Below are 72,089 nucleotides of genomic sequence, written 5' to 3' on the forward strand. Positions count from 1 at the left end.
CTTTTGTTCATAGTCGTAATCCACCTTCGAAGCGGTACTACAAAGAACAATTTTCGATAAGGGGGGCATCAAGAATAAGTCGACATGACTTTTAACCCTTAGAAGGTTGGGCTCCTGAAGTCTTGCTCAGTTTGGGGGGGGGCTGTCAATTCTTCTTATGCTTTAGGAGTGATATCTCTGTTATTTTGGCACGGTTTCAAAATTTGGGATTCACTTTGTAAAATTATTCACGCTGAGCATATCCGAAAATTAAAACTATGTGAATTTTGAACTGCTCATATACGTTGAAATGTTGAGGTCACTTATGAGTGTAATTTGTAGCGTGAGTTTACACATTATTTCTTGGTAGAGTAATGAAGAACGTGCATAGTAATGTTGTGATTAATTTTTTTTACATTATTTTACATACAGCCAATGCCCTTCACGCTGTGAAACAGTTAGGATTAACGAGATATGGGCCAAATTAATTAGGCTACTTTCATCCAGCTGGTGGGAAAATGTTTCACAATAGAATATGAAATATTTCAGAGGATGTGCTGAGAAATGCTTTATATCTTTCAATTTATAACCTTTATTCGCTCAAAATTTCAGTTCAATAGAGGTGAATAAAAGTTAGGAAAAGTCAAGAAATCTCGTAGTCACAGCCTCAGTGGTTTTAGAGATACAACTGTTGATACAAAAAAGTTGTATTGACAGCCCCCCCCCCCAACCTTCAAAGGGTTTGCATTGAGTCAACAGATCTATGCCTGGTTTACGTCAGCTCCGGGGATTAGTGAAATATAAGGTTGTCATCGTCAGTGCGACAAGACCATTGATTGATTGGTTTAGTGAGGATTCGTAGTCCCATTGCTTTCATTTTGAGTGATCATACTGATTTTCAATTTATTCCTACAAGACGTTACGTAATGAAAAAATATATAACTAACGTTGGAAAACATTACGTCATGTCTTTTCAATTCAAAATGAAGTTTAAAATTTATTCTTTTGTTCATAGTCGTAATCCTCCTTCAAAGCGGTATTACAAAGAACAATTTTCGATAAGGGGGGGCATCAAGAATATGTCGACAAGACTTTTAAGGTTTACGTCAGCTCCGGAGATCAGTAAAATATAAGGTTCTCATTATCGTGATTGTAAGCCGCGGGAAATTTTTTCTCTAAAAAACAGATTCCCGGGAAGTTAAACGTTTTTTCCAGCCCTGGTAGAAAACAAGAGAAATTAAATAATATGCCACTGTCTTGGATGTCTTGCACAAGTTGCGTAGCCAAGGGAAGGGAGTTCGGGGATTTCAACCTTTCAAATTGAATTTACGGATGTTAATACAAGAAAAGTCTATGATGTAGTTTCTCGTCAAACTGTGCAAGGATGCAAGCCATCTGCAACTGCTGAGATCGCTTGTTCGATCTAGATTAACATCTAAGCAACTATTCGTTATACAAAACTTGAATATATCAGAAATAGCCTGAAGTAACTTCATTGTCTCAAAGCTTTTTGTTTGACACTCATCAAGATGTATGACCTCTGTGACGTTACATTTTCTAAACTTTGGGTTGACTTCAGAGCATAAAAGTTAGTGACTTACCGGAATAAGATCGTTTTTTGAATCAACCAAGGAGAAAATTGACCTAATAAAATCGCAAAAAAAAGCAATCTCGCAAAAAAAAGCAATCAACCTATGTCTCTAAAACAAAGTTTGACTAATTTTAAACGAAACTGCATTAAAAGAGCGAGTTTTGCCGGTACCAAACATTCAAATATCTCTGTCTGGAATTAGCAACAAGAAAACATAGAGACTTAGATTTATTTTCGAAAAATGCCGAAGAAAACATGATCTTATCCTTTTGCTATGCCACCGGACAGCACCATTTTACAGAAATATTCATACCCACAATTTTGTTGAAAATGCTCTCAGAATGCACCAAACTGAAAGTAATTTTTCAAAATTTTCTGGGGGAGGCCCCCCAGACCCCCCGCCGCTAAGTGTCGCCTTCGGCGAACACGCCATCGGGCTTCGCCCGCAGGCTGTCTCAAAATTTTTCACTATGCTACTGTCTTGCACTGTCAATATTTTGCCCCCCCAATGTTGAAGGTCTGGCGGCGCCACTGCTGTCGACTGATGTGGATAGTTTGATTGATAGCTCATTTAGCCCCTAAAACGAGGAACCTCAGGTTAAGAAATGCTGATTTTCATTTGCTTCCCACGCTTTTCTAAGTCAATCAATCAATTTGTTATTTGTTAGTAACAGGAACATAGGTACATGTTTGAAATATGCGATTAATATAGGCTTACACAATGCAAAAGTTACACAAGTTCCCATACTAACAGGAAGACAACGACACGACCATACGGTCTGCAAGTTCAGTGGTCTCCAACCTTTTTAACCCATTTACGGCCGGTGTCCTTTTAAAAAGACATCGTTTTGAATGCATCAGTATTGCATCATCTTATTTTGATTGAATCCTTTTGGACTTGCTAGTAGTTGTTTAGGGTCTGTTTTGGAAGGTGTGGATAAATATTTGCGAACAACGTACTTTTTCTGAATTTTGTGAAAGTTTGAAAATTGTTGAAAAATGAGAAGAGCCGGATGAAGCGAAGCGAGGAAGAACATGCATGTTTTATTGCCTATTAGCAGTGCCGGTCTTTGGGGTGTGCGAACCGTGCGATCGCACAGGGCCCACAAATTAGGGGGCCCGCAATTTACTCAGAAAATGCGGTAATATTTGTCATGTCCAATGGAAAAAATTCAATTCGATTCCCAAGCAAGTACCGGTATCCTTGAAGTCAGTTGCGGCTTTAGGGTGAGGCAAGTGCTGAAATTGTCGCGTCGGGCCACCTTTGCATGCTTTTAGGCCCCCCACGATATTTCACCATGTGCCAAATAGGTAACATGGCAGTGTGACAACAGAATTTCGTTTTGTGACAATTGCATTTAAGTAGAATACATGCTAGTTTCTATACAAAACCATTGTTATTATGCCATATATATGATATGTAGTTTTAAAACTAATCATTTAAAGGGCCCGGATTTTTAAAACACCATGTATCAAATCACTTAATATTCTATGAATTCAGGAAACTTCACTCTTGTGAAAATTTAAATGCATGTTACTTCCAGTATTAAACTATCATTATTATGCCTTATGCATGTAATTTTTAAAATCTAATATTGAAGGGCCCAGGTTTTTTCAAAACGCCATGTAGGCTACCAAATGTTTAACATTGCTCAGTGACAACAGAAACCAAAATTTTCAATCTTGTGGCAACTGTGTTTAGATACATGTTACTTCCAGTACAGTACGGTACTAAAATGTCATTGTTATGCCATGGGTTGAAAAAATAACATTTAAGGGGCCCGGATCTTTTCAAATTGTTTCAAGTTGATTACTCTGTAGTACCCAACCTAAACAATTTTTAAATCTTAATATAGGCTACTTGTTATTGTATTTAGATATGTATAATACAGTTTGTGCAGTAGGCTACATTGTACACTTATTCATTGCTTGGATTTTTTTCACTGAATAGTAATATAATCCTGTGATTGATTGATGATATATGAAGACACTGCTCTGGTTGCAACAATTGGGAGATGTTACCCGAATTGCTGCCTCATAAGCAAGAAGAAGAAGATTGATGATATACCAATGTCATTTTTGTACCAGCAAAGGTTGTTGAACTCAATAATAGAGTACCATTAGTGATTTATCCATTAGCTATACCTAATCATTGTAAAAGTGGAGCAAAGAAAAAAAGGATTTAAAAAAAGAGTTGTTGAGCAATTATAATATACAAAGCATTCTTCAATTTCTAAGTTTTTAAAATATACTAGTTGCAGTAAATGCAGTAATGACACCAGTGAATCTACTTCTTTGATCAACATCTTAAATGATGAACATCTTAAATGACTCGGCAGCCGTGGCCGAGTGGTTAGCGCGTTGGGCTCGCAGTCGAGAGCCTGCATGTTTGACTCCAGCCACCCGCACTTGCTGTTGTTTCTCTGGGCAAGAAACTTTACGATAGTTGCCTCTACCTAGTGATCGATTTCGAGTAATGGGTAGTACCAAATTTACGTCATAAGTAGAGTAGACAACCGGAAACAGACATTGCCGTCGGCTGCAGCGTGGGTCAGGTGTATGTCGGAAGGCGTACACCGATGCATAGCGCTCAAGTCCGCTTTCCCGCAATGCAGGATAAAGATAAACAAACAAACAAACAATGTCACTACTGGTGGTAACAGATTAATTCCACTAAATTCTGAGGTCAGCTTTGCCTTATTCAAACTCCAGCAGCTTGCAATGATGTTAGATCAATAGCAGAAATGCTCGATTTCCTCTAAATGTGATGTGCTGGCTAATTTTTACCCAAATGACCTAAACGCCAAGTCTTTGCTCGAAGAGCTAGTGTGCGTACAAAATGTCTATTCAGTTAAATTTGGTGTTGATGATAAGAAATCCCAGATAAATATTTTCTCAAACGGCCCTGGCCATAGCATTTTTGCATGTATTTTACATCATTCACTATATAGCCCTAATGAACTACATGGCATGCTTAGTGTGCGCTATACCATAACCTTAAAATTGTTTTACAACATATCTTTACTCTGAGCTATATACTAGATGCAAAGGTGGGCAGTAACTAGTTACAAAAGTAACTAGTTACTGTAACTAGTTACTTTTTGAGTAACTGTAACGGTAACTTCGTTACTATTTTCCAAAAGTAACGAAACACGGTAACTAGTTCCTATTTTAGCACTTTTTCAACAGTTACAGTTACAAGTTACTTTTGTATTGAAATTTCAGTTTTTAATTGCCGTTTATTTCTCTGCACGTGTTTGTGTCTTGCTTAGTGCGTGTTTGCTGCATTTTGCGCAATAATGCATTTTTCTCGCAGATGTATCAGCGCAGCACTGCGCATGCGCGGTTCTACTTTTGTTTTGTGGTCTGGTGGAGAAGGGTTGCCATATTGGCAAATTTATCGCCGAAGTCCAGAAATCTGGCCATATTTTAAGACGTTTAGCTTCATATTTATGATTTGGCTCTTTTTTGGCGATTTGTTTGTTTGTTTGTTTGTTTGTTTATCTTTATCCTGCATTGCGGGAAAGCGGACTTGAGCGCTATGCATCGGTGTACGCCTTCCGACGTACACCTGACCCACGCTGCAGCCGACGGCAATGTCTGTTTCCGGTTGTCTACTCTACTTATGACTTAAATTTGGTACTACCCATTACTCGAAATCGATTACTAGGTAGAGGCAATTATCGTAAAGTTTCTTGCCCAGAGAAACAACAGCGAGTGCGCGGGTGGCTGGAGTCGAACATGCAGGCTCTCGACTGCGAGGTAGAGCCACGGAGGACTTTTTGCACCACTTTACGCAAAACCAAGAAAACAATGCGCGTTGCATCTGTTACAGGAGTATTTGGAAGCGGACCTTAAGGACAAGTTAAGCGGACCCAGATTCACAATTGGACCGATGAAAAAACTGTTTGGCTAAATTAATTGTTTTTGGCGATTAATCAATATGTACCAAAGACAGGCAAGACACAACAATACAACAGGGTTGAGCATTATAATAATATATTTAACATATTTACAAATGAGTTTAGCAGTCAAACGTTTTCGGTTTAACTTAAGCCCTCATCAGGAACCTGAAAATATTTATAAAAATGCAGTAAATTTCAACTTCTTGAAGGTAACTAACTAACTGACTATAAGCATCAAAAAACACGCAGCGATTAAAAGCAATTTGTTGATGCTTATAGTCAGTTAGTTAGTTACCTTCAAGAAGTTGAAATTTATTGCATTTAGTGTAAGGCTTGCAATGCCTCTAAAAAGATTGTCTGACATTAAAACCAGCAACAGCATTACTGTTTGCTTGCCGTTGGTGGACGTTCTTGTGGAAGCAATACAAACCAGATTTGGTCATTGGTTCGAGAACAGCGACTTTTAGCTTGCGACTGCATTCCACCCACAATTTAGACTTATCTGTGTTTAATGCCTGATCATTAAGCGACACTGCTGAATTGAAGACCAAAATAAAACAGAACATGCTTCAAGCAATTGAAGAAGCAAACTGCTCTGCTGAAGAGGGGAGTAGCAGCGACACTGAAGTGGATGGTGGTAGGTAGAGCCACGGAGGACTTTTTGCACCACTTTACGCAAAACCAAGAAAACAATGCGCGTTGCATCTGTTACAGGAGTATTTGGAAGCGGACCTTAAGGACAAGTTAAGCGGACCCAGATTCACAATTGGACCGATGAAAAAACTGTTTTAAAAACATAACACTCCCATTCCGTCAAGTGCTGCAGTAGAAATGTTGTTTTCATTGCAGCACTTGTTCATCACCAGACTTTATTCGTTCATCCCCGACGCCGACACACGCTCCATCGACCTGACACTATCAAGACAGGCATGGATGCACCTCAACCGTCTCCATGCGGGCGTCAGGCTTTTCCGCTCAACCATGCACCAATGGGAAATGGCCTCTTCCTCCTCCTGTGAATGTGGTGCTGAGGAACAGACCGCAGACCACATCATTGATTGATTGATTAAATCTTTATCCTCGGACTGGGAAAGCTTCTTGCAGAACTTAATCCTGGCAGTTTTGCATACTTGTAGACTAAAGGCTTTAAATCACTGACGCAAGCCGGTCACCGAGATTGACAGAGTGAAGTTTCCAATTGTTGAAGTCTCGTTGCCGGGAAATTATTCCATCTATTAGATGCCGCTAAACGGAGAGCAGTCCTTAACGTGCGTTGCTCAAGCGCATGCCCTGACAGTCGAACCAGTGCCGCTTGATTGTGAAGCTTCTTCGTTCCAGAAGTGACGCGCTAACCAATTGAACTATCGGGAAGGACATCATCAATGACTGTAACATCTTCAAGCCACCTAACGGAGTGGAAGGTCTGCGTGTCATGAATGATGAAACCAAAGACTGGTTGCTCTCTAGTAGCCTTCCAGTGTAGTCCGGGAACATCGTGAATCTGGGGCGGTAAAAGAATAGACTCAGAGCCCTATAATAGACTCAGAATAGACATAGGCCCCAGAGGCTCACACGATGACGACGATTGGGCAAGGACATTTTAAAGCCCAAAAGGACAGGCCTGAGTGACAAGCACTTTGAAATGCTCGTATTTCTCAAAGGAAATAAACATCTAAGCCACTGAGTACTTTTTTAAAATAAAACCTTGTTGGTTTTGTACTTGTGCTGTTATGTTAGCATGGATGGCTCTAACACTATATATCAAACATTGCGGTTAAACTGGACTTGCATGCAGAGCTGGCCAGGTGCAGAATTTTATGTTCAGATTTGTGAGTAACTGAAAGTAACTAGTAACGGTAACTAGTTACTTTTTAAAATCGGTAACTGTAACGGTAACTCAGTTACTATTTTGGCCAAGTAACTGTAACTCAGTTACTTTTGAAAGTAACTTTGCCCACCTATGACTAGATGTGGCATGCAAATAGCAAGTGCAGTGGTTTTCATTTTTTTTATTATGTTATATATGATACTTCATATTTAACTTATTGAGATATACATCTCAATGTGCTTTTTTCCTTGGATTGAGTAGCTGTATTTATTTTTCAATATGTTTGTTTGTATAACATGAGGTATTTCACCGCAAAGTATTAAGATGCATGATTGCATGGGGTACGTACTTGATGCATGATGTCTCCAATAATAACACCTTCACTCGTCTTCAAAATTTCCCCTTGTTGTCTTGCCTGTTGTGGCTTAGTTTCATGTACGAATCCATGTCTAGCCTGCTTGATTATGTTTTAACTTGCATTTGCAGGAATGAGGCAAACAATTTAATTAAATGCTGCTCTGCCACTGTATAGAAACTGACTCTGACAAAGAATATTGCCCATCTTCAGTTGCAGGGTTACTTTGAGTTTGGTAGCCAGCAGTTTTAGTAAAAACTTTTTCTGAAGTGAACCTGCTGGACATTTTGCAAGCATTTCTAACAACTTCAATCTAGGTACCTACTTCTGAGTTCAGATGGATTCCGACCAATTTAAGCATAATAAGGAGTCTTTGCTGGTTGCTGCACAGGTACATTTGGTTGGGTTTGTTTCTTTTGCATTGTTATATTTCATGCTTAAATATTCCCATAAAACAATATGCACACATTTTATGAAAGTTGAGCATTGTGTTTTTGATGTATTTTCATTCATGCTTTGTATGCATATTTATGCAACCAAGTAAAAGTAAACCGATTTTCTTAAATCAAATTGGATCAGTAGCATAGCCAAGTGAGAGTTTGGAAGTTACACCCCCCCCCCCCCCCCCCCTTGGAACGCGTGTGATGTCACGATATTGAAAATTATGCTTTCTGTGTTTTGTGCTTTCTAATCAACACTAAATTAGTATGTTATAAGATCTATAATGCTCTACAGCTGTTTAGTATCCATAGTAGTCTGCAGCTAACTCGTACAGTCCATGGAAACACTGCAATATCCACAGCTGTGAAAAATTGCACTGATCATTTATATATGCTGATTACAGTGGTTCGTTATACAAAACTTGAATATATCAGAAATGAAGTAAGTTCAGTGTCTTAAAGCTTTTTGTCTGATACTCATCGAGATGTATGACGTCTGTTTACATTTTCTAAACTTTGGGTTAACTTTAAAGCATAAAAGTTAGTGGCTTACCGGAATAAGATCGTTTTTTGATCAACCAAGGACAAAATTAATCAATAATAAAACTGTAATAATCTGGCAAAAAAGCGATCAACCTATGTCTCTAAAACAAAGTTTGCCTAATTTTAAATGAAACTACATTAAAAGAGCTAGTTACCAAACATTCAAAAATCTCAGCCAGGAATTAGCAACAAGAAAACATAGAGACTTAGCTTTATTTCTGAAAAATGCCCAAGAAAACATGATCTTATCCTTTTGCTATGCCACAGGACAGCACCATTTTACAGTAATATTCATACCCAAATTTTTGTTGAACGTGCTCTCAGAATGCACCAAATTCAAAGTAATTTTTCAAAATTTTCTGGGGGTAGCCCCCCAGACCCCCCGCCGCTGGGTGTCGCCTTCAGCGATCACGCCGTCAGGCTTCGCCTGCCGGCCGTCAACACCCCCTCCCGTTTCTAAATACGTTACTGAATTGGATCATTGTCCTTGGGGCCCGCAAAACATATTCCGCACAGGGCCGCAATACCCTAAGACCGGCACTGCCTATTAGTAATAGATATGAATTATGTCTCTTCATAGTTTGACACTCTATAATATTGTGATTCCTACTACGCTCTAATTTGTGTAAGGTTTTGCTTCTTTTGTTTGTTTATTTTGCTTTATATTTATTGTTGCCTTTTAAAAGGACACTGGCCACATGGCCACATTTTTTCGGCTGTTTGTAACACTGTCAAAGAATATTGAACATCGTGTAAAAGCAGCACATTGTGCCTATGAAAGGAAAAATTGCATTTTCTCTTCTAATAATTTTAAATTCAAAGTCTGCTTGGCATTGTTGTTGGTGATCAAATACCGAACTTTCATCCGAGCTGAGATGTTCTTTGAGGCGGGAATGGAGTGGGCGAATCGTGCTGCCTATGTAGCTTTCCTTGCATTTTTTACATATAATCTTATAGACACAGTTCTTGGTGTTGCACATGTTGTCGTTCCGTAGTTGGCAGTTTTGCATCCGGCAGGGTTCGGGTTTTTGTGTTAGTTAAGAGAAAATGACGTGGTACAATTACGTTTCAAAGAGGCCATATTCATTAGCAAACAAAATCCTAAAATCAACAACCGCGCCGAAAGGGAAGAACTACGTCACCTAATCTACTAATCAACTGATCCAACAAAACCTCACAGCAATAACGCCTAACAGCACAGAAACTCAACAGCCGGCAGCCTCAAGCTAAAACAAAGAGCCATTTTAAAAAACCACTCACTGACTTCAACACCATTCGTCATAGCACTTGACTAGGGAACTGTGTTCCGAAAGCTAGTGTAATTTGATATTGCCAAAAAGAACCCGCAGCATCAGGCTATAACAGATCGTTTGAATCTACACTGTGAAGTAAGCAACGATCATGCTGCTAAAAGCGAAACTCATTCAACTACTATTTATCCATTTCTCTCTCACTAATCACTATAATAGGCTTACAGAACACTATGCTACATTGGCATACCTGTGGTGGGGTAGGTGGATTGGGCCATATATTTCGTATTGGCTTAGTCTATAAAACAACCTTGTTACAGTAATTGCTTTGACAGAGCAATGCAAAACATATTAAATGCCTTAATCTACGTCGTTAACTACTAAAACATTTTAAGGGGGGGGGGGAGGGCATGGCCCAATGGCCCCCCCCCTGCGTACGCCACTGACCACAGGTAACGTTATGTTGTTTTTTGCATATTTTTCAAATAATTTTTTAATTTTTGTTGCACTATACTGAACTTGCTTAAATTTATGACACATACACAGATAAGGAGAAAAATTGTTGCTATAGGTAAGGCGGGAGATAAAAAAAATCACCTCTGGGGTTCCTACGAGACCCCGCTTGGTATGTTAAGGGTTAAGATTGCATTTTATCTTTTTAAATGTATTGAAAAATATAACTGTCATTGTTAATCATTTCAAAGTTTAAAAATGTACCGAGGGCCGCACTAAAAGTCTTCAAGGGCCACATGCGGCCCGCTGGCCGTGTGTTTGATACCCTTGATTTACACGGTCACATTGAGCTAGTTTCATATAGCCTAACAGGTCACACTGAGAGTCACTCCGCCATTTCTTTTATGATAGAACAACAGGTCTATACCTTTTTTTAAATTGTAATTATTTTTGTAATACTGTAGTGAAAATGTTTTTGCTTGTACTATTTATTGGCTTGAACTCTTATTGGTTGCACTGAAGTTTAAACGCCCTTGCTACAAGAGTTTATTGATTTCAAAAGTTTTCTTTTTTCTCTATTATTTTTAAACACCCAAAATAAAGTTTACATTTGAATAAAACCACAGGAGTTCAGTTCAGGATCGCAGCAGCACGTGACTTCCTTTTTTTCTTTCATTTACATTTACATATTCAAATTACTTTTTCTTTCCAAAACAAAACTTCGTTCCTAAACTTTTCATTAAATTTTCCTATAATTCTACTGATGATCCACTGGAATGCACGGTGTGACAAAACATTTTAAATAAAGTAAGCAATATCACACCAAATCAGAAGAATCAGTTTATTTAAATACAGAGCTTTCGCCTCACAGGTGTGGCTTCATCAGTATAATCTTATTCAAATAAAAAAATAGAATCTTATTCAAATAGAAAAAATAATCCTATTCAAATTCTATTTGAATAAGATTATACTGATGAAGCCACACTTGTGTGGCGAAAGCTCTGTACTTAAATAAACTGATTCTTCTGATTTGGTGTAGCCTAATATTGCTTGCTTTACTTTTTCTTTGTCGGTCTTGTTTCAACGTAATTTGCCGATGCTTCACATTTGTTACAGAACAGGGAAGCAGCTGACTCGATGACAGATATACTCTTTCGCTGCTTCCTGTCTGTTGTAGTATCTAGATTGCTATGGTGCTATTTTATTCGTATTGTCTATAATTGTACTGTACTAATTAGGTTTGGTGGCCGTGCTTAAATTTACTTTCATCAACATATCCTTTAAATTTACATCGCATGCACGTTTTAAACTTCTTTGGTTTTGCCGCCGTTTTCTTTTGTTGGTTTTATTCCCATAAACTATTGGTAACTTTATCATTGCTGTTGTTTTCCAACAAAGAAAAATAAAAGACGAAATAAAAGTTTTCACTCCATCTCGCTGATTTATATGTTGTGACAAAACTCTTCTTATGCAAGTTTAAATTTGGTAAGAATAAGTAATTGTGTGAAAACAATACTCATTGTTGTAGTTATACGCAAATGAAGTGGTCAGAGCTGTGAGTAAAGTTCAAAGCGTTGATTTCTGCAAGGTTCTATGTTAGTGTGGCTGCTAGCGATGAAGAATTAAATACTAAACAACGTGGCAACTATTGAGAAACCTAGCGATCACTAACACAATATTTTTGTTTCTGCAGCAAAAGCAAAGATAGCGCAGGGTTTGAAGTAGCCTACGGTATTGCTTTTTGAGCTTGATTGAGAGACCTCACTAAACAACAACTAAGGTATGTTTCAAGTTAGCCTAAATGCTGATTTGAAAAAGATTTTGTAACGGTAAAATGTGTAAAAAGGAATTTCTTTTTAGTTAGGCCTGTAGGCAGGGTACTTAAAAATGACCTGTAGCCTACTTAAAAATGTGTTTCGTTTTAATCAATCATAGCAAAGGACGGAAGTACAAAAATAACTTGGCACGGAACAAGATAATGTCCATCTGGATAAAACATAAATTCAGTATTATGCTCATTCATACCATCCCATGGAAATCATTTTGATAAAAAAGAGCTGGTAAAAAGTGCAATGACGTCATAGATAGGAATCATCCAAGACACATGGGTTGAAGTATGTGAACAGTAAAGCGAAGGTAAAAGAGTTTTACCCTATATGTTTGGTCAATTCCTGTCTATGACATCGTAGTATTTTTCACCGGGGCGGAGACTTGTACACTAGGGTGTCTCGTTTTTGAACTTTTTTTTTAATTCTCTCGGGGTAGTGGGGAAATGGTGCCAATAAGTGAGAAAACGCTCATGACAAAATTTGAGATTCGTAAAAAATTGTCTTCAGCCTCCTCATGGGGCTCAAAAAAATTAAAAAAATATTTTGCAAAAATAATTTTATTTTGGGTAGATACAATATTGTTTAGATATAATTAACCTAAAAAAACAAATTGGAGCCATTTGAACTATTCCTTCAGCTTCTGAAAATTTCGAAAAATTATCCACTCAGAGCAGACACTCCTTTGTACCAAGAGAAACTACAAAATATTCAAAATCAAGGAAATAAGCTATTTGATATTTCTGCTTGTAAATGTTTGGATTTAAATCTTGCACATGTTCTGCTTCTAAACATTTTGAATATTTTGTAGTTTGTCTTGGTACAAACGAGTGTCTGCTCTGAGTGGATAATGTTTCAAAATTTTTAGAAAAATGAAAATTTTTAGAAGCTGTGAGGAAGCTGAAGGAATAGTTCAAATGGCTCCAATTTGTTTTCTTAGGTTAATTAGATATATCTAAACAATGTTGTATCTACCCAAAATAAAATTATTTTTGCAAAATATTTTTTTAATTTTTTTGGAAAAATTGCGTTTTTGACCCCATTTTTCGATTTTTAAGCCCCATGAGGAGGCTGAAGACAATTTTTTACGAATCTCAAATTTTGTCATGAGCGTTTTCTCACTCATTGGCACCATTTCCCCACTACCCCGAGAGAATTAAAAAAAAAAGTTCAAAAACGAGCCACCCTATTGTACACTAGGGTGGATTGAAAAAACGTTTTTATAAAATGTTTATTAGCTTGGGGTTGGAAAGCTTGCCAATTACTACTAAAACTATTTGTGCAAAATTAGAATGTAATCTGACGAGAGCTTGATCTGCCACCAGCCACTTGAAAATTTACCATTGAGCCATTCCGTGTCAATTCACACAGTCAAGAAATTCAACCTCTTTAATTTTTCTTAAATTTTCCACACCTTTTCACTATCCTATATGATGAACACCTGCAAAATTTGAGTGAAATTTATTGAGAAACACGAGAGTTATAAAGCATTTAGTTTTGGGGGGGTTTGTCGAGGGGGCACATTTTTATTTTATTTTTGGCCATGTTTGAGGTCCTATTACTGCTTAAGTAAATTAGATAAGAACCCAATTTTTTTACAGGTGATAGTACTGCTGACAAGTATTGAAAACACAACACGTTCACATTGCCACTCTAAAAGGCCAAAGACATCCAAATGTGGACGTTTCCAGCTCTCGGCTAAAATTTTTTTAAATCTTTAAAACCTTGCCAAGACCCTATTTTTGATTGGTTTTGGCTGACATATAGTAGAAATGTTGTTTACAGGATTTTCTATGAACTGAGAAAATTTCAATACAAAATATTAAAGGGGTTGGGAGGTATTTAATGTGAAACATTGGTCAAAATGACAAAAAGCAAAAAAGAGGTCCTTTTAATATCCCGGTTAGCCATGACCCCAGTAAAAATTTACACTGAAATTTCATAGAGAATCCTGTAAACAACATTTCTACTAAATTTAAGCCAAAACCAATCAAAAATAGGGTCTTGGCAAGGTTTTAAAATTTAAAAAAAATTTTAGTCGAGAGCTGGAAACGTCCACATTTGGATGTCTATGATCTTTAACCTTTTAAAGTGACAATACGAACAATGTTGTTTTTTCAATATTTGGCAAAAGTGCTATCACCTGTAAAAAGATTAGGTTCTTACCTAATTTACTTAAGCAGTAATAGGGCTTCAAACATGGCCAAAATAAAAAAATTGTGCCCCCTCGGCAAACCCCCTCAAAACTAAATGTTTTATAACTCTCGTGTTTCTCAATAAATTTTACTCAAGTTTTGCAGGTGTTCATCATATAGGATAGTGAAAAGGTGTGAAAAATTTAAGAAAAATTGAAGAGGTTGATTTTCTTGACTGTATGAATTGACACGGAATGGCCCAATAGTAAATTTTCAAGTGGCTGGTGGCAGATCAAGCTCTCGTCAGATTACATTCTAATTTCGCACAATTAGTTTTAGTAGTAATTGGCAAGTTTTCCAACTCCAAGCTAATAAACATTTTATAAAAACGTTTTTTCAATTCACTCTATTGTACACCTGCTCCCATAAAAACAAATGAAAGCATGTCACACATGCGATTTGGAAGTCGCGTTTCAAATTTACATTGATATGAATAATACACGCTTTAAAGTTGGTCACCGCTGGTAACTTTTGAAATGTATAACTTACCATTGTTTGGTTACATAGGAAAAATAAAACACCATTTCCAGACATTACATGAACGAAAAAATCAAAACCAGGTAGCTATAGTTTATAATCGAAACTCTCAAACAATGTCCTATATAGGGTTTGTGTTTTACAAGCACTACAGTGTTATTATTTTTTCAGGCGCTGGTAGGCCTATAAAGATTCAGTTTGCATCAAGTAGGCTGGAAATACATAACTATTTGTTTACATAATCTTAACAATTTGTGACACATGCAAGAATGAGTAAAGTTAAAAGAATAAACGGTGAACTGAGCTCATCTCACGGCTCTAATCAAAGAGAAGGAGCATCAAACGGCACTACACAACCGGCTACTTCGAATGATGAGGAGTTTTTGTTATCTGTACTAAATATTTCTATCGAAGAATTGGTAAAGAAAAAAGAGGACAGAAGCGAACCTGTTGTAAGGTACAAGTCTCCCGATGAGCTGGTAACGTTACTTGACTTACAAATAAAAGATCAACCTCACACCAACGTAGAATTGCTGGATCATTGCAAAAAAGTGATCAAGTACAGCGTTAAAACAGGTTAGCTTTGCTATGAGAAACTTTACATTTTAGGTTTCTAAGTAGAAAGCTGGCGAACTATTGGCTTATACTGGCTATGCAAAAAAGTAACTGCCTATTTTAAATTATTGCAAAATGTATTTTTACTAAATCATTTACGGGATGTACGGGATTATTACCGGATGTCCTAATCTGGAACTACCTGACAAACAAACAATGCGTTAAAAAAAAGTGGTTTTTGAAATTAAATCTCCATTTTGTTTCAAAGAAGCCTGGTCTTCATCCCAAAATATCGTGGTCGACCAATTATCTGCAGTGACTCTTCCATTTCTTGCTATCGTTAGCATCTTCAATTTTTATGTTTCTGTTTGTCAGGTTATCCTTCAAGGTGTCTCCCCATGTTTTCATTGCTTTTTTTACCACATATCATCATCATCATCAACATCACCATCATCATCATCATCCATTTTGCTTCAAAGAAGCCTGGTCTTCATCCTGAAACATCAGGGTAGACCAGTGGATCTTCACCTATTCTTTCATCTCTTTTTATTGTTCGCATATTCAACCTTCAGGTTTCCTTTCGTCATTTCATCATTAACAGTGTCATCCCACGTTTTCTTTGGTCTTTCTTTCTCATTTTTCCTGTCACTACGTTATTTCAAACTCGCTTTGTCAAATTGTTCTCATCTATTTGTTCAAGATGTGCAACCCATCTCAGACGATGACCACACAAGTACTCTTCAATATTCTCAACATCAGTCCACTCTCATTTTTAATTCTACAGAGAAGTGTCTTGCCACACATTATGTGAACCATCCTCATTTCTGTCGTCTGCATTTGTCTAATATCTGCTTTCACAACTCATCATGCTTCTTACACACCCCTTATACATATACAACTTTCCTTTCAGTCTGCGAGAAAGCATTCTGACACAAAGTGTGCCTGACATTTCTTTAAACTATTCTCCAACCGGCACGTATCCTTACCGTCAATGCATTGCTGGTGTAATTATCTATAACATATCTCCAAGATAGCGGAACTCCATAACAACTTCTATCTCATCGCATCCCACTTTCACTTTCCTCTCGTACATTTCATCAGCTGCAATGCCCTCACATCTTCTACATTCACAACGCATCTCATCAATATTCCAAGAATGAACATCTCTTGTGCACCCAATACTTGCATTTAATACACTGAATGGAATTCCTCCTCACCCTCTTGCCACATATTGTGCATGGATCCATAGCATTAACTTCCAATACCTCATTAGTAGGGATGGCCGTCAATGCACTTTTTTGTCAAATCACTTAGCAACTCGGCTCAGATAGAAGGCTTAGGTCACAAACAAATAATCTAAAAACGTTTTTTAGATCGGGTCGCGAGAAAACGCCGCACAAAAAATCACTATCACCCAAATAAAATAAAAAACGTTTCCCCCCCCAAAAAAAAAACGTAATTAAAAAAATAGAAAATACACAAAACGACGCTTAACAGTCAAAAACAATCAAAGAAGGGTTTATCCTTTTTGCCGCCAAAGTAAAGGCTTTTTCAACTATTGTGCCAAGCGAGCTGGAAGCGAAGTGATTTGCCTCTAAACGGAGCTGTTTTCGTGCACAAACAAGCTTTTTTTGTCGACTACCATCATCCATGGCCACCTGGAGATGCGGCCTGATTTGTCACATTTTGCAGATTTTGATTACAGCTACTGCTAGTGCTTGACTGACATTTTTTGAGATGTTTTTATTTTTTGCGGTTTCCTAATGACATAAAACTTTTTTGTTGCCTTGGGGAAGCAGTAGCAAATGAGAAAAAATAAGTTGAAAAACGCAAAATCAGACTGTTATTGAAAATTAACAGTCTGACTAAAATCTTCGAAATCAAATTTTCTTTGTTTTTCAACAAGTGAGAATGTTAAAACCTATTGTGTCGTCTGGAGAAAAGAATAAAGAAAGCGTAAAATCTAATTTTTAGAAAAATTTATTTAAACGTTTGTCCAAAGTTAGAAAAACCTAGAAATTTCTGCAAAATGTGACAAATCAGGCCATATCTTTAGGTGGCCATGCATCATCGAATTGAAATCATCTTTTGTGTCCAGTAATGTTGTGGTTGAGAGGGCAGCTGCAGCTCGACTGGGAATTCCATACCTTTCTGCCTCACGCGCAACTGTACGAAGATCAAAATTACATCGCTCCTGCTCTTCTTCGAGTTCTTCTCTGCCGATCTAGCACTTTGAAGGGAAGAGCCTTCTGAGAGATTCTGTTGTAGTGTCGTCATTCGAGACATTTTTCGCGTTTCTTCCGCCTGTTTTCTCGCTTCTCTCTCGAAAGCAGTTGCTCCTTCCGCTCGTCCCTCTTCTCAGGCTTTACCGCCTCCCAAACGACGTTTCCAATGAAACTAATGCGTGCTCCGCGTTGGTCCTTAACGAAATCAACCTCGCGTGAATGCAGCAATTTGTCATCAATGACGTCGAAAAGAGTGTCGAAGCAAAGACTGGCCTTCGTTGAAGCTTTCCATTCAGCCGTCTTTCTCGCCGTAGGGATTTTATTCTTCGTCTTAACCATGGCCACTATGGCGAAATCTTTTATACTTGTTATCTTAGTTGCCATTGCTTCCGCCATTTCGCACAGCCCATTTTCTTCTTGTAATCTTCGGTATCCTTCTTCTTCATGATTTTGTATTCTTCTTTTATTCGGGCGCAATATCGAAGAACGTCACCGCTGGTGGGAAGAATCAATTTATTCATTTCTTTGGCAAAGCCGAACACCAGATCGAGTACATGCGGCTATGTTATTACTATTACAGACCATTTAACTGCAATTAATTGATAATCTACCACCAGTACTTATAACACTGGTCAACACACATTTTGGTGCCAAGAAAGTTTTAACGGTTTTGGGGTATTTTGATGCCACTGAATCCGAAAATGACCTTGTTTTTTTACGAATTGGCTCTAATTTTTTAGATATTCCATTATTGTACTCCGAAAAAGTGCTAAAAATATGCAAATTTTGACATTGATATTTTCTTTATGTTATAACTTTAATGAGACCTTGTCTGTTTTTACAAGCATGTCCATACCTTATTTTTACATTTTTGATGCGATTCTGTGAAATATGACAATTGTTATTGCAGAGAGCCTTCTATAGGCAAATCATGTTTTATGTGAAAATCAAGCAAAAAATTAAACAATATTTTAGCAGTAAACAACAGATTTTTGTTTGCAAAAACAGGTGGCATCAAAGCACAAACACTACTTTTAGTAACAATCGCAGTAGCCTACATTTCGTAAATTCTTTTTTGTATTCAATCAATCAATGTAAAATACGATTGGTAGGCTACATCTACAACTACGATTTACTGTACTGAATACCTGCAATAAATTGCGAATTGTGTTTTAAATTTCCCTCCACTTCACTATTGTGAATAAATTTTTCACTGAAACAAAACCCAATTATACTTGCTTCAGTCAGTAGGCTAACACTACCTCTCCTGCCTTCTTTGAGCACTGATACTTAGGCCTACCTGATACTTGAGTAGTCCATATACCCTACCTTCATTTTTATACCTACCCTACCTGCAATGCCCATACCCTGCTTTCACTTTTTATAATAGACTACCTAGGTTTTAGTAGCTTGCTTACTTGCATACCATTCCTTCGCCTTTCATATAGGCTACCAAATTATGAGGACGCCCCACTCTAGTAGTGAAATATTTCTCAGAAGGAAATATGCTAGATATCGAGGTTCGCCTCTCTAGGTCCGTCCAGGTTAGCGAAAACAGGCTTGCCTCGAGTAGGCTCTGGAACGTTCTTGTTGTTACACCTTCTGAGATGAGCAGACCAGTGAACAAAGAGATGCTATTGACTTGCGCATCACGTGCTGAAAGGTGCCACCCTTCCAGAGCCCTTGAGCCAATACCAAATGCTTGCAATTGTATCCTACGCAATACGCATAGAACTTGAAAACCTAAAAAGAAATTAGAGGCTTCAGCACGACACATGAAGCTAAGCTAGACACCTTTCTGAGACGTACTTTAAGTTTTTCTATTATTTTCAATCTAAGTTTTGTAACTAAGTTTATAATTTTATTTCAAGATGACATAATTCAATCGCTTTAAATCAATTTTTTAAAACTACGAACTATAGGGTAGTTCTGAACAGACAAGTTTTGGGCGACCTCTAATTTCATGTATCATTTTGCTAAATCTTTCAAAAATATTTGGCAACACTTTTGTTTAAAGGCACCTTTTGATTGGCGGATAACATGTAGTTCGTTCCAGGGCACCCTCGATTCTTCAACCAACTTTACGCTGGCCTAGATACTTTTGGATTTGCAGGACAAATTCTAACCGACGCTCTAAATACATCTGTGTAAGTTTGTGACCATCACTTATCTCAAGAAACTACTTGAAACGCAGGAGGAAGCCTGAGCAACATCCTTTAAAATGAAACCACTTTTTAGACCTCGGCTTTGTTGTGTCAAGTATAATTTTGGGCGGAAAAAAATTGAAAGTTAACTTACTCATCAAATAATGTTAACTTTTTTGTTTAGTTATTACTTGTCACTTAGCATTTGTCATAATTCTATCAAGATATTTCTTCTTGCCAACATTTCAATATAGCTACAATTAATACGTTTGTTCCGTATCCTTTACTAATGAATTATTGTTGCTATCAGTTTATGAACATGTGCTGCTGTTGTTGTTTTCTTTGATTTATAGCTTTTTTATTGTGTTGGGTTAACTTTATCCTGCTTTGCTCTAGACTTGGACTAGAATTTTTTTAGCTTTTTGAAATTAAATTAGAATTATAATTACAGCTATTCTAGTTTTTACAAATTAGACTAGACTTAAAATTAGAGCTAGCTAAGTTTTCGCAAACTATAGTAGAATTTAAACTAGATTAGAATTAGTATGACGCAGTCGTCACATAAGCTTTTTCTATTTGGATAAAAACGTTAATATGGCAACTCATGAGGAACTCTGGATCAAAGTGTCACTGCACTAAAACCATTTACGTCATAATAGACATTGTGATGTAGGTGAATTGATGAGTTGATCGAGTTTTTAACCCACATCCTCCTACCATCAGTTTAAACTGACAGCACATTTAGATGGTTTCGAGATTACAAACCGTTTTTCGAAACCCAGTTAGTATGTTATGAGGTTCGTAAGTTCTGTACCTAACACTATAGTACATTTAGTGAAATTCCGTTTATCCTTCGACTGGATATAATGGATCAAATTTCCAAAATGGATATTTTTTGTTGTTCTTAATTATAGCGGTGTCAATTTTTACTGGATCGCGTTATAATGACATAAACCACGAAATTAGTTAGAACTAACATTGCTGTATCCATATTTTGCATACTTAGAAGAAATTAATTGTTTGTTTAAGTTTTGTACCATTTCCGCTTCCGTCAGTTTAAACTGACGCTAGGGGCAGAAGGGAGCATGTAAATTGTAAATGATTTTACAAATTATGTGCAGAATAGTTGAGTTTAGGGGTTATTTTGCAAACATTTTGATTCTCAAGCAAAACGTTGATATATTAGCAAATGAAAACTTAATCTAGGTCAATTGGTGAACATAATATGGTATAACTGTTTCATTTTGAAGTTAAAAGTAGTGATATATCATCATCTTTTGATTTCATACAGCATAGCAATGGCAAAACATTTGCATGATAGCAACAAATCAGCCCTCGAAATTAGCTTCAATCTACGACGGCAAAAACATTGCCGTCGCCAAATCAACAAACCTTGGATTGCGGCGGCAATTGCTGTATGCTTTAATCAAACGAAATTTTATGCGCTTCTTCTTCATTGTGTATCACACGGCGGTAGCCCAGAGCATCACGCAAGTTATTTTATGCGCTGACAATGCTCTTGTGAACTGTAAAAAGTTTGCAACCTTACAAATACTGGCTTAATTGTTACGCAAAAGTTATTCTTTCATCAAATGCTGATTTTTAACCGGTATGGTTGGGAATATATAAAGTGGTACAAAATTGGATAAATGCTTCTTCGGCAGTAAAGAAAAGTAATGCTTCCGATCATATGGCATCGCGCGTTCATGAAAGGGCAGTTTTGCGTCTTCAAGTATTCCAGTGACGACGCGACAACCTCATCCTCCGATGATTCCGATTCTGACTAGTTCTTTATCCAACAGACTTTGTGTTGCTCGCAGTATCCTAATTGTGCCGAAATTATGTGAGTGTATACGTAAGTCGAGGCAATCTTCTTGCAGGGAGCTATTGATTTGTTACCGGTACCTGATTGAGCAATTAACGTTATTTCATGATAATTCAACGTCCCTAGATGTCGAATTAATGTAAAACAAACATAAATTTCTTATTGGGCATTGTTGTTACGCGATATAACCCGCCCGGAAAATTAAATCGATTTGTGCTGACTCGAACGTTGAATCAACCCAAAATTAACTTACTTTTTCCCCCCAATGACTTATTTAACGTGAATCACCGTAACAGCGTGCGTATCGCGTTGCTCGCTTTATCGCTACTTTTGGTATTATTACATCACAACAAATCAAACAGTGCGGTCGTGATAGACTATTCGATTATTTTTTTCTCTTCTCGTTTTACATGTTTTGGTACAATTTTTTCGTAATAAACGTTCATAGCAATTGCAGTGGCAATTTCAACTTTTGCCGTTTGGCCTCGTCAACGTTTTTGCGAAGTAAAAATGTGCTAATTTCGAAGACTGTGTGAGTGTTCACAACAAGTAAAATAGTCTGAGGTGAGGTCTTGAAGTGATGTTTCTGCTGATTAAACTCCCGCTGCGAGTACATCAAACAGGAAGAAATTTTGAACAATTTTGTCCAAATTAAATGCTCATTTTGCGATAATAACTTTGGAAATATAACTTCAGGGGGAAATATAACAAACGTCTTCAACGTCTACAATGGTAACTGAACTGATGACAAAAAATGATTTGAAGAATGTAAGCAATTTCTTCATCTCTTTGACAACCAGCAATTAGACAAAAGTGACAAATTTTCCAAACTCCGGCCATTCTTTGCTGCAGTGAACAAACATTGCCTTGCAAACTACAAACCTAAACAACATGTGAATTGTGAGTGTGGATGAAAGCATGGTACCATACTTTGGGAAACATGGCGCAAAACAATACATTCCTGGAAAGCCTATAAAGTTTGGCTATAAGCTGTGGGTGCTAGCGAAGCCGTTAGGCTACTGCGTACAATTCCGCCCTTATGCAGGAAAAGACTCCCAGCTGGAAGAGTACGAGGATATTGGGCTTGGGATGGGTGCTGCAGTATTAGCTCATTTGATGCAACATCTACCTCCACAAAGCGAGTCCAGTTCCAACTATCATGTGGTTATGGACAACTTTTTCACAAGTCCGGGACTTCTGCGACACCTTCGTGAAAAGTCTATTGCAGCTACAGGAACAGCCAGAGTTAACCGCATGGAAAATCCTCCCCTCAAGCGAGTTAATGAAGTTGACAAGTTACACAGAGGTGCCTCGGATGTTGCTGTGGAGACATCACATAACATTGCTGCTATCCGATGGAAAGACAGAAAAGTAGTAAATGTTCTGTCAACCTTTGCAGGAAAAGACCCACTGCAAAAAGCGAAGCGATATAGTAACCAAGAGAGAAAAAATATTGATATTCAGCAGCCAAATGTAATACACGTTTACAACCAACACATGGGTGGTGTTGACCGTTTGGATCAAAATGTTTCAAAGTATATGATCAACTTGAGAAGCAAAAAATGGTGTTGGCCATTATTTCGTTTTTGTATTGATATGGCAATCAACAATGCTTTTCAAATATATCGCCATCGCAAGACCGATGCTGGTGAAATTCGTTTAGATGCTCTGGGCTTCAGAAGAGCAGTTGTTGAAAGTTTCCACTAGCTTTATCGAAAAGATGTTCCAGATATACTGTTTCCGGGACCCAGGGCATCTCTGCAACCCCATATAAAATACAGCACTGCCCAACACTGGATCATAATAGGGAAGCAACGCCGCTGCGCCAAACCAGGATGTTCTGGAACATTTCTTTATTTTTGTGAAACCTGCAATGTTGGCCTACATCCTCAGTGTTTTAAGGAGGACGCACTGGCGTAGAGTAAGGGGGTGCAGGGGTGCGGCGCACCCCCTGCTCTTATCGGTATTGACATATGTTGAGGAAATTTCAAAGTAGAGCATAGAATAACTTAATCCAAACGCGCTATTTTCAACGAGGTCTTCCCTCTGTAAGATCAAGTATGATTTAACAGAACGCATAGTTTTGTTATCAGAGGCACAAGAATCGAAATCCTCTCATCAACACATGAACATTCAACTCTGGCAGACATTGAATCAATGTAAAAATGAGCTAATGTCCGCCAGCGCCAGCAATTATTTATCTCGGGCGAAAAAGATTCACTAGTCAAACTAGGGCAAAGGAAAAACTGTTACTTCTGACTTGTGTGGTTGCCCAGACAGCAAAATCCACCATTTTTACATTGATTCAACGTCTGCAGATGGATTTTGCTGTCAGGGTGAGCTCAAACAAAACTAGGCCAGCAAAATGTGCTATTATGACTCCCCACGATGTTCTTGAAGCAAAGATAGTTCGCAATGTGTGAGAATTAAATCGAAAACCGATAAAAGAAAAGGTGTTGAATGGTCTTGGTCGCAGATATTGCTTGCATTCACGACGTCTCTTACCGCTATTATCACCCAGCTAACCTGACATCATTGTTTTATGCGGCCGCTAAGGTTTGACATCGACTTCAACGATCATGGAATGTTACGTAATAAGAACGATTATATCCTGCACGCAAAGATAAAAATTGATCGGTTGACAAGTGTATAAAGTGTTACAGGTGTATAAAATTTAGAATTGACAAAAAATCATTAAGTTTGAATCACTGCAAATAAACGTATTCAAAACTTTTACTTTGGCCGACGCCATTTCACAATCCGTAATCTACGTCGGCAAGGATTTTGCCGCAGCAAAAATGCGTTAATTTTGAAAGCTGCCGAGCTGGAGACAACAGCTCTCCCGTGATTTGTCACAACCTAATATCCGCCATTTTCAAGTTTTCGAGATAAACGACTTTTTGTGTTTATAGCTGTAAAATTAACAAGGTAAAACACTCGAAGTTGACTTTTGGAAGGCTGGAGCGGACAACCAAACAAAATTTTTAAGAATGAAATTTGAGCCAGGTTTTTGTTTGTTTATTAAAATATGGCTTATATTTGGTTTTGTCAGATAATTAGTTATAAAAAAAGTATTAGGTTTGTATGATAAAACCTAATATATACTCTCGATGTTGACTTTAACCGCCTTATTGGCTTATTTAATGTTATGTTTTTGTATGATAAAGCCTCATCTAAGCTAAATGTTGACTTTGACCACACTATGTTGGCTTTGTAAGCCTAAATCAAACCTAAAGTACCGGTAAGCCTCTGGATTTCTCCCAGAACTGTGTATCATTTCATCACTGTAATCTCTAGATGACTTTGCTGATATCACAAAAGCCTGCTAGGTTAAAGGCTATCGCTGACTCAAAATTAGTTGCTGGTAGCCTACTTAATAACCATGCCTTCATTTAAGGCATAGGTGACGAACCTGCGGGATGAGTTTTGTGAGGCCCGCAAAACGATTTGACAATCGCTCATGCATTAAAGACAAAATACATCTCAAAGCTGTTTTATGCATTCACTGGTACACCTTTCCTTTGCTATTTTCTTGCCCTAAACACTAACTTTCAAGGTTTAAAGTTAGAAAATAGGAAAGCTATAAGGCAAAGTTGTTTAAACACTATTCACCAACTTCACCTTGTATTTTTGGTCGATTCCAATCTATGACGTCATAGAATTTTGACAAGCGCTAAGTTGTGTGGCCCGATAACTCATGTGTAATTGACAAAGTGGCCCGCGACCGCAAAAAGGTTCGTCACCCCTGATTTAAGGCTACCGTACTACATTGGCTCATTGGCTGCACAGCATCTGGGACGGTTGATTAAAAATGACCAAACACACTGAGTAGCGTACTCCCGGGCCTCTGCTTTACAATCTTAATAATCATATGCAAGCTAAGTTATTTAGCGTACCGTAAAGTCAACTAAGCCATCAGTACACCAGTAGGCTACGAAAAATCAAACTGATCGGCGAGACGTAAATGATACGGCATTTAATGAAAAGAAAAGCTAGTGTGTTCGGATGGACATTTTTAGGCTAGCCTACATAATTAAGCTTAATTAGTGCTTGACAACATTTTCGCCCAATCTACTTTATCAAACGCTTTTAAATCCGCTTCATGCAACTCAAGAGATGTAAGATGTTGTGAAATAGCCTGCTGCAATTGCTTCTGAAATTATGGCTGTCACGTGACGATATCCTGTTACGTGATTGGAGTAGATGAATATGTTAGGTTTCAGAAAATTATTCTTGCACAGATTAGAATATGTTAGGTTTTACCCACCAATTATCTCGAAAACCATACTACATTAGGGCACAAATTTTTGTCAGGAGATGCATGAAGTCTTTAAACGTAGAAAAATGCAAAAAAGTCATTTTCGACAAAATGGCGCATATTAGGTCTACCAAAATCACGGGAGAGCTTGTCTCGTGTATAAGTCGAACCTGTTTTTTTAAGGTGAAAATCACTTGCGAAAATCTTGACCTATACTCGAGTATATAGTATACCGTATTTGATGTTTATGCATGTGATATTCTGACATAACTGCACCCCCGGTAGTTTCTAAAACTCTACGCCTACGAGGAGGAGTACCACATGAAATAGATGATGTCAGAATTGGGCTCTTTCAGCTGAACTCAAGCCGGGTGAACATGTGAGACGAAATGGTTTCAAGCCAATATAAAGTAAATTTTTACGATAAATCAATATCGCCAGACGTTGAATCAACCAAGAACATTCCTATCTTTTGATACGGTGACATTTATTTGATTCGTTAACATGTAGTGATTTCTTGACTTTTTTGTCCCTTTCCATTATTGCTTTGGTTGAATACGTATTAGACTAAACACTGACCGAGAAAACTTTTTCGTATTTATTTTATATGCCCCCTCCTGCTCCTAACGTCAGTTTAAACTGACAGGCCAAAAATTTTTGATAATTGTCCCCACCAATTTTTTTTTTCAAAAATATTGTTCAACATGGTTAAGATACCTTAAAAATAATACACATACAAAAAATTGCAAAAAAATTTTGATTCAGGAGGATATGGGTTGACTTCGCTACTTAACCCTATATTGCCCAGGTGGTGCTGAATTAGCACCAAGCACTTCAAATGTGCTGTCGCGGCTTAACTATTGGCTTCATACATCCAGATTTTTTTGACTTTTCCTCAATATCATCGAATTTTATTGTGTGTAAATTTGGGCCTCCAATGTCTTATCCTTTTCATGCAAGCATATGCATTTTGAAATGCAATTGGTGAAATTTTGCTAAATTGCTCTTTTCGGAGAAGATTGTATGTTTCTTTATTGCTCATATGGAGCGTCGCGCTGGCCGAGAACTGTCTGAAAACAAAACCGCAAAAATGTATGACTCATTTTCTAGTTGGCGGTTTCTGCTTTAGCGTTGTCAATCAAAGATTTGTGCTGAAGGAGAATTTTACTTCATACACAAACCTTTCATCCAATAACATCATATTGCTGCAGTAAACGTAACATCCCCAGGAAACGCAGGGTTGATCGATTTAAACCGGTTAAAACCTGGTTTAAACCGGGCAGTTTTGACCACCTATTGCTGGTCAAAACCCCTTTAGTGTATGAATCAAGTTGCTTTTCAATTGAATTAAAAGTATTACCCTCCATGTTATTAGTAATGATGTTCAACTATATTTTGTTTTGATCAACATAACCTAAATGCTGGATTTGGAACAAAAAATATTCAATTTCTCTGTTTGTTTTTGATATTTCAATCAGTTGGTTATTTTAATTATTGAGAAAATTCAAATTCTAAAAATAAGTTTCTGAAGAACCAAAAAATGCTTGGTAGAACGATGAACAATTTGCACAGCCAACTGAAGTACAAGAATTTATTTCAACAATTTTTTTTTATGAAAAACATTTGCCATCAAATTTTATCCAGTTAAAATATAACAATGCGAATGCATATTCTAAGATGCTTTAAAAATTAAAGACAGGATAGTTTATGATTCGTTCTTTGAAGCCTACCTATGCCTATCTACTTTATGTAAGTTAGAACACCTCATTTGAACAATTGGAATTAACAAGTCTCTCCAGTATATTCAAATGCTTCATTCACCAGTCAATTTCATCTTTTCCTTCTCCCTCATCTTCTCCCTCCTCCCTCACCTTCTACCATCTCCTTCACATTTTCAGTGATTTTCTAGCGAACACGATCAAGCAACTCATTACAGGGTTTTGACCAGTTTTGACCGGTTTAAACCTAGTTTTGACCGGTTAAAACCAGGTTTAAACCGCTTAGTGGTCAAAACCCAGTTTTGACCACTTAGAGATCAACCCTGAGGAAACGTTTAGAAACGGCGTGCAAAACCAAAGTAAATTTTCTTGGTAAATGTCAATTTTTTTTATCAAAACACTTGCTACTAATTTCATCGTTTGAACGCAACGCTGATCTTTAGTCAATTTGCTAAATAAAAAATCTTTTTGTTTGCCGTGAGATTCATAGCAATTGTAACTTATGACGTCACAATTCCTCGATCTTCAAACGCAATCTATGAATTCTTTTTCTAACAACAGAACTGTACATATTTATCTACTTTACCTTCAAAACTGGGAAGTGGCGATGACAATACAAAAAGCTTTCATTCAAAAACGTCATATCACTGCAAACTTGAATTTTGTCCTGTCGCCTAAATGTTCAAAGGCCACTTGCAAAATGTATTCACATTTTCTGGACAGATCTCAATTTTTTATGAAAGTGCTTGGTGTGAGTTTAATCGTTTCAACGCAAACGCTGATTCGGTCAATCTACCAAGTCAGCAATTTCTTTTGTTTGAGTTTGTAGACAATGAATCAACATTATGAGAGCGAATTGATTGGCTCTGCCATACCTAGAAAAAAAAACGAGTATTTACACTAATAATGTAGGGTTTTCGAAGTATTAGATCAGAACATTGATCACTCTTTGCTGTGTACGCACTTGTTATTATTATTTTTTTGCATCGATCACCTGCTTTAGGTTACGTAACTCAAAGAAAATCATAATTTGTTGCCGTCATAATGCACCGGCTATAAAATCCATCCATCATAGTAAAATCTTCCAAATATTTTTAAACCTTTGTCAATATTTTTAAACCTTTCTCCCACTGATTAAACATTTATGTCAACGAAAAGGCGACAACTTTTACATAAGTGCTGAGAAGGAAGCACTTGAAGTGAGCGTAGATATACCTTCTTGTAAATCGCGGAGGGCTGACGCCTATATCCATTAGGAATAAAGCTACCCTCTTTTTCCTATGCAGCGCCCAGACAGATATTTGCAGACGTTGAATCAAATCTAATAAGGATTAATTTGGTGGCTGGTCTTTCATGTTCATGCAAATAATTTTTGTTTTTTAAGTCACAATCATCGTCTCATTTTATAAGTTATTTTGATAATTATGAATCCATTTATCGAATTTGGGCAACAATTTCTAATATCTTTTATGCCTTTAACTTTCTAAAGATTAGATAACTAGGCTATACTTTAGAAAATAGACTGTATACATCGGTGACGTCAGCCGAGTGGCTTTTAGAGCGAAGCATAACTTCCAGTGGTGGGCAGTCTGGGCACTAGTTACTTTCAAAGTAATTGAGTTACAGTTACTTTGCTCAAAAGTAACTAGTTTCAGTTACAGTTACCATTTTTTTAAAAGTAACTTGTTACAGTTACTTTTCAAAGAAATGGATGTGTATGACCAACAACTACTCTTCTTTGCATGAAGTACAAGTTGAAAAATACATGATAAAGGGCAAGATGATACTTTGTTCGTAGCTGTTGTCTAACTACAAAACAGCGACCACTCTGCTAGCTGTGCACATACTATGATGCTTCTAAAAATCCATAATCCAAGCCCAAAACGTCCGCCTACCGAATTTCAAAAAATAAAAAATTTAAAAAACGGCATACCAATTACACTCCGTACTTACAAGCAGTAGGCCGTGTCAATACTTTTATACCGGTATCTAAAATGAGCGAAGAGGCACAATATCAATTTCCTTTCAGAAACAACAGCATTTCAAAACGTTGATCGCTAAGCCCAGCTCGCTTTGACTTCAAAATGTCTTTTCCAAGGGCACAAAACATGGATTTACAGGGACGCAACATTTAGCCAAGTGGCTTTTAGAACGAAGCATAACATCAACCGGAACTATAAAGGCTACTCGAAAAGGGATTCCGACTGAAATTAGGAGTATAGAGAACCGGGAAAAATTTTCCTATGAAGTGTTTTGGGAAGCAAACCAAAAGATTCTTAATCTCCATTCATGCCTAATGGACACTAAAAGTACGGGCAAGCGCAATGTGTTACTCCCATCGACCATGCAGCCATTACTAAGCGTTACAAAAGATGACGGAAAGTAAAAGAAAACAGCAATCTATAAGCTGTACGACTTCACTAAAGACGGTACAGACATAGGTGACCAGACAATCGGATTTCACTCATGTAAGCCCAAATCTCGTCGCTGGACAGTCACAGCATTTGCTTATTTGCTGGACACGTGCAGAATTAATGCTTCAACTATATTAGCTTTGAGTCTGCAAAACCACCCAAACAAAGTTTCTTCTTTTAATTTTGATTGGGGCCTGGCGATGTCGTTAGTTCGACCGCAAATTGAGTCCCGTCCCTTGCGGGGTCTCTCGATGACAATACATCGAAAAATAGAAACGGTAATAAGGAAAAAAAACAATACCACTAATTTCATCGTCAGGTTTACTACCATTCAAATCTGAAAATCGGCGAAGATGTAAACAATGCTTACAAGAGGCTACTGGGGAAGTTGGTGCAAAGAAAAAAAAGCAGCTACCGGCAAACCATGTAGTCAATCCCAAAGATGTGGCCACTCGGTATGTCAAACACATTCTACTAGATTGTGCCAAAGTTGTTTTTGTTTTACACAGTCATGAGCTTTCAGACTAAATGTAAATGTCTGCAAAACCTTTTGTACCAAGCTAAAGATTGAAAGTTTGTTTGATTATTAGGCCCACTGCCATTGCACTCCGATGCTGCTTATCGTGTAGGCGTATATACTATATAGCCTAATATGCTGCCATAAATTGTATTTTTTCAAGTACAAACATTTCAGTTATTTCATTTTTATATTGGTCATGATTGTATTGTAAACATCAATGCACTACAAACAATTTGGCTTGTTAGTGTATATTTTGAGTGGTTAGTTATTGTCTTGCTGTTAGTTATTTGCTGTTGCTGTTAGTTACTGTCTTGTTAAACAGTGCTTATATTTTAGTGATTACTTACTTACACATTCTTTTACCATATGATATTCACTAGTCACCTTGTAACAAATTCTGATGATTGATATTAGGCTAATTTAGGCTATTATTATCAACAATGAAAATCATCTACTTTATATATCTGATCAATTTCACGCGAAAAGAGTTGCGAACATGCCCAGGATCAACATTTTCGAATAGTTGACAATTAAATCTATTGTAGAACAGTCATGGCGAATCCAGAATATCGAATATGATTTAGTTCTATTAACTAAAGAAAAGTGAAACAAAACCAAAACAATGACAAGGTTTGCTTTTTGGCAACACATTATACCCAACTGCAGTACAGAGTTATCACAGTGCTTTTCATATTTCCACCTGCTAAATATCACCACAATTTGATGACAGTTAGCTCTGCATTGGAAAATAACTTCTGCGTGGACTTCGCAATACAGGCGCTATACCAAATGTTCAATCCGCCGCGAGTCTCAAGCAGGATTTTATTTTGTCGCCATTGGGCAATTTGTTTCAATGCAAAGTAAAACAGGCATACAATAGAAAATTTTAAATGCATAATTAATAATTTTTTGATCTTATTTTTGATTGAATAAATAAGAGCGGTTGGGCTATGAAATCGATGTATAGTTGCAGTGACGTTGGCGTTTTTATGAACATTTACCCAGCTACTAAAATAATGTCTTTTTAGTACTGAGAAAAAAGTCTACAGACATTGAATCAATGCAAAAAGCACAAATTTTTCTTGCCGGGAAGTGCTAGGCAAGTCGGCATCCACTTCAAAACCTATTTGAGGTTTATTCGTGCATTTTTTTAAAACTTCCGTGATGTTGTAAAAAATTCAACTGTTTTTTGCTATTCTGGCAATCCATGACTGATAGCACATCAGACCAACATTGCCGTTGTTACAACGTTCAATAAAATTAAAAACAAATATTTTCATTCTGGTCAGGTGAACCATGGCCACCTAAAGATACGGCCTGATTTGTCACATTTTGCTGAAAGTTCCAGGTTTTTCTAACTTTGGGCGAACGTTTAAATACATTTTTCTAAAGATTAGTTTTTACGCTTTCTTTATTCTTTTCCCCAGATGACACAATAGGTTTTAACATTCTCACATGTTGAAAACAAAGAAAATTTGAGTTCGAAGATTTTAGTCAGACTGTTAACCCTTTGAAGGTTGGGGGGGGGGGCTGTCAATTCAACTTTTTTGTATCCACAGTTGTATCTCTAAAACCACTGAGGTTGCGACTACGAGACTTCTTGACTTTTCCTAACTTTTATTCACTTCTATTGAGCTGAAATTTTGAGCGAATAAAGGTTATAAATTAAGAGATATAAGGCATTTCTCAGCACATCCTTTGAAATATTTCATATTCTATTTATATGTTATTTTGCATTATTATATTGTTTTGCATGAAAAATATAGATTCAAATTGAGATTATGTAAAAAAAATTTAATCACAACATTGCAATGCATGTTTTTCATTACTCTACCAAAAAATAATGTGTAAACTCACGCTACAATTAATTTTTGGATATGCTCGGCGTAAATAATTTTACAAAGTGAATCCCAAATTTTGAAATCGTGCCTTAAAAAATAACAGAGATATCACTCCTAAAGCATAAAAAGAATCGACAGCCCCCCCCCCCCCAAACTGAGCAAGACTCCAGGAGCCCAACCTTCAAAGCGTTAATTTTCAATAACAGTCTGATTTTACATTTTTCAACTTACTTTTTCTCATTTGCTACTGCTTCCCCAAGGCAACAAAAAAGTTTTATGTCATTAGGAAACCGCAAAAAGTAAAAACATCTCAAAAAATGTCAGTCAAGCACTAGCAGTAGCTGTAATCAAAATCTGCAAAATGTGACAAATCAGGCCGCATCTCCAGGTGGCCATGGGTGAACGAACTACAAGACGTTTTTATAAAATAAAGTGAACAGCTTGAATTGTTTCTGTCAGACTAACGTCTTCGGACGTTAAAACTTTGTAAAATCAACAGCTCGTGACCATTACCCTGAGCGCTGACAAATACGTCAAGCGGAAAAATAGCAAACAGTAAAATCTTAAATTTGTTTGTCGGCAATCAATCTCTCGAGAGAATAGAAACCGCAAACCGTGATGACGTTGAAGAGTGAGAAAAAAGAAACATTGCAGTGTTTCTTTATTTTAAATGTGGTAAAAAACACTGTTTGTGTATTGCTTTGAAGAGAGAGTTTTGCAATTGAATGACAATTTTACGATTATCATAACCCCAGATAAATTTTCTATCTTTTTGTCAAAAGATGGTAATGATGAGACCGGTAATAAAAGAGTTATGAGCGCTTAAACGGTGCTGAATCACCACCACCTGGGGATTTGGTGGAAATAAGAACCTAGAGATAATAGGGTTAAGCGATGGAATGACAGTGTGACACTTTAATCTTGATCGTTTTATAGCATTTTGCTTGCGTGAGGTTTCCGTTGATTTCCTGAAAAACACTGTTGGAAAAACTAGAATGTTTAGCAAAACCGGAGATTAGATTAGAACTAGAATTAGAGTAAACAAGTTTTTACCAAATTAGATTAGAATTCGAATTACTAGGCTAACATTTTACTCTAATTTATCAAATTAGACAACTAGAATTATCTAGTTGTCTAAGTCTGCTTTGCTCTGCAGTTTGTTCGCCCATTTCCTCGTTGTACGAGCTTTGTTGATACTATGTTTCTTTTCTCTCCAATTACCAACCAGCACCATATACTTAGCTTTATACTCCTCTATACTAAAATGTAAACGTAGCCTACCGTATTCAAATAAGCTGAAAAATCAAACCAGGCAAAATCAAACCGAGATACTATCAAGAAACATATCGTGGCTGTTTTGAAGTTTGCTTACGATTAGTGACCTTCGAACCCCAGCCTTCAAACTCGAATAATTTTGTCAACAAAACCGTTCTTCTTCCTTGACTCAAATCACTCGCTCACTTTAGACTTGGACAACTAAATAATTCTAGTCGTCTAATTCGATAAATTAGAGCAAAATATCGGTAATTCTAATCTAATTCGGTAGAAACTTGTTTGCTCTAAATGCAGTTCTTATCCAATCTCCAGTTTTTCTAAAAATTTTATTTTGTCCAACAGTCTTTTTTGGCGAATGGAAGGATACTGCCCTTTTATCAACGTTATACAAAAAAAAGGGCAATAAAACGATCAAAATCTAAGTGTCATTCTATCTCTTGAGCAGCAAAGTCATGAAAAATTTGTTTAATTCATCAATTCACTGAAGTTACGATGTAGGCCTATATTATGACGTAAGTGGTTTTGGCGCTATGATGGTGGAATGACACTTTGATCCCGAGTTGCCACATTGGCGTTTTTATCCAACCAAAAAAAGATATGTGACAACTGCGTCCAACTAATTCTAATCTAGCTTAAATTCTACTCTAATTTGTGAAAATTTAGGTAGTTTTAATTCTAATCGTAGTCTAATTTGTAAAAGCTTAAATTACTCTAATTATACAATTCTAATCTAATTTCGAAAGACTACAAAAATTGTAGTTGTCCAAGTCTGGCTTACTTGTTGATTTACTCCTGGAATGCCCACTCGAAACCTTTGGAATGCCCACCCTCACATTCACTTGTTCATTCCAGGTATACCTTCGAGGTGGCTCCTGTCATTGTGCTCATCGAACAGATCTTGCTCAAACGCTTTCGTGACGTCGTTGGCTACAAGGACGGTGATGGGACTTTCCCGGCAGGTGGTTTACCGAATTATACCTGCGGTTTTATACTCTACAGCGGGGTATTGAGATGGGAAGGATTGAACTGATGAGTTAAACTCACAGAGCAGAATAGCACAGAACTTTCGCATCACAATCCTTTCAGTGTGGTACACTACTCATGGCGTCACCAGTATGTTGTCGTTATTTTGTAAAATAGCCGACCGGGAATAATTCTTAATTTTCAATGATTTGATGGGTTTTTGTCCAGGTGGTTCCTACAGCAACATGCTGGGTATGAATTTGGCGCGTTTTCACAAGATGCCGGATGTGAAAAGCAGAGGCATGTGTAATCTCCCCCGAATGGTGGCGTTCGTGAGCGAGCACAGCCATTACTCGAACAAGAAAAACGCCTCGTTGTTGGGAGTGGGATCGGATAACGTCATCATGGTCAAATGCGATGAGAGAGGGAAGATGATCCCCGAAGATCTTGAGCGTCGTATAGTGGAAGCTAGTTCGCAGGTTTATCTTGTTGCTTTTCGGATGACCTGGCCAATGACGCCATCATCATCCATTGTGCTTCAAAGAAACCTGGTTTTTATCCCGAAACATCAACGTCGACCTGTTGTCTGCAGCGACTCTTGTACCACTCTCTATGATTTGCATCTTCAATTTTCTGGTTTCTTTTTGTCATGTCATCTTTCACGATGTCATCCCAACGTTTCTTTTGGTTTTCCTTTTCTCATTTTTCCTGTCACTACCATATTGCAAACTCGCTTTATCAAATTGTTCTCATCCATTCGTTCAACATGTGCAACCCATATCAGACGATGATCGCGCAATTACTCTACAGTATTCTCAACATCAGTCCACTCTCTCAAGACATTACTTTTAATATTGCCAAACAGCTTCTTGCCATCCATCCTCATTCTTGTAGTCTGCATTCGCCTCATGTCTATCCTTTTCATCTCCGAACACTTCTTACACGCCCCTTGTACAACTTTCCTTTCAATCTGCGAGAAAGCATTCTGCCACAAAGTGTGCCTGACTACTCTTTGAAACATATTCAACCAGAACATATTCTTGCCGTTACTGCTCTGTTTGTGCCACCACCTTTTCCTAACATATTTTCAAGATAGCAAAACTCCATAACGATTTCGTAACTTGGTCAATGATGTTGATTTTGATGATGATGGTCGATGATGTTGATTTTACCTTTACTCTGATTTTAAAGTAGTGCGGTTGGTAATATAAATTAAATAATTTTAAATCTGAAACCACTTGAAGCATTGTTTTTCTTTTGTATTTTTTCTTTTTGTTTTACTACGTACACGTAACATTTCCACAACGCTGCTTTTCCAGGATGCCGTTCCATTTCTGGTCGTCGCTACTGCTGGAACTACAGTACTAGGCGCTTTTGACCCACTCGACTCAATCGCGGACATATGTCACAAGTACAAGATCTGGATGCATGTTGACGTAAGCATTTGATGACGTATCGTGGATCAGGCTGGAGCGAAGCAGCCATTGGAACCATTTGTGAATTTATCATTCCATCGCTTAGCAGCATAAAGAAAACATAGCAGGGTAGAGAAACATAGCAGAGTGTAGAACACAAAGCAAGGTAGAGAAAACAAAGCAGGGTGGAGAAAACAAAGCAGGGTGGAGAAAACAAGGCAGGGTGGAGAAAACAAAGCAGGGTGGAGAAAACAAAGCAGGGTGGAGAAAACAAAGCAGGGTGGAGAAAACAAGGCAGGGTGGAGAAAACAAAGCAGGGTGGAGAAAACAAAGCAGGGTGAAGAAAAAATGGCAGCGTGGAGAAAACAAAGCAGGGTGGAGAACACAAAGCAGGGTGGAGAAAACAAAGCAGGGTGAAGAAAAAATGGCAGCGTGGAGAAAACAAAGCAGGGTGGAGAACACAAAGCAGGGTGGAGAAAACAAAGCAGAGCGGAGAAAACAAAGCAGGGTGGAGAAAACAAAGCAAGGTAGAGAAAACAAAGCAGGGTGGAGAAAACAAAGCAGGGTGGAGAAAACAAGGCAGGGTGGAGAAAACAAAGCAGGGTGGAGAACACAAAGCAAGGTAGAGAAAACAAAGCAGGGTAGAGAAAACAAAGCGAGGTGGAGAACACAAAGCAAGGTAGAGAAAACAAAGCAGGGTGGAGAAAGCAAGGTGGAGAAAACAAGGCAGGGTGGAGAAAAAAAAGCAGGGTGGAGAACACAAAGCAAGGTAGAGAAAACAAAGCAGGGTGGAGAAAACAAAGCAGGGTGGAGAAAACAAGGCAGGGTGGAGAAAACAAAGCAGGGTGGAGAACACAAAGCAAGGTAGAGAAAACAAAGCAGGGTAGAAAAAACAAAGCAGGGTGGAGAAAACAAAGCAGGGTGAAGAAAAAATGGCAGCGTGGAGAAAACAAAGCAGGGTGGAGAACACAAAGCAGGGTGGAGAAAACAAAGCAGGGTGAAGAAAAAATGGCAGCGTGGAGAAAACAAAGCAGGGTGGAGAACACAAAGCAGGGTGGAGAAAACAAAGCAGGGCGGAGAAAACAAAGCAGGGTGGAGAACACAAAGCAAGGTAGAGAAAACAAAGCAGGGTGGAGAAAACAAAGCAGGGTGGAGAAAACAAGGCAGGGTGGAGAAAACAAAGCAGGGTGGAGAACACAAAGCAAGGTAGAGAAAACAAAGCAGGGTAGAGAAAACAAAGCAGGGTGGAGAAAACAAGGTGGAGAAAACAAAGCAGGGTGGAGAAAACAAAGCAGGGTGGAGAAAACAAGGCAGGGTGAAGAAAAAATGGCAGGGTGGAAAAAACAAGGCAGGATGAAGAAAACAAAGCAGAGTGTAGAACACAAAGCAGGGTGGAAAAAACAAAGCAGAGTGTAGAACACAAAGCAGGGTGAAGAAAAAATGGCAGCGTGGAGAAAACAAGGCAGGGTGGAGAAAACGGTGTCCGACGTTTTCTTCGTAAACAGTTTTTCGTAAAGCAATTGTTCGTAAGCAATTGTTCGTAAAATCAATTCTTCGTCAAGCAATTCTTCATAAAGCAATTCTTCGGGCATACAATTGACCGTAATACCAATTGTTCGTAAACAAATGTTCATAAAAGTTAGGCTACAGCTTTTAAAAAAAAAAACAGTTACAGTTGTTTACGAACAATCAATTAGGGTAGCCTATATGCTAGAGATGTGCTAATTGTGCTTAAAGATTATAGTGCACTTAACTTTCAAGGGCAAGAAACTACTTATTGGAAATGTGAGCATTTTAATAAGAAATGTCCTGCACGAGTAACAACTGCTACGGCAGCCATTGTATAATCCAGAGGTGAGCACAATCATGCTGGAGATGCTGGTCATGTCGAAGCAGCAAAGGTTATGGAAAATATTCGTTGTGCAGCAAAAGACAGTCGTAATGCCCCAAGTTACCTCGTCTCAGCAAAAACTATTGGACTCAGTCAAGCCACGACAGCAAAACTGCCAAGTGTGCAGAGCATGAAAAGGGCAGTCGCCCAAGTGCGATCGAAAGAAAATGCAGGCCCGGCAATCCCACATTCTCTCCGTGACATTGTGCTTCCAGTAGAGTACAAGCAAACGTTTGCTGGTGTAACATTCTTGGCCTGGAGATAACCGTATGGTCCTCTTTGCCACTGAAAGAAATCTGCAGCTCCTTGCCCGTTTAAAGCACTGGTATGCTGACGGTACCTTCAAGACAGTGCCTTCACTGTTTGAACAGCTTTACACAATACACGGACTGAAGGAAAACACTTCAGTGCCTCTGGTGTATGCCCTGCTGAGGGACAAAAGGAGAGGGACATACATTCATCTGCTGCAAAAGATCAAGGAGTTGTTACCTGCTGTTGCTGTTCCAGAGACAATCATGACTGACTTTGAGATGGCCATGGTCAATGCAGTAAGCAGAGAGTACCCACTTTCAACTCACCGTGGCTGTTTCTTCCATTTGTGCCAGTGCATTTGGAGAAAGACGCAATCGAGTGGCCTGAAGGAGCAGTACGAGACAAGTGCAGAATTTGCTCTGAGCCTGCGCATGTTGTCGTCTCTGGCCTTTGTGCCTATTGATGAAGTCAGCCGGGCCTTTGACATTCTCATTGATGGGAATGTATCACCAGATGTTGCTCACCCAGTAATTAACTACTTTGAAGACACTTGAGTTGGGCGCCCAGATTGTCGTCAAGGGCGCCGTCCTCCAATGTTTGCAATTCAAATGTGGAACTGCTATGATGGCGTCCTCAGTGGCCTTTCCAAAACTAATAATAGCATTGAAGGATGGCACAGAGGGTTCATGTTCCAGGTATCTGCAAATCATCCAGATATTTGGAAGTTCATATCTGCAATCAAGCGAAAGCAAAACCTAAATTAGGTTCGCATTGAACAGTATGTCAGTGGCGTGCAGAAAGACTAACTAGAGTCGTCCGAACTTGGCGTCAAGACTTTCAAGATGATGAAATTTGTGATTACTTGCGTGGAATCGCACACAATACTTCATACTAAACTTGGCTCGTGGACAATTTGTACGAAGTTACTCAAAGTAGTATTGGTAGTGTAAGCAAAGAATTGCTAAACACAGACAATTGTTGTATTCCAATAAATAACAAAAAATGCGCTTTTTCATTGTGCTTATTTCTTTGTGTCGTCGTAACTTGGTTATTCAGGAAAATTTGCATTACGCACCTTCATCGGAAATTGCAAGACAAACCTTGGTGTTGCGACAAATTGTTCACGAACAATTCACCTATCACCTGTTTACGAACAATTCACCTATACGAAGAATTGATGTATACGAAGAATTGCTTTACGAAGAATTGATTTTACAAACAATTGTTTACGAACAATTGCTTTACGAACAACTGTTTACGAATAATTCACCTATAACCGAGAAAACAAAGCAGGGTAGAGAACCATTCCTTGAAGTTGTAATGAAAAAACAAAACTAAAATAGGTTTGATACGAGAAAACGGACTTCATTTTGCGATTCCCTACCCTCAAAACCCCCAAAACCTCTTTATCCTTGTTGCATTAAATTGTGTTGACCAGTGTTATTATTAGAAAACGTTTTTAGTATTTTCTTTCGAGTGTATTCACATTCAGTGTTAATACATATCTTATTGAATGTTACTCATCATGTGATGGTTGTATCTTATTGAATGTTACTCATCATGTGATGGTTGTATCTTATTGAATGTTACTCATCATGTGATGGTTGTATCTTATTGAATGTTACTCATCATGTAATGGTTGTATCTTATTGAATGTTACTCATCATGTAATGGTTGTATCTTATTGAATGTTACTCATCATGTGATGGTTGTATCTTATTGAATGTTACTCATCATGTGATGGTTGTGCAAATGTTTGCACTGTAGGCTGCGTGGGGCGGAGCCTCATTACTTTCGACCAATCAAAAGCATCTTTGCTGGGGAATCAACCGCAGCGACTCTGTGGCCTGGAACCCGCACAAGATGATGATGGCGCCGTTGCAATGCTGCATGTTCCTAACAAAGCATACGGTTTGTATTTGCAAGCTTTTGGCATCATAGTATTGCAATTGATCAAGCGCATCTTTAGTGTTGTCCTAAAACACCAAGTGTTACAAGCTGGTTAAGTAAAATCGAAAAGCGACAGATTGTTCAAAACACACTGCGATGCAAAGTCGTTTCGCACTTCAAAATACATTTAAATAGCCTAGATCAGTGGTTTTCAAACTTTTTTTGCTACGCCTCTGAAAAAGTTTTCTGAACTTGCAATGCACCAGCAAATAAAAGTAAATGAAGAAACTTATGATTAAAGTTTTGTTTATTGATACAACAACAAAAAGCAATGTATATTATTCAGAGATGTACGTGTACGCCGCAAATTCTATGCCGTAAACTTGCGGCGTCGACTTTTTGTTTGCGCTAACGCTTACGGCCACATTTTTTTGGATAGTTGTCGCTCGAGGCTACGCCGTAAAGTTTTCGCGGTTTTTTAGCGCATAGCGTCAACGCATAGCCTACTTTTTAATGTCTTAGCTGTTGTTTGCATTTTTTTTTTATCAAACTTTCCAAATTTTGAATAAGTTGAAAGAATGTTTTCAATGGGCAAAGACATATTGAAACCAAAACGCAGCAAAATGTCAGATGAACACTTTCAGATGCTTGTGTTTCTTTGTGGAAATTCAAAATAAAACTTGTTTGTTTCGAGTGGTTTATACCGTGTGAATGTTTGGCACCTAGCAAACAAAATGAGTTTACGCTAGTGTATGCGCTGACGCCGCCAACTTTTTTACAAATTACGTTGACTCATACGCCGTATGGTTTTTCGAACGTTTGCGTTTACGCTGACGGCGTCAATATTTTTTGTATGCGCGTACATCACTGATATTATTTAATGTGACGTGTGGACTTTTTTGTTTTCACAAAGTTCATTGAATCTTGGGAGAATTTTTGAAATTGCCGCCCGCATTTCTCTTTCACTGTTTATTCGTGATCAATATTTGCTTTTTATCACCGCCAAGGCAGAAAATTTTGCTTCACATAAATACGACGTGGCGAATGAGATAATAATTGGCAGTGCTTTCTCTCACCAAACCTGGATAATCGTCATTCATTGAATCCAAAGATTTGCCGGATTTCCTACTACGAAAGGATCACGAATCCTTTCCTAGTTTGAAAACTTTTCCGGGAAGTATTTTGCAAATTTCCACTCAAGCTTGGACAAATGTAAATAAATATGCTTCTAACCCTAACCCTAATATGCTTCGCAAATTTGAGGGGAAACAACGCACTTGAAACCTCAACTCTTCACTATTTTCAAACTGAAATAACACCAAGAAAAATTATTCAGAGTTTCCAATTTTTTTTGAAGGATAGACATCCAATACTACGTTAGGGTATCAGCAGTGGCAATTTTTTTTAGTTAATTGCGGTGTAATCGGCTAGGTGCATGAGACACATGTGTCCCAGCGGTCCTCGAAGGGTTAACCTCATTTGTATAATCTTAAAACTGAGTTCAGCCAAGAAACGGAACTATTCTGCGACGCCCATGGAAAAGTGAAACGACGCACCAGGGCGTCGCGACGCACAGTTTGAAAACTACTGGCCTAGATCACCGACCGGGAAATATTGACGGTTATTATCAATTTTAGAGAGTAGCCTAATATAGTCGTTTCCTCAATACTTGACAAACAAAACCTAACAACCATAATAGCATAAAAATAAACTAAAATTTACAAACGTTTTCGGCCATACTCAATGGTCAGGCCTTCCACATTTAACTGCAGCAAGGTGATGCCTTCCCATACGACAACTGAAGTTTCCCGCCCTGAACAGCTATTAGACATGAAGGGCGCATGCTCTGGGTCGGCATCACTCTCTACAGGATGGAGTTGCATGGAGCTCTGTGAGCTACAATTGCTGTCTCGATTTGTTGTCATTCGTTTGATTGCAAGAATCAATTACCAGGGCTCACCACCAGGAGGTTGACAACCTGAGCCCATGTTGATTCTCTCATCTGACTGGTTGTGTTTACTTGATCTTGCGTGCTCTGCGCACAGTCGACGTGTTGGCTTCTGGCGTGATTCGCGAAGCTCTTGTTCACATTTCTCTTTGTCCACTTTTCGGTTGTGTTGTGCGGGTTGTAAAGAGTTTAGGTGCTAAGTTTATGTTTAGCTATGTTTTATAAAGCCTTTGTTATGGTAATCTTATTAAGTCAATAAAATATGTCAATTTATAAAACATTGCTTTTGAAAAGATAAATACAGTGGAAGAAATGAATAAAGTGTTGAGATCAGAGAAATTGGATATTGATCCAAGCGAGAAGGAAACAGAATGGGCATGGCAGCATTGGATATGGACTTTTGAGACTTTCGTAGCGGTTTTGCCCCAAGAAAATTTAAACAAGTTGAGTGTTCTGTTCAATTATGTGTCTCTACGAGTGTATCGCTTTATTAGCAATACAACTTCGTACGAGGAAGCTAAGCTTCAACTTGAACAAATTTTCGTTCAGCCAAAAAATGAGATATATGCTCGCCATGTACTCGCAACTCAAAATCAACACAATTCCGAAACCATTGCCGCATACTTGCGTGCATTACAAGAGTTATGTGAAGACTGCAATTTTCGTCAAGTCTCAGGAAAAGAATACGAAAACGAATATATTAGAGATGCATTCATAAGAGGAATATATTCTTCGTGGATCCGTCAGAGGCTCCTAGAAAATAAAACACTTACTTTAAGTGAGATGACAGATCAAGCAAAATCCTTAGAAGCAGCTGTAAAGGATTCGCAATCTAATGCAACTCAGAACGCTATTAATGCCACCTATCTTGAAGAATCAGTCGTGGAAGATGTTTCTGAAAACACTCTGTCGGCCTCTATCAATAAGGAACAGTGCATGTTTTGTGGGAGAGCAAGACATTGCAGATCCGTTTGTCCAGTTAAAGAAGCACATTGCTTTAATTGTCAGAAATTAGGACATTTTTCTATTGTTTGTCGTGCAAAGAAAAGTGATGATGTTATGAAAACTAAACCAATTAAAATATTTGCTTCCATTTTTATTCTACAATCGGAGCAAGTTTCAAACAGAATCCTCCACCAAGACGCACACTTGGATCTGAAAAAGGTTTTTATTCTAGTTCTCTTTCAAAGGCGGCGGCCCCTGTTGTAGCCTACTGGGCGACAAAACTGTTTCCGCGTTGTTTGACAGCGGAAGTTCTGAGAGTTTCATTCACCCTCGCATCGTAAAGTCCCTCAATCTCAATTTGGTCTCACAAAGGAACACTAGGCCTATAGCTTTGGCGTCTTCGAAATGTTCCGATGAACTTTTGGGTTATGTGGCAGTAGACGTCTCCTACCAAAACCACGTATACCCAGGTATGAAGCTCGGTGTTCTTGACGCCTTATGCGCGGATGTCATACTCGGATTAGATTTTCAATCTCAACATGAAAGTGTGATATTTCATTATAGAGGGAAGAAGTCGAGTGTTTCTGTGCCTGTGTGCAGTTTTACCTTTTTGAAGAATAATCCCCCAGAACCATTTAAACATCTAACCCCAGACTGTCACCCCATCGCTACGAAATCACGAAAATACTCTCAAGATGATCGGGCATTATTCGTAGAGAAACCACTCGTTTGTTGCAAGAATCAATCATTGAAGAAAGTCAGTCACGTTGGAGAGCTCACGTCGTGGCTGTCAAAGAACAAAACACCAAAAAAAGGTTAGCAATCGACTACTCACAAACTATAAATAAATTCACACTATTAGATGCTTTTCCGTTGCCTAACATGGGACAATTAGCAAATGAAATTGCTCTATACCGAGCTTTCAGTACGGTCGCTCTAACTAGTGCGTACCATCAAGTCCCTTTTCAAATAGAAGATCGAAAATTTAAGGCGTTTGAAGCAGATGGCGGGTTATACCAATTTACCAGGTGTCGTTCGGAGTCACTAACGGAGTAGCTTGTTTTCAACGAGTAATCACTGAAATCATCAAAGAAGAACACTTAGAAAGGGTCTACCCATATTCAGACAACATAACTATCTGTGGACACAATCAGAACGATCACGACAAGAAACTCAGGAAGTCCATGGAAGTTTCCAAGAAAAAAGGAATCGTTCTCAATGAAGCGAAAAGTATTTGGACCACAAGGAAGTTACCAATACTTGGCTACGAAATTTCTGAAAGTGAGATCAAACCGGACCCGGGCAGACTAGAACCCTTACGTCAATTGCCTGTGCCAACTAATGCGAAAGAGTTAAGTCGTTGTTTGGAATTTTTTTCTTATTATTTCTGGTGGGTACCCCGTTTTTATAATCGTATACAAGGGTTAGGGTTAGTTTTCACCGCCCAGACAAACGACACCTGGTGAAAGCAACGCAGTCATTCAAACGTTCGAGCATAGATTTTAAAGGATCTCTCCCGTCTCGTAATCGTGACAAATATTTCTCGTGTGTCATCGACGAATTTTCTAGATTCCCATTTGCTACACCCACTACCAATATGACCACTGAAAGTGTGATCGAAGCGTTGACTTCATTGTTTACCGTTTTTGGAATGCCTGGTTACATACATTCTGATCGAGGGTCTTCTTTTATGAGTCAAGAACTAAAACAGTTTTTGTTGGAAAGAGGAGTAGCCACAAGCAGAACCACGCCGTACAATCCTGCTGGAAACGGACAAGTCGAGAGATGCCATGGCGTTATTTGGAAAGGTATTCAACTAGCCCTAAAGTCGAAACGTTTACCTACTGAGTGCTTGCAGGATGTACTGTCTGATGTCCTACATTCGATGAGATCACTCTTATGCACAGCTACTAACGTCACTCCACATGAGAGACTTTTTAACTTTGCTCAGATCTACATGTGGATATTCAATGCCTACGTGGTTGTCGACTCCGGGCCCGGTGCTTCTTAAACGCTATGTACGAAAATGTAAAAACGACCCGTTAGTTGATGAAGTACAACTCATTGAAGCTAATTCAGATAAGGCTCGTGTAGAATATCCAGATGGACGAACCTCAACAGTAGCTACAAAGCATTTAGCACCGTATGGAGGATCTTCCGAAAAACTGGAGATCATACCCAATTGTGACAAAGTGTGTGCTCCAGATGATGAAGAAAGTACTACCAGTAGTAGTAAAGTGGCCGAACAAACTGACTTCACCGAAACTCCTCCAGGAGCAAATTGAATAATACACCGACTTTGTCAGAAGAAGCTGTCACTCCAATTACTGATACACGGTCTGAGACTGTTACGGACAATCTAACAAAAGGGCGAAGTGTTGTCGCATCAGAAACATTACGTCGATCTAATCGTGAACGACGCCCCGTTGATCGTTTAATGTGTTATTAGTTATTGTCAAGTTTTTGTTAGTATGTATTGGTTTCATTTTAAAGTTTGGGAGAGTGTTGTAAAACTATTGATTCTCTCTTCTGATTGGTAGTGTTTAATTGATCTTGAGTGCGCACAGTCGACGTGTTGGCTTCTGGCGTAAGCCCCACATAACAACTCTCGACACTCCCTTTACTCTTTCAGTCACTGCCGCTTCACAACCACCACTGGCATTCAACTTAAATTTATTTCCTAGATAGCAAAAGGCATTCACCATTCACGTGAAGATATCTTGCCCATGTAAAGAATATTTTATTGGCATTGTAGTTTGATAAATGAAACTTTAACTTTTGCAGAAACTTTTGAAGGAATGCCATTCCATTAATATCCCGTATCTATTCCAGCAAGACAAATTCTATAATATTGATTATGACATCGGCAACAAAGTGGTGCAATGTGGGAGGAAGGTAAGTGATCGATTACAACTTTCGTAAATGAATGCTGTGGATTATTACCAGGACCAGCAAAGCTGTTTTTATTCAATCAACTAATTGTCAAATAGACTATTTGGAAGGTTCTAGTCATAACATTATATTTTCTGTTTAGGTTTTAATATGATTGTTTTAAAAGTAGCTACATATATCGGGCCCTGATAACTTAATAGATGTAGTCCAGGGGTGTGCAACCTACGATCCGCTGGCCTGATCTGGCCGGCGTGCAGCTTTTGTGCGGCCTGCGAAAGCATTCGAAACATCTCCACAATAAAATAATTGGCGTTTCTTACACCTGTGGCAAACAGCTACCTATTGAGGCGAGGATTTCAAGATTTTATGAGCAAAGCCTCATGGATTTTGGTATCAAAATCCATGAGGCAATACGTACAATTCTAAAAGACTCCAGGGATGGTTTATTGCTTGAACAAGTTTGGCAATCGAGTATGTGATTTTTAATGGCACTTTTTCTATTGAGAACAGTTAAATCCAAATGCTCTCTCACTCTTGTGACAAAATGTTGCGTGGACATGAGCTTTTTTCATATCATGATAATCACACTTTTGCTTTTTTCTCAGCAAAAAAAAATTTGTAGAGCTTTTTATCTTTCATTGTCGTACTTGGTTCCAAGCACTGACTGCCTCTTGAACGAAAAGTGTCCGAGATTATCAGTCATTTGCTGCATGTATTAGTTCTATGTTGGTGTTTGTTGGTATAAACTAATCACTGATTCTGACATGCCTACAGACGTAGTGGTTAGTTCCATAAACGTGTTATGTTGACGCAAAAAGGACAAATGAAAGGAGCTAGAAAATCAATACGAAAATTATCTTTTTATGTTATCCACAATGTGCGGATATACCATACCTCCAACGGCCGAGATGTCGAAATCGACACCTCATACAAATTTAATAAGATTTGTAAAGCATAAAAGATTTTCTGCATGAAAAAAACTAATTCAATAGTTTTCACACTTACTTATAGCGTTTCTCATGGTAATTGTCCAATAGGGTGGCTCGTTTTTGAACTTTTTTTTAAATTCTTTCGGGGTAGTGGGGAAATGGTGCCAATGAGTGAGAAAACGCTCATGACAAAATTTGAGATTTGTAAAATATTGTCTTCAGCCTCCTCATGGGGCCCAAATTCGAAAAATGGGGTCAAAACGAAATTTTTTTTCAAAAATATTTTTAGTTTGGGTAGATGCAGTATTGTTTGGATATATCTAAATAACCTAAGAAAAAAAATTGGAGTCATTTGAACTATTTCTTTAGCTTCCTCACAGCCTCTGAAAATTTTCATTTTGCTGAAAATTTTGCATTTTTGTTTGTGGTTACAAAACTACAAACTTCGTCAGTGACTTAAATTCAAATAAAAGACGTCACTTTTTCCTACCAAGTAAACCCAATTTCATTAAAAAATGACGCTACAGCTCAGGGCAGATCTATAAAGAGAAATACAATGACGTTTTATAGCTGGTAAAATGTCTAACGCAATTATGTATCATGTAATCACCCACAAAAACGCGAGATTTTCAGCAAAATGGAAATTTTCAGAAGCTGTGAGGAAGCTGAAGGAATGGTTCAAATGACTCTAATTTTTTTTCTTAGGTTAATTAGATATATCTAAACAATATTGTATCTACCCAAACTAAAAATATTTTTGAAAAAAATTGCGTTTTTGACCCCATTTTTCGATTTTTGGGCCCCATGAGGAGGCTGAAGACAGTTTGTTACGAATCTCAAATTTTGTCATGATTGTTTTCTCACTCATTGGCACCATTTTCCCACTACCCCAAGAGAATTTTAAAAAAAAGTTCAAAAACGAGCCACCCTATTGTTCGGCTTGATATGTGCTATGGCTCGGCTTGAAATTAGTTCATCCTACTGAGTTTGAAAATACCTTCCACAAATCTATCAGTGATTTGCAACAGATAAGTTTATTCATGTTCGAGAGCCACTGGAAAGACTTGTTGTTAATTGTATGAACTATTACACTCCGGGTTGGAGCCTGCCAATCGATGAATAGCTATTTCCAATGAAAAACAGATGTCCTTTTATCGTGTTCATGCCAAACAAACCAGACAAGTTTGTGCATGAAATTCTGGGTGTTAGCCGAGGTTCATTTCAAATATGATACGTATGCAATACTGTACCGTACTTAGGCTATTACTTATCGTACCTCGGAGCTATTGAAAGAAAGCAACGACGAAATGGAAGGCTTCTCGTTGAGGATGTAGTGATGAGGATCACCACCAATTTACATAGACAAAGCGGGTACAACGTCACAACAGTTAAGTTCTTCGCTTGGGTGAATCTTACTGGTTTGCTACAGGAAAGAAATATACCGTAACCATTGTTGGAACTATTCGAGCTAACAGTAAAGGACTGAAAAAGGAGATGACCAAGGGTGGAGGAGAAAGATTTTCCAGTAAATTCTTCTACAATTCAACGAACAGCTGCATGCTTGTGAACTATCAGTGCAAACAAAATGCAAATGTCCTTTCCACTATGCATGGCAGCTCCAGTATTGATGCAACAGAGAAAAAGAAACCTTTTGTGATCCATTTTTATAACGAGAACAAAGTAGCAGTTGATGTGTTTGATCAAATGGCAAGAAAATACACCATACATGCAGCAAGCAAAATATGGTCTCTTGCAGTTTGGACAAATATGCTAGATATTGCAGCTTTGAACTCTCGGACTATTTTTAGAAAACTTTCCGGCAGCAACATCAGCCGACATAATTTTATCCTCCAGGTTGAGAGCTTGAGAACTGTTCATGTGCTCAAAGGAAAGCCGACTCTGTCGTCCCTGCTCTTCTCTCTGCGATCTGAAAAACGCAGAAAATGTGGTGGACATTATTGCAAAAACAATACAGTTATCATTTGCCACCACTGTCGAAAAGTGGGAAGTGTGATAATGGTAACTGGAAAGTCACAGAGAGCAAAGGCTACACTGCGTAAAGTGTTTGTTGGTTTGTTTGATTATTTTCTCCTGAATAAGAAAACTTGTGCTGTATGTCTTCGCTCTGTTGAATTTTTAGATCATCGTACACAGTCAAGATACAGATACAGTCAAGCTTCGAACTGATCAAAACCTGGTAGCCTACGTCATAATTTTCATCTAAAACCAAAAAATGAACAGTGCAAATAAGTGATAAAAGTAATAAGTGCTTCAGATAATTTTATCACTTTTAAAATAAAACGAACTCTTACTGTTAATTTTGCGAAAAAATAAAGTTTTTTTGAAAAGTGTCGATTTCGACACCAGCGGTCGTAGGAGGTATACTTTTTTTCGGCCGTTCTAGTGTTAAATACATGAGAAGAGAGAAAAGTTCTCTTTTCGTCTATTGCGAGAATAGGATGGTTCAATAATATAAACAATACAATTAAAACAACACCATAGCAATCTAGACAACACAACAGACAGGAAGCAGCGAACTGACTTAGACAACTAGAATTTTTTTAGGTGTTTGAAATTAAATTAGAATTATAGTTACAGCTATTCTAGTTTTTAAAAATTAGACTAGACTTAAAATTAGAGCTAGCTAAGTTTTCGCAAACTAGAGTAGAATTTAAACTGGATTAGAATTAGTTTGCCGCATTTGTCACATATATTTTTCTTTTTGGATAAAAACGCTAATATGGCAATTCATGGGCAACTCTCGATCAAAGTGTCATTCCCCCATCACGGCACCAAAACCATTTACGTCATAATAGACATTGTGATGTATGTGAATTGATGAGTTAATCGAGTATAACCCTAACCCTGACTTCGCTACTTATGCGATGGAATGACAGTATGACACTTTGATCTTGATTATTTTATAGCATTTTCCTTGCATGAGGTTTCCTTTCGTTTGCTGAAAAACACTGTTGGAAAAAACAGAATTTTTAGCAAAACTGGAGATTAAATTAGAATTAGAGTAAACAAGTTTTTACCAAATTAGATTAGAAATAGAATTAGTAACGTTTTGCTCTAATTCGTCGAATTAAACTACTAGAATTATCTAGTTGTCCAAGTCTAGCAGCGAAAGACCATATCAGTCCTATTTTTAACGTTTTCTTTTGACAAACATACAAAAATATCTCAAAATCTAGAGCTAATTCGGAAAAAGTACAGTAATGTTGTTTTCAGTTTCAGCAACCCTTCAATACCTCTATACGTGGAAACTTTTTGGCACGGAAATGTGTGTTGACTGATATCATGATTCAATCATATTTGAAGATAAAAAGAAATTTTTTTTTTTTGGATGTAGTTGTGTTTTCTGATGAGGAAAATTGTTGCTTTGGAATCCTTTGTTTTTATGCAATGATTTTGTTAATAATATGGTCATAAAAAACTCCAATCATTTTGAACTTTCGTTAAGGTGGACGCTTTGAAGCTGTGGTTGATGTGGAAAGCACACGGAAACAACGGATTTCGCGCGAGGGTCGATAAAGCGTTTGACAATGCAGCTTATTTGACTGAAATTGTGCGTAACGCGGAAGGTTTTAAGTTGGTGGCGGAGGTAAGTAGTTTAGTTTAGGAGATCTTTAAGTTTTTAAAAACCATTGGGCGGTTTCTGGCATTACAACTCTTAATTTATCAAAAAGTTTATTTTCGATTTTTAGCCGGAGTGTACCAACGTCTGCTTTTGGTACATACCGAAAAGCTTGCGCGCCTTCAAATGGGACATTTCTGATATGGAGTACTGCCGCAAGGTGTCTCAAGTGGCCCCGATCATCAAAGAGAGAATGGTAAAGAAAGGTTCGATGCTGATTGGTTACCAAGCCCTTGGAAATCTTCCAAACTTCTTCAGGATGGTTGTCATCAATGATGTCGTCACTCGTGACGACATGGATTTCGTAATCAGTGAAATAGATAACTTGGGAAGAGACATTTGACAGTGGTGAGGCTTTCATTTGTTGCTGGCATAGCTAGTTGGATTCAAGATAACATTTCTACCTGCTTGTATCACACAAACTTATCCCAAAGATATGACAAAGCTACAAAGATTTAATCTAGAGCCATAGTATCTATCTGTACAGTAGGGTGGATCGTTTTTCAACTTTTTTTCCTAATCGCTTATTAATAGTGCGGAAAAGTTGAGTTGTGCACTGACATTGTAAGCACTACACAAAAAAAAATTTTCAAAAATTTTAATATCTTGGGTTGCCCCAAAGAAGTTGAAATATTAGAAAAAGTGGAAAATTTCCAAAAAATTTATTTTTTGTTTTAGTTTTTAATCGCTTGTTAAAAACGCGGAAAAGCTGTGCACTGACATTGTAAACACAACACAAAAAAAAATTCAAAAATTTTAATATCTTGGGTTGCCCCAAAGAAGTTGAAATATTAGAAAAAGTGGAAAATTTCCAAAAATTTTATTTTTTGTTTTAATTTTTAATCGCTTCAGAAAATTTCTGAAAATCAATATTTCCTTCGCATTGCTGATCTCATGGTTGTCTGTATCCTATTTGATAACATGAATATTCACCAACGTTTGCTGCCTTCCCCTTAGTGCGGGCCTTTTGTGTGTTATGTGTAGGTAACACAGTACACGCTTGACTTACTGTAGGTTTCAAGCTGTATCTCTCTCACGCAGCTACACGGATCGCTAATCGATCTCATGACGATGACCATAACTCTAATTTCGTCCCACCATACTAGACCACCAGACCTGTAGCGTCTGCTGCATTGCACGACGTAGGTATGGTAATGGTTAGTGCTGATAAAACTGGTATTATTGATAGAAACAAAGTTCTGAGATCAAAAAGTAGAAATCGAGAAGAATTGCAAGAGTCCAGGTCGGACGTTTTACTCGATTTGTATTTTGGTGGCTGAAAAGACAAGACACTAAAGATTGAAGTAGACGATCATGGGCTGTCTCACAGAAGATCTGTTGTTGAAGAGCATGTGTGTATTATCGCCGAACCTGGATCTCAGTATTTAAGTCCAGCCGCAGGAACAGCCAGAAGCATTGCCGACTCCATAATATCAGCAGTTCATGATAGAGGAACAATTACCTGTAGGATAATCTAAAGGCCATTGTCGATCCTGTCATTCAAACATATGGATTTTTTGGCCACAGCGAAAACATACTTCTATCAATGCTGTTTGACAAAGAATCACAGGGGCGTGAGCTGGGAATACGCCGTATACTGTTTGCACGAGAAACTCCCGTTTGCAATGAAATCCGGCGCTTCAAACTTCCAAAATTCAATTTTACTGCTGTCAGTTATGTTGATAATGATATGCTGGCAAACCGATAACGACAAAAAATGACAACAGAAAACTTTGGTCGGTCAAAAACATCAACACAAGACAACATTTTCTTAGTTTCCCTTGCCACACGCAAGCAGTCGAGCGAGGTGTCAAGGTTGTCACGGAGGCTTCTGTTGCAGTATGTGGTGCCGCTAACCAGCACGATGGATTCATCAGAAGTCGGCTACAATCCAGGAAAGACATGCCGCGTCTCAATACAAAACAAGATTTTAGATTATGTTCTTAAAAGGTTTGCGTATCCTATACGTACTTGTAATTCTACTTGTAAATATTGATTTTCTGCGTAAATACAATGATTCGTGGAGGTAGTGCAGTTGCAAATGTGTAAAAATGAAATTTTTAATAATTTGCAATTTCTTTTTGAATTTTGCGTTGTACTTACAATGTCAGTGCACAACTTTTCCGCGCTCTTAAAAAGCGATTAAAAACTAAAACAAAAATAAAATTTTTGGAAATTTTCCACTTTTTCTAATATTTCAAATTCTTTGGGGCAACCCAAGATATTAAAATTTTTGGAAATTTTCCACTTTTTCCAATATTTCAACTTCTTTGGGGCAACCCAAGATATTAACATTTTTGAATTTTTTTTTTGTGTTGTGCTTACAATGTCAGTGCACAACTTTTCCGCGCTCTTAAAAAGCGATTAAGAAAAAAAGTTGAAAAACGATCCACCCTACTGTACAGTTCTATAATGCGGTATGTTCGATGCAACATATTTTCAAGAGTTGTATAATTTATTGTTACACGACCATGATCATCTTTACAAGGAAGTTGGTCAACGTTGATTCAACATTGTCCAGTCTATTTCTGGAACCACAAAAATTAACTTGATTCATGTTTCGTGTTTTATTTGTCACAATGATGCGGGGAATCCCCGTAAACAAGGCGTAATGAGCGACGATATATTCTTATATTTATACGAGATCGATGAAACTTTAAACTGACATTGTTCGTGTTGTAGAATTGTTAGTTTGAGTTCCTTGGCAGTCTCCACAAACGCGCAGTTACTTCCCCACTGCACTGTAGGGATACGGACAGTGATCGTTGGTGCCTCTCAATAGAACTTCGTAAATACATTCATCTTTGTGCCAGACGCGGTGGCAGCGACCATCGACGTTCGTTGGAGCCCAGAACCTGAATATTGGAGTTGACGTTGGTGGGAAGCGCATGCGTTGCAAAGTTCATCAACAACAGAACGATATTTGTCTTAGACCTAAAGCGTACAACTGGAAAAGAAGAATTTGTTGCAACCATGGCCACCTAGAGACATAATCTGATTTGTCACGTTCTGCAGAATTTTCCAGATTTTGTCAACTGTTTCATAATCGTTTAGTAGTTGTCGCGCCGTGCAAACCGTGCAAAGTAGTTGTCGTAAATTTTGATTGGATTGTATCCATAATAATAATCGCACTATTTACATCTGGAAACAACGGTACTGCTGTGTATGGCTCTCTGCTAACAAAAAAGCTCAGAGATCTGAGGTCAGATAAACTTTTCAAACGAAATCAAAAACTAAAGGGATAGCATCTATTTGTGCATTTTATGTACGATTTTTTATTCTTAGCCTATTTCCTAAACAATTTTCAGTCTGGTTGGTGCACTGCAGTCTCCAATAAGCCACTTCACATGACCAAAGTCGACTAGAGACCATTTTTTTATCATCGCCAACCTAAACTTTTCAAACATCTAAGATTGGTTCAACAAAACCAAACAAATTTTTAGAATTCACAAAACAGAAATGTAAACAATTTTTAGAATTCACAAAACAGAAATGTAAACAACTTTTAGAATTCACAAAACAGAAATGTAAACAATTTTTAGTCATTTTTTGTCATGTTTTGATTATACAGTCCAGACTTGGACAACTAAATAATAGTAGATAAGTTTAGTTGTCTAATTCCTAATCTAATTCGGTAGACACTTATTTGCTCTAAGTGTAGTTCTTATCTAAATCTTCAGTTTAGCTAAAAATTTAGTTTGTCCAACAGTATGGAAGGATACTGCGCTCTTATTAACGTTATACAAAGAAAATGCAATAAAACGATCAAGATCAAAATTTCATTCCATACCCTTGAGCAGCAAAGTCATGAAAAATTAGTTTAACTCTTAGAAGGTTGTGCTCCTGGAGTCTTGCTCAGTATGGGGGGTGGGCTGTCGATTCTTCTTATGCTTTTTGAGTGATACTCTATTATTTTTTAAGGTGCGGTTTCAAAATTTGAGATTCGTTTTGTAAAATTATTCACGCTGAGCATATCCGAAAATTAAAACTATGTGAATTTTAGAACTGCTCATATACGTTGAAATGTTGAGGTGACTTACGACTGTCATTGTAGCGTGAGTTTACACATTTTTCGAAAAGTTCAAATTAAATTTATGAGACGAATTAAATTATTAAATATGAATAATTAAATTAATTTAATATATTTAATATTAAATTAATTTATTTAATTTATTTATTTATTTAATTAATTTGATTTATTTTATTTATTTATTTATTTTATTTAATTATTTTATCTTATTTAATTTATTTAATTAATTTTATATATTAATTAATTTAATATATGAATAATTAAATTATTATTTATGAGAAATTAAATTCAAATTTAATTAAATTTATGAAAAGTTTAAATTTATGAGACGCGAGACAGACGGATCGTTTCACTGTGAAACATTCTGGAGAAGAAGAAAAGCCGCAGTGCGCGCTATGCTGTAAAGTTTTAACAAGTTCTGCTCTAAAACCTAACAAGCTGAAAAGACATTTGGTAACACATCATCCAGATTATCAAAACAAAGATGAAGATTTTTTTAAACGGCAAGCTAATAGTTTAGTTAGGTCAAGATTTTATAGCACTGGTGATCAATGGAAGGAAAATACTGCAAGGTTAAAGCCTCCAACGAAGTTGCAAGTAAAATAGCTATCGCTGAGAAGCCTCACGCCATCGGAGACAACTGATCTTGCCTTGTTGCCAAGTTATTGTATCAAACGTTTTGGGAGAATCTGAAGCTCAAAAGCTGAAGCAAGTGTCTCTGTTAAACGACACTGTGAGTACGAGAATATCTGAGCTATCGGAAAGGATTTTGTCACAGGTGGTGTCAAATATACAGAAGTCAATGTCACATTGATACCTAGCTCAAAACATGTTGGATGTAATGCATAATATCAAGATCATATTGAACCAAACGGAACCTAACATAGAACTGATAACACCCAAGCAGGTGCACTCATATTATTGACGTGTGCATTTTAATTGCATGTAACAAATAAATTGCGCTAATTTGCCTTAAAGTGCCTCTGACAGGTAAATACATTTGCGAAATTTACCTAAGATACCAAAAAGGTGACAATAACAAACTTCCCTGACCAGAAAATTGTAAAAAATATCAACAGGCTACTAAGTTACACGCTTGCAAACTTTCGTTGACATCGGCGAATCTGACACTCATTCTATTGCGAAAATAAAAACGGCAACATCGCTGTGACGTCACCGTAAGCTGGAAGGATACAATCTGTGGTGACTTGGTTAGGTATAGTACGGCTACTGCAAAACGTGAATGTGTGGGGCTCTGTTGGTCTAAAGCATGTGCAAATTAAGAATTACCGAAATAGAAAAGTGAACTTACTATTACTACCAGGTTTTGATCAAATAGGTTGAGTTTATTTTTATCAAACAGCATCTCAATTCAATTGAAATTGCAGTTTCATAGGGCTACAATTTTGATACTTTTTTATTTGTCCTAATCTGGCTATAGCCATTTGCAGTGTAACAACAGTATCTCACAAACAGTAGGCTACCTTTAATTTATGGTTGAGGCAATGCCTAAAAATTGCTGTTCATGTGTATTGTTCATCATCAATCATTTTATGACGAAAAATAAAATGATTGATTATTGATTTATTGCTGTATTTAAAAATATCTATCCAACATTTCCTTGCCAACTGAAAGTATTAAATGCAATAATTCTCATTGTTCAGATGCTTCTCATGTTGCCTCAATAGACTCTTTCTATAATATTATAACTGATGCTCTCAAAGCAGCTTCTGATAAAATCTTTGTTGATGTAAAGAAGAAATGTAACATATTTTCTGTTCCTGGTTGGAATAATCATGTTAAGCAAGCTCATGCTACTGCCAGAGAAAGTTACATCATGTAGGTAAAAAATGGGAAACAGTGAAAAATGGTTACCTATATGAGTTGATGCAGAGCAAACCAAAGGAGTTTAAAAAAGCCTTTCACCGTTGTAATCATGCCTCTGAGCAACATAGAGCAAATGTGCTTGCCTCAGCACTCAACTTGGACAGCTCACATAAGTCATTTTGACAGAAAGTAAAAAAGTCTACTTGCAAAAAGAGTTTTCTTCCTGTAAATGTTGGTGGAGCAAAAGGTCCTGAAGCAATTGCTGAGATGTGAAAACATCATTACAGCTCCTTGCTAAATTTTAGCAAAACCAACACTGAAAAATAATTTGTTAACTCATGTATTTCTTCTAGGGATAAATATTACAACTTTTGTTGCAACATGGACACAATTGCTTCCTTGCTTGTCAAACTGCCATTAAACCGCGCTGCTGGTGCTGACAAAATTTCAGCTGAACATATTGTTTATGCTAATTATTCGTTTTTATATTAGTGTACTTTTTAATATGTGTCTTAGTCATGGCACTGTACCAAATTCTTGCTTGAACACTGTCTTAGTCCCGATTGTAAAGAATTTGAATGGCGACATTCAAGATTCAGGTAACTATAGACTTATTGCTATAGCCACAGTAATCTCAAAACTGTTTGAATGTTTTATTTGAATCATCTATTGCCTTTCTTGAATACCAGTGACAATCAATTTGGGTTTAAGTCTGGTCATAGTACTGACATGAGTGTTTTTTATTAAAACAACCAGTGTCCTCTTATATCAGTCATGACACTCCTGTATATTCTGTCTTTTTGGATGCTTCAAAAGCCTTCGACAAAGTCAATCAGCATTTATTGTTTAAAACGCTTATCACGTAACGTGCCTACTGCCATAGGCGTCGAAATAGGGTGGGCGGCGCCCACTCTGCCGTGAAACGAGGGTGGGCAAAGTATGTTTCGCCCACCCTGTTTTCATGACACTTGTGAAGTGTTCGTTACAATTATTTCCGTTTTTCTTAAACGCTGAATTATCTAACCAACTGCAGCGTTACTTCTTGTTTTACGCTATGTCTCTCGCTAGGTATCCGACAGAACAAAGCAATTCCGCAACAATGCTACTCACTACATTGTTGTTGCTACGGCAACTCAAGCCTTGAAGCAGCCGGCGGCCATCGCGGACATGGCCGCTAAGTAGTGCTTGAATGACCGCCGGTGCTGCCTCCTCAGTCGGCCAATTTGGCCGCTGGTTTCTTCAGCAAATTATTTAATTTTGCAATAGAATGATCGTGGATTAACTGTCGAAAATATCTAGCACCAAAAAGTGTCGCAAAACTAGGTCAGCACGTCATAATCACCACTGTTGTAGCCTATTGTGCGGAAACATTTGCTATTGTATGGAAAATATCCAGCTGCGATCACCAGCTATAAGTTTTGTTTGTAACTCCCGACGTTTATTTTAACAAAGTGTTAATCCGAAGTGCTAATTTACATTGGCTGGCAATATTGTCTTTTTTATGTTGATTCAATGTTGTCGGACATTGAATCGTTGTTAAAAAGGAGAACTACCCAGACAACAAAATTCGTCATTTTTACCCTGATTTAACCACTGCAAACGTAGAATCAATGTAAAAATGACGGATTTTGTTGTCTGGGAAGATTAGTTGACATCCGAGGGGAAAACACGTGTCTTCAGAGTTGAGAAATGTTTCCGTTGTGGGTTAGTGACTTCACACCCTAAATGGTGACATCATCACGGTATAAATCGTCAGGTTTTATGAAAGGCGGTATGCAGTTGAAACAATTTAGTGTCGTTAGATGGTCCCGCAATACCGGATTATAATCCCGATGAAGCAGTTATTGCGTGGTACAACGATTCTATAGCAGGACGCCCAAACTTCAATAGCACTAAGTGATCATTTTGGCATTGTTGCAAGTTTAATTTTATTTACTTGTGCTATCGTTATTTTGTATTTTGGCCTCCAAGCACGCACATTTGGCCGCCGAGAAGGAGCTCTCGGTAGACCAAGATGGCTAGCCTGCAACTGCCACAGCTGGCAATTCCTGGTGAGAGAAAGCCACGTTTGAACTTTTCTCCGGATGGTTTTGTTACGTCACTATCAAACTTCAGCTCCGGGTCAGCGTAATGGAATGTGAATATGACATCATAATGAACATGACAATAAAATAACCGATACAAACTAAACACGTACTGAAACAATCGCTTTTTACAAATCAAAATGCGGCAAATCCGAAGGCGCCACTAGACAACAGGTCACGAGTCACGCGCTTTTTAGGTCGCAAAGGAAAACATAAAAGAAGTTTGTTTAGTTTAGCAGCGCTCATAAGATCGCAAGGTCCAAGAAAGAAAACATCCAACCTATTAAAGCTTAGTTGCTGCAGCGACGTTAAACGCAGTCTTTGTGAGAAAGACTAATACCATTGCGAATTTGCAAACATACACATTCAATGAAATCTGTTTGAAAACTCTCGCCCACCCAGAATTCCTCTCTTCTAAGAAAAAATCGACGCCTATGCCTACTGCCTATCTATTTTGTTCGCTTATTGGAATACTGGTGACCTTTGTGCCTTTATAGTAAAAAAAACATGCAAGTGAGGTGGGAAGGTCACCTGTGCCAATCATTTACTGTGTCCAACGGAGTCTGACAAGGTGGGGTGTTAAGCCCCTATCTTTTTGCCGTATATATTGATCAGCTTTCTTATCTCAATAAAACAAAAGTTGGTTGCTATGTTGGCAACTCTTGTCTAAATCATATTATGTTTCCTGATGACATTTGCTGCATCTCGCCTAGTTTGTGTGGCTTACAAAATTTGTTAGATGTTTGCCACAAGTATGCTGTTGAACATGAAATTACTTTTAATTCTAAAAAGTCATTTGGTGTGTTATTCTCCCCAAAAAACTTTTACCTTTTACGTGCTCCTCTGCTACATCTAGGTAAATCTGAAATTGTGTTCACAGACTCTGTAAAATACCTGGGTGTATTTATTGATAGTTCTCAGATGAAAATTATATTTCAAGGCAAGTACGCTCTCAGTACTGTGCTGCAAATAATGCAAAATCTCAATTTTTCTGAATGCTCACTCGCTGTAAAAAACAGTTTATTTCGTTCTTATTGTATGTCGTTTTACTTATCCCAGTTGTGGAACAAGTTTAGATCTTCTAGTATAAAACGATTACGTGTTGCTTACAATGACTCTTTCAGAATATTGCACAATTTGCCTCGTTAGGTCAGTGTCTGTGAATATCAAGTAATGAATAATGTAACTACTTTTGATGCTTTATTGAGGAAAAAACATGTTTTCGTTTATTAACCGATTGCATACACTCCTCAAATCGCTTTATATCAGATCTGATGTCATCTGATTGTTTTTATCGTTCTGAATACTGTTGTATTTCCGTTTGATTAACTTAGATATACCACACTTTAATAGATTACACACAGACCACTTTATTGTACTTTCTCTCAGCTGAATCTATCTCATGCTCTAGTCTCCTAACAGTCGCACATAGTACAAACGATAGGCTGGTGAAACGTAACAATGGTTTCTATGACGAAACACTACATCCCTCCTTTTTTAAAACTTCAAAATACGGTACAGATCATATAGTTAATGCAGCTTTAACATTGAAAAAACAAGAACATGAATGAGCTTTTATGAACTGCTACAGCTGCACTTGTGGCGACTCAATTACGAAACAATTGATGACACAAACGGTATGTACATAGAACATCAGATCAGGCTATTACTATTTCGACGATACGCCTTAATATGCAAGTATGAAGCAAGACATAAACAAATAAGAAAATTGTTAGTATGTGGTAGGTTACTCCAATACACGTAAAAACAGAACTACACAATATTACCACATACAGTAAACATGTTTATGTGAGAACATAGTCATTAAACCTTGTTGGTTTAGTTATACAGCGAGAAGATCTACGTTCTGGCATTTGTAAACGTGGGGGTGATAGATTCATTGAATCTGATTCATCGACAGTGACTAGTGGTGAGTCGTAAGTCTCACTTTCACAAGGACTATTGTCTGGACTGATATACTTCTTAAAGAAAGACGAATTACGTTTTAGTTCAATACCATCTTTATCCATAACAGTAACCTCACCCTTTTCTTTCGAGACAACTGTTTGAGGGACAGGTTTAAATGTAGGAGACAATTTAGAAGTTTTAGGATTTCTAACTAAGACTTCATCACCCATTTTTATTTCCGACTCTACAGCCCCCCTTTTTTCGTCAGCATAGCTTTTACTTTTCAATTTGTTCTCCCAATCACGATCTCTGACTTCTTCGTCGAACTGTTGTGGCTCACGACACAATTCTGGAAGTTTCGTTTTCATTTCTCGTCCAAACATCAAATAGTACGGAGATGCACCAGTGGATGACTGTGGTGTCGATCGATAAGCCATCAGGAATTTACTGATCTCCTCTTTCCATTCTTTTCCGTCCACATGTGCAATTCTGATCGCTTTCATCAACGTTCTGTTTTGTCGCTCCACCTCTCCATTTGCTTGTGGCCACAATGGCGTCGACTTTTCATGCTTTATGCCGTACTCGGTTAAGAAACTTTCAAACTCTGAAGAAACAAATTGTGGCCCATTATCAGTTCTCAAAGAAACTGGCACACCGAATCGTGCAAACACAGGCACAATTGCGTCTATTATTTTCGTGGTGGTAGTAGACTTCAAGACAGCTTGGTTGGTTTGGTTTGGTTTTGAATCTTTATCCTCGGACTGACAAAGCCTTGATAGGTTATTCCTGGTACTTGTTCGCATACTTGTGGAGGCACTTGACGCAGGGCCGGTTACCGAGATTGGCAGAGTGAAGTTTTCCGATTGTTGAAGTCTTGTTGCCGAGAAATTATTCCATTCACTAGGTGCCGCTGAATGGAGAGCAGTCCTGAAATGCGTTGCTCAAGCGCACACCCCGAGAGTCGAACCAGCGCCGTGTGATCTTGAGCCCGGCGCGTAACCACTGAGCTATCGCTACTACAGTAGGGCTATTTCATAGTACCTACTGTAGTAGTCTACAATAACTAAAATGTTTTCACCGCTTGGCAACGGTCCAAGAATGTCAGCAGAACAAGCTTGCCATGGACCGTTCGGAGGAACCACTCTTATCATCGGCTCTGGTCTTGCATATTCGCTTGTCACTTGGCAACCATGACATTTCCTACACAACTTCTCTGCATCACTGTCCATTTTAGGCCACCACACTTTCGTGCGTAGTCTATTCTTAGTTTTAACGATTCCCTGGTGTCCTTCATGTGCGAGCTCCAAAACGCGTTCTCGCAAAGACTTTGGAATTACTAGTCGTGTTCCTCTTAAAATTAATTCACCGTAACAACAAAGTTCATCCTTGACATGTAAATAGCTAAATTGAGAACACTTTGACCAATCGCCAGATTTGACATATTTTCGAATTTCTTCAAACTCCTTGTCACGAGCAGACTCTCTTTCAATTTCTAGCGGTGTTAATGCAACTGGAGTACTGCTTATTGCTACTAACCTCACAAAATCGTACTCTTCATGCAAACCGTCTTCTTTTGATTGTGTGGAGTTGAGTCTTGATAAGGCATCTGCAATGTTCGTACGTCCCGGTCTGTAAACAACTTTGAAATCATAAGCTTGTAACCTTAAAACCCATCTTTCTATTCTGGCAGAGGGTTTGGACGTTTTGTTATAAATAAACTGTAAAGGTTTATGGTCTGTTTCCAGCTCAAATTCTTTCCCGAACACATACAGATTAAAGCAGTGGTTCCCAACCGGGGAGGAATTCCTCCCTAGGGAGGAATTTCATGAGTTCAGGGGAGGAATTTCAGTTTTTGCCGTTCGTGTGCAAGAGCTACATTTAATAAGTTAATAGCTGTTTATTTGCTAATAAATTTCATACAAATATTACCCTAAAAGTGTTTCCAGAAAGCGCTATAATCCATTATTTTAGTGTAATTTTGCAAAAAATTTCCGGGGGAGCATGCCCCCGGGCCCCCCTAGAATACGCGTGCCTTCGGCACGCTCTAACCTCCCACCAGTTTTATTGCTTCCCTTGCTCAACCGACCAGGGTACGCCACTGCACATGAGGTAGCGATGTTTTTAATCAAACACTTTGTTGTTCTCTTCGATCCATCAAATATTTGGCCCCCCCAAAAAAACATTTCTGGCTACGCCACTGGCCAACACGCCACTAAAAAACCTTCACATACCTTGGGTTCCGCTTGCGCAGAATGAGGATGATCGACACGATGGTTTTGATAAGCCAAACCAAAAACTGGCATATCTGGTAATTTTTATAGACCGCCGGCTGTGCGGTCCCTGATCCCGTTTTTACTTCCGATCGGAATGAGGAAAGAGTCTTAGAACCCTAACATAATGGTGTCTATTACAATCTGGGGGAATTCTAGAGAAACCATTTTAGTTAAAATTCTAGGGTTTCTAAAATTTAAGACTCCCTTTTTTGTTTTTAGTAATATGGGGAGGAATGAATAGTTCCAAAATAGGCAAAGGGAGGAACGCAACAAAAAAGGTTGGGAACCACTGGATTAAAGCGTTCACATGCCCAAACTAACCCTAAAGCTTCCTTTTCTGTTTGGCTATAACGCTTCTCAATGTCAGAAAGACTCCTTGACGCATAGGCAATTACGCGCCACAACCCATCCTGCAGCTGTGTAAGAACAGCTCCTAAACCGACTGGTGATGCATCTGCAATAATGCGTGTCTTGCAATCGGTTCGGAAAAATGCTAATGCATTAGCTTTGGTCATCAATGATTTCAGCTGTTCAAAAGCTTGTTGCTGCTCCTGCTTCCACTCAAATTTAACTTCTTTCTTTGTCAGATCAAGTATAGGCCTAGCGATCGTAGCAAGACTTGGAATAAATTTAGAAGAGTATTGAACCAATCCCATACATGATCTTGCTTCACTTGAAGTTTTCGGTCGTTCTGCATTCAGTATTGCTGCGACTTTTTCCTCGCTAGGACTGACACCTTGCTTGCTCAGATTGTGTCCAAAAAACGTCAGCTTCGATAAACGAAATTGGCATTTATGTTTGTTCAAGGTTAATCCGGCTTCCTGTAATTTTTCTAAAACATTAATCAATCTTTGGTCGTGTTCTTCTTTGTTCTTCCCGTACACAATTACATCGTCTGCGATGTTGGCTACTCCTTGACATTTCTTCAACACATCGCACAGAATCTTTTGGTACTTCTCTGGAGCGGAGTTGATTCCAAACATCAAACGTTTATAGCGATACAGTCCTTTATGCGTCACAAATGTTGTGATGTAACGACTTTCTGGCTCTAACATAATTTGATGGAAACCCCACTTTAAATCGAGTTTACTAAACATAGTGCTACCATTCATTCGATGCAACAAATCTTCAATTGTTGGAATGGGATGTCGTTCCCGGATGATTGCTTCATTCGCTCGACGCATGTCTACACACAATCGTACATCCCCATCTGGCTTTGGGATAATAACAACGGGTGAAACCCAACCTGTAGGTCCCTCGGGAACTTCTTCAATGATGTATGCGTCGAGTAGGTCTTGCAATTTGCACTCAACTTTACCCCTAAGTTGAAATGGAACTTTACGTACTGGTTGAGCCACGGGCTTTACCGATGTGTCAATGTGTAACTTTAATTCATAATTTTTTAAAAGTCCCACCCCATTAAACAGTTTAGGGTAACTATCAAAAACATCATTACACAGATTGTTTACACGTGAAGGGCCAATACGCAATACACTTAATTTTTCTGCAGTATCTCTACTTAAGAGACTAGGTGCATCACAGTTAACTACAATAAAATCAGTTACACAGGCACAGTTAGTATCCTCACAAATTACTTCTGCAGTAAAAGTACCTAAGTGTAGGTAACGGTGTAGTACTCCCATATGAATACAAAGATTTAGCTGATTTCCGACATTGGGCAACAACATTACGACATTTTAACCATTCCCAAGTATCTTTACTAATCACATTACTGGCAGCACCTGAATCGATCAAAACATCAGATAATTTTACACCACCAACTTTCAAAGTTATTGTACAAGAGTTCTTACGTGTCCCTTGTAAGTTGAAAAGTTCTTCTTTGTTGCTCTCCTCGTTTTCTGCGAAAATAAAAGTCTTTCCTTCTTCTTCCTCTAATGTATTGGTATTGGACTTGCGCTGCACTGGTCTCCGCGACGGCGTATTCCGATTCATCTTGACGTCAGAAAACCCTAACCCTAACCCTAAGGCATTTCTCAGCACATCCTCTGAAATACCGTATTTCATATTCTATTGTTCAAAATTTCCCACCAGCTGCATGAAAGTAATTAATTTGGCCCATGTCTCGTTAATCCTAACTGTTTCACAGCGTGAAGGGAATTGGCTGTATGTAAAATTATGTAAAAAAATTTAATCACAACGTTGCAATGCATGTTCTTCATTACTCTACCAAAAAATAATGTGTGAACTCACGCTACAATTACAGTTATAAGTCACCTCAACATTTCAAGGTATATGAGCAGTTCTAAAATTCACATAGTTTTTATTTCTGGATATGCTCATTGCTCAGTGTGAATAATTTTACAAAGAGAATCCCAAATTTTGAAACCGCACCTTAAAAAACAACAGAGATATCACTCCAGACGACGACGACGACGACTCCTAAAGCATAAGAAGAATCGACAGCCCCCCCCCCAAACTGAGCAAGACTCCAAGAGCCCAACCTTCTAAGGGTTAAACTTGTTTAATGTTTTATTGTATGAAAAATATAAGACCAATTAACGCAATATCACTATGCACTTATTGTTATGCAAAATATCACCAGGGTTGTTGGTTCACTGTCATCATAGCATTGTCCCTGGCCATAGGCGTCGAAATAGGGTGGGCCGGGTGGGCGACGCCCACCCTGCCGTGAAACGAGGGTGGGCAAAATAGGTTTCGCCCACCCTGTTTTCATGACACTTATGAAGTGTTCGTTACAATTAGGCTAATTCCGTTTTTGTTAAACGCTGAATTATCCAACCAATTGCAGCGCAACCTCTTGTTTTACGTATGTCTCTCGCTAGGTATCCGACAGAACAAAGCAATTCGGCAAAAGCGCTGCATTGAAAAAAAGGTGGTACTCACTGCATTATTGTTGTTGCTACGGCAACTGCCACACGCTGGCAATTCCTGGTGAGAGAAAGCTACGTTTGATCTTTTCTCCAAATGGTCTCACTTTCGTTACGTCACAGTTAAACTTCAGTTCCGGGTCAGCGTAAGGGAATATGAATATGACATCATAATGAACATGACAATAAAATAACCGATACAAACTAAAGACGTACTGAAACAATCGCTTTTTATAAATCTTTGCTGTTTAGTCCAGTGTTGTACGTTGACGGCGTCAACTTTTTGTTGACGCTTAGGCTAGCGCCGTCAGTTTATTTTTTAGTTGACGGAAGCAAGGGCGTCCGCAGGTTTTCGGTTAGGGGGGGGGGTCAAGGTGGGTTTACTCTACCCTTTCGGCCGGATGCAAAATTTTTTTGAAATTTTGACCATTACACCATCCAGACAATTTATCATTTTTATCAGTGTTTACATTTCTACGGATTTTTATCAAAATTGGCTAGAGCAAAAGTTATCAGAGTTATATAATCGTTTTATTGCATAGGCTACTATTATCGTGCTCAAGTGAACCTTGCATAAGGTGTAATAATTATATACATTTGGGGTAATAATGCACTTTGTTTTGTCATAACTGTGTGGTTTCCGCAGCGACCGTCTGCTAGTAGTTCCAAGAAGAGATAGTAAAAGAAGGTAAGAACAGAGAAAAAGAAGCATTTCAATTACGCGATGGTACTTGGGAGTCTATATACACAGAAAAAAGTTATGAGTTGTGATTATATCAACAGCAAATTTGAAAATTAGCGTCAAGTATTCAGAGCAAATACTGGTAGCACCAGCGAGGAATACTATCGCCGCTCCATTTGCGTTCCTTCCATGAACTCTTTAATCCAGTCTCTGAAAAGCCGCTTCTCAGAGACGAACATGCCGGCATTCATGTTATACCGACTGCATCCAGCGCAGATGGAAAAAATTGACCGTTCAGACTACAAAGCCCTGGTCAAAACCATACACCAATTCTACAACTTTGACAATTTTCAGCAGAACGCCATATCGTGGTATGACATAGGCTAACCATAAAAGGAAAATTTCCTCAGTCCGAAGACCAGGAAAAATTGGAATTTGTGGACTTGGTGAAAAATATGAAACTTTTTCCAGCTGTAGGCTACGTCAAGCGATGATAACATTACTGACCCTCCCCGCCACTACTTGTACGGTAGAAAATCATTCAGCACAATGAGGCGGGTCAAAACATGGCTCAGATCAACCGTGTCTGACGACAGGCTATCCGGGCTGTGTATGATGAATGTCCACAGAAGCCGAATAAACTCGGACAAAAATTCGTTCATCCAAAAAGTCATTGAAAAATTTGGCAAAGACCCACGCCGACTTCACTTTTTATTCAAGAACTGATTAACTAAACTGGTGGCTGATTGTTCTTTTCTGTATGATTCAATGTTACGAACAGCTTCATTGAATTCACGAAATATGAGATGATTTTATTTGAAACTGTGAATTATCCTTCTTCAGATTTATGTGAGATAAAGCTAGTGCCCGCACTAGTAATGTGGTTCTGAGAGTACAGGAGCTCAAGTTGTCGAATTTTGCGATTACGGGTAGCTCGTAGGCATCTTCGTAAATTAATAAAGGAAGTGGGATACTCCCGAAGAAGGGTGATGACCACAATCGGAGAGCGTGACCAGCCAGTCATCACTCGTATCACCTTCACCCCTCCCCCTCTTTCAGAAAATTGCCTATTTTTGCATGTTCTCGCTTTTTCATTTTTCATCCAACAGTTTTCCAGGGGGGGTCAGCTGACCCCATTTGCCCCTATGTGCGGACGCCCATGGACGGAAGTGATAGCGCCGTCAAATATTTTGCCGATTTTAAGCGTCACGCGCTGTGCGTCATTTTTTGTTTTCATGGAAAATCTCGTTTCACATTTCACAATGAGAGTTTCATAATGTATTCTGGCCAGCGCGACTCATCCGAATTACCCGCTTTCGCGTTGGTTGGAATGGTTACCTGGAATACAAGCGGAAGAAGTTCGCCAAATGGTGATCACTCATATCGTGAGCAGTATCGAGAACGAGGGATCAGAGAGAGAAAGCCAAAAATCAATGAATATCATCGCGGAGGTTGAAGATACTTTATTTCAAGAGCTCTATGCCCCTGAAAAGAGCGATCCTGGTGCAGTGGACCTCGTTAAAAAATTTATATATGCTAAGCCATCACAGCACGGTTGGAACAGTGATAGGCTGGCTACCTTTCCGAGTAAACGTTTTCAAGACTTCTTTTTGAAATACATTCAGCGCTGCTGTGGAACGCATGTTTTCACTTGGAAAGGACATTATGCGTCCCAAACGCAGCAGATTGACAGATAAACGATTTGAAACGCTTGTGTTTCTACAAGGAAATAACTAATAAGCTAAGCAGCTAATTACAATACAGTATCAAAACATAATACCTGCTCTTTATTCATAACTATTGTTAGCCTAAACTTGGTTGAAATACTTCCGTTTTGTGAGATCTGGCTAAAATAGCGCTAGAAATTTAGCGCTGACGCCGTCAATTTTTTTAAGAGCTGACGCAGTACTTTACGCCGTAAAGTTTTTAGGCAATTCGCGCTGACGCCATCAATTTATTTCATTGACGCGTACAGCACTGCTTTTTACAAATCAAAATGCGGCAAATCCGAAGGCGCTACTTCAAAGATAACAGGTCACGAGACGCGTTTTTTAGGTCGCAAAGGAAAACATAAAAGAAGTTTGTTTAGTTTAGCAGCGCTCATACGATCGCAAGGCGCAAGAAAGCAAACATCAAACTTATTAAAGCTTAATTACTGCAGCGACGCTAAACGCAGTCTTTGTGAGAAAGACTAACCGTTGCGAATCTGCGAACATACACAATAACACATTCAATGAAATCTGTTTGAAAACTCTCGCCCACCCAGAATTCCCCTCTTCTAAGAAAAAATCGACGCCTATGTCCCTGGCTACTATAGTTATACCATGTGGGGTGTAAACAAGGGTTGTCTAACAACGACATTCAGCCAACTCACAGGATTACCTGTAACTGAAAGTGAGATTTTTGTCACCAAAATTTGATTCCTTGCGGGCGACTCGTTCGCCACTAGAACAGTTGCCTGCTACCGAAGTTGAGATGCGTACTATCGCAGTCGATTTGCCTGCCAGAGAAATCTGATTGTCTTCCATCAACACCTTGCTGTCTACAACAACAAAATAAAATTGGATAAAATCAAAATCACATCGTCGTCATGAATATCACTCGGATTCGCTTCAATAATTAAAATTTTAACCCTTCAAACAATCTCATTGACAATTGCAATGTATTTATTAATCTTAAATGAAAAAGTATGAATTAGTTTGAGACCAGCAAGCTAATTAAATACAGTTTTAAAATTTTCGCTTTTGTATCGTTAGCGGACGCGCTGGGCATCCCTGGTAATTAAACTTCTGGTATGACAACGGGTAGTTTGTTAAAGTTTTTGATATGTACGGCACATCAAAGAATTTCGGAATCTACCGCGATACATTGCCTTACCACATCATTGTTTGTTTGTCGATATACCTTTTACCTACGTTTTGATCGAAGCTGCGTTGAACAAACTATACATGATAGAAGCTACTCAATGAAGCTGTATTTTAATCAATGTATCCAGTAAAATCATTTACTTTTATTGCAATGTGCTAGAAGGAAACTCCTCTGCACTTAAAAGTCCATTCCAAATAATTGTCGCTACACTGTCGATCTCCTGGCAGCACACAGTTTGAAAAGCTCTATTGTAGACTGCAATGCTGCGGTAGCAGTCCAGAAGGCACTGCCACTGCAAGTGGCCATGCTGTTTCGAAATTGGTTTGAGAAAACTTGCAAATACACAGAAAATTATGCAGTTAAAACAATCATTGCATATTTTAGAAACAGACTGCTGAGTAGGCTACACGGTAAAACTGTGGCTGATAAAGTTATTGACAATGCTGAAAAGTTCTAAGATTTTTCAGATATCTTTTTTTCAAAGAATTGTTAACCCTATTCGGACTAACGGGTGGACGGGTTCCGTCCATACCTAAAACTTTCATCGATTACATAAAAGCTACAGGCTCAAATTAACTGAAATTTTATGATTTTTTCAAAAAATCACTCATCTTTGATTTAGTAAAAGAATGACATTTTTGTGTAGTATAGTTTTTTAGTTATCAGCAGTTTTTGACACGCTATTCCCAAAATTTTCTGCAAAACTAGTAAAAAATTAATCAGCGTGAAATTGGAGAGGGATTAACTCCACCGCTGGATTTTGCGTCAGCAGTTGTCGAAAGAAAATACACAAGTATACTGGCATTTATGAAGAAAGGCAGTTGATCTCGTGGAAATTGTGTTTTCGCAAACAAAAGTGCATGAAGTTTAGAACTCAACTTTGTCACAATTTTGTAATCGGTTTCTAGCAACAATTTCCCTTTGTAAAAAATTAGGCTACGGAACAAAAAAACCCTCCAAATTTTATGATAAACAACATAGTTGATAAATAATATAAAAATGTAAAAAAATATAACGTTGGTATAATAAATAAATACAAACATTAAATGTAACCATAATTTTACTGCATAGCCTACTTTTAGTTTATTTTTATGGCTTTACGAAGGTCAAAAAGAAGACTTTTATGTCATGTCAAACTTGTCATTTTTGTGACTTGTCTTCAAGTATGCTCTGTACATTTTAGTTTACACAAAAACAGAAAAAGTTAGTTTCATTAGCTGTTGGAGCTTTTTTTACCAAAATTGACAGAGGTTCCCAGACAACAAAATCTGTCATTTTTACGTTAATTCAACGTCTGTCGACGTTGAATCAATTTAAAAATGACGGATTTTGTTGTCTGGTTTGAAACTTCATTAGAAGTTTGAGGTTAGAATTGTGTCTAATGCTAATAGGTTATCTAATATATAAATTTGCACATTACAAACACTGAATAGAACTGTTTTTTTTTTTTTTTTTATGCAAGCAGGATTGCAGCCTAACGTAATAGAGTTTCATGAAATAGTAACATCAAGCTGTGCAAAATAACCCAATCGAGATTAGTCAGCATCGCTTTGTTTTGTAATCTTGAAACCTCATTTTTTTATTGTTCTGCACGCAAAACAGCAGTTTGAACAAAATAAAATTGTTACAAAATCTCCTCAGAACGGATTTAGAACAAACATCTAGCATAAAATTAGGTTAGGTAAAAGAAACGCTCAAGCTGCTGTGCAAACATCGCTGTTTTCAGAACATATTGATTGCATTCATTCCTTTGTCTGTGCTATAACAATGCGAGAAAAGTTACAATTGTTTCTAAATGGTTTTTACAAACAGTATGGTGCAACCAATTTTCACATAAATAGGCTACTCAGAAAACCCAACATGTACATTCATTTGTGAGAAAAATTTGTGCATGACATACAACCACACTTCAAACGCGCAACATGGCTCGACAACAATTTTCTGCAAGCGAAGTAGTCGAACAACTGGAAAATTCGTTTGAGGAAAATATTAACGATGTGCTAATGTCTGATTCTGATGAAGAAATAGATTATGAGCAGTCGACAGACGTGCTTAATTTAGAGCATAGTAATGTGGAATCAAATGCTGGTAGTAGAAGAGTAACTGTAGCAGTTTCTAAACGACGACTTCACGATATTACTTCGGCCTTGAATGAGGAAAACTATGATTACGTGAATGTACCGCATACAACCGCATTTTGTTATATTCTGGACACATGTCGGGTCAATGCCAGCACAATTTAGCTATGAAAAAAGGAATTGATCCCAAAACTCAAAATTCTTTTGACTTTGATTGGGAACTTGCAATGATGCTGATCAAACCGCACATACAAATGCGGTCACGGTGCGGTCTTCAAAAATCCTTTCTAAGCAAAATAGTTACTATTTTTGGATGCGAAGATCAAACTGATGTTGCTTCAGCAACTTCTCAAAAGAAGCAATTTCCTACAAAATCAGGCAAAGACAGGCGTTGCTATTTTTCCAGCCCTCCAATCACTGGCTCACCAGCAAAGAGGAAAATAAGCAATTTGTTTAAAAGTAAAAAACAGTGCCAGCTGTGTGTCTGTACTATTCATATGACGCAGGCTTATCCAGAGTGTGCAATAAACATTGATGTTGAATAGGGTGGAGTGAAAAAAAAAATTTTTTTCAAATCAAAAAATCAGATTAACCAAAAGTGGCGTATGGACCTAAAACCAACTTCTGAGAAGGTTTTGGGTTTGTGCCACCTACACCCAGGTGGCCCATAATTTTTAAAGGTCATCCGAGGGTCAAATTTCATGAAAATCCCATAACTTGGAAACCGGTTATGCTAGAATGTTGGTTTTTGGCTTAAAATTTCCAGAAAGTCCATGTTTATATATGCTCTAATGCAACTTTTGTCTCTATTTTAACTACATAAGCTGATAATAATAAAAAACGACGTTTTAGTTTGAAAGCTATATAACGTGAAGAAGTGAAAATGCTGTATTTGAACTATTTGCACCAATAGTTATGTGTTAAGGCATAATAGGTACAAACTGACTAAGTACTGCTTAAAATACTTTCTAAGTAGTTAGTACAAAGGATATGCAAGCAACAATCATGGATATGTGACAAAAAAACTCAATCCCAAAAATAAGTAGCAAAGACTCATGCAATAATGTTACTATGCTATTTGACATTCAGTTTCAAAATTTACATCTTT

General features: G+C 38.0%; 2 protein-coding genes across 3 annotated transcripts; one reads left to right on the forward strand and one right to left on the reverse strand.

Annotated features, from left to right (window-relative positions):
- The first annotated feature begins 15,044 nt into the window (after positions 1–15,044).
- LOC145764581 (cysteine sulfinic acid decarboxylase-like) lies at positions 15,045–53,538 on the forward strand. Of its 2 annotated transcripts, XM_082576211.1 has the most exons (10): positions 15,045–15,418; positions 19,679–19,769; positions 34,470–34,576; positions 34,809–35,059; positions 35,900–36,016; positions 39,906–40,049; positions 45,706–45,816; positions 50,209–50,349; positions 50,453–50,730; positions 53,196–53,538. In XM_082576211.1, the coding sequence occupies exons 1-9, from the start codon at positions 15,112–15,114 to the stop codon at positions 50,723–50,725; spliced, it is 1,542 nt and encodes a 513-aa protein (XP_082432337.1). In that variant the 5' UTR covers positions 15,045–15,111; the 3' UTR covers positions 50,726–50,730; positions 53,196–53,538. The 2 variants fall into 2 exon arrangements, with proteins under 2 accessions (XP_082432337.1, XP_082432336.1); XM_082576210.1 differs by having other exon boundaries at positions 50,453–53,538.
- Positions 53,539–60,079: 6,541 nt separating this feature from the next.
- LOC145765562 (uncharacterized) lies at positions 60,080–63,182 on the reverse strand. Its single transcript, XM_082577398.1, has 3 exons — positions 63,163–63,182; positions 61,768–61,860; positions 60,080–60,835 (listed from the first exon to the last, which is right to left on the reverse strand). Exon 3 carries the CDS (start codon positions 60,732–60,734, stop codon positions 60,129–60,131), a length of 606 nt encoding a protein of 201 aa, XP_082433524.1. The 5' UTR covers positions 60,735–60,835; positions 61,768–61,860; positions 63,163–63,182; the 3' UTR covers positions 60,080–60,128.
- Between the last annotated feature and the right edge of the window lie 8,907 nt (positions 63,183–72,089).

This window comes from Aplidium turbinatum, chromosome 2 (genome assembly GCF_918807975.1).
Source record: "Aplidium turbinatum chromosome 2, kaAplTurb1.1, whole genome shotgun sequence".
In the NCBI taxonomy this organism is placed as follows: domain Eukaryota; kingdom Metazoa; phylum Chordata; class Ascidiacea; order Aplousobranchia; family Polyclinidae; genus Aplidium; species Aplidium turbinatum.

What these genes read in the sequence shown, in the direction of transcription:
- LOC145765562 (XM_082577398.1), bottom strand. Translation starts at nt 60,734, where the DNA reads ATGAAAGCGATCAGAATTGCACATGTGGACGGAAAAGAATGGAAAGAG.
- LOC145764581 (XM_082576210.1), top strand. Translation starts at nt 15,112, where the DNA reads ATGAGTAAAGTTAAAAGAATAAACGGTGAACTGAGCTCATCTCACGGC. An exon ending in GACGCTCTAAATACATCTGT is followed by an intron (nt 19,770 to 34,469) that starts GTAAGTTTGTGA and finishes TGTTCATTCCAG; the next exon opens with GTATACCTTCGAGGTGGCTC. An exon ending in GTTTTAAGTTGGTGGCGGAG is followed by an intron (nt 50,350 to 50,452) that starts GTAAGTAGTTTA and finishes TTCGATTTTTAG; the next exon opens with CCGGAGTGTACCAACGTCTG.